At 40.8% G+C, this 72,089-nt stretch overlaps 1 protein-coding gene and 1 non-coding gene across 9 annotated transcripts; both read left to right on the forward strand.

Annotated features, from left to right (window-relative positions):
• The first annotated feature begins 1,391 nt into the window (after positions 1 to 1,391).
• Positions 1,392 to 44,478, forward strand: STX11 (syntaxin 11). Of its 8 annotated transcripts, none has more exons than XR_012124294.1 (2): positions 1,392 to 2,750; positions 42,971 to 44,478. XR_012124294.1 is itself a non-coding variant. In XM_037022036.2 (2 exons), the coding sequence occupies exon 2, from the start codon at positions 23,894 to 23,896 to the stop codon at positions 24,752 to 24,754; it is 861 nt and encodes a 286-aa protein (XP_036877931.2). In that variant the 5' UTR covers positions 2,145 to 2,746; positions 23,889 to 23,893; the 3' UTR covers positions 24,755 to 25,859. The 8 variants fall into 8 exon arrangements, 5 of the variants coding, with proteins under 5 accessions (XP_036877931.2, XP_036877930.2, XP_036877932.2 ...); XM_037022036.2 differs by lacking the exon at positions 42,971 to 44,478 and adding an exon at positions 23,889 to 25,859 and having other exon boundaries at positions 2,145 to 2,746; XM_037022035.2 differs by lacking the exon at positions 42,971 to 44,478 and adding an exon at positions 23,889 to 25,859 and having other exon boundaries at positions 2,148 to 2,750.
• A 5,972-nt stretch (positions 44,479 to 50,450) lies between these two features.
• Positions 50,451 to 50,532, forward strand: TRNAL-UAA (transfer RNA leucine (anticodon UAA)). Its single transcript has one exon. It is a non-coding gene; the product is annotated as a tRNA-Leu (tRNA).
• Positions 50,533 to 72,089: the final 21,557 nt, after the last annotated feature.

Consider the following 72,089-nt stretch of genomic DNA (forward strand, 5'->3'; position numbering starts at 1 on the left):
TCCACTTATACATGGATCATTGTCAGTAATATATGGAAAAATTTTTGGAGATTTGACACAGTTTGAAAAAATATTTTCTTTCCTCCAGCTTTTTATTGCAAGAATACAGTATGTAATACATATAATATAGAAAATAGGTATGAATCAACTGTCTATGCTATTGGTAAGGCTTCTGGTCAATAGTAAGCTATTAGTAAAGTGTTTTCCAGGGTTAAAAGTTATACATGACTTTTTGACTGTATTCAAAGGTCAACTGTATATATGTGTGTGTGTGTGTGTGTATTATGTGTGTACACATATACATAAACAAAAATACACAAACACACACATACAGAGAGAAAGACACTGATTTGTTTTAAGGAATTGGCTTACCTGATTATGGAGGCTGAGAAGTCCCAAGATGTGCAGTTGGCAAGCTAGAGACCCAGGGAGGTTGGTGGCATAATTCCAGTCTGAGTCCAAAAGCCTGAGAAGCAAGAGAGCAAATGATGTGAGTTCTAGTTTAAGGCTGAGTCTGAAGGCAGGAGAAAATTGATGTCTCATCTTTAAGACAGGCCTAGAGAGAACAAATTCTCCCCTACCCCTGTCTTTTATTCTATTGAAGCTTTCAAAAGATTGGATGAGGTCCACTCACAATGCAGAGGGCAATCTGCTTTACTCATTCTACTGAGTCAAAGGTTAATTCACCCAGAAACACCCTCACAGATACACCCAGAATAAGGTTTAACCATTTGCCAGGGCACCGCATGGCCAAGATAAGTGGACACAAAACAATAACCATCACAGCTTCCTAACTGGTTGGCCTGCTTCCATCCTCATCCTCTAATTCTCCTCAGCACAACAATGGACTAAAACGAAACCAAACAAAAGTCACATCAGGTTGTTCCTCTGCTAAAAAAATTCTTCGATGTCTTCCTTTCTCAATCAAAATAAAATGTAAACACTTCATGACCACCAAGGCCCTACATACTCTGCTCCCCACCCCCAGCTCCACCACCTATTACTCTCTCCCACTCATCCTGTTCTACCCACACTGGTATTACTCCAAGAGGCCAAACATGCTCCTGCCTCAGGGCCTTTACATCTGCAGAGCCCTCCACATGAAGTGGTCTTAACCAAAATATCCACATCAGTTTCTCCCCCAACTGTTTTTTTTTTTCATCTTAGAGCCCTTGCAATAAACCTTTGTTTTGTTTTAGTTTATTATAGCATCTCTCATCTCTCTTATTTTACTTTACTTTCAAAATAAACATTATTTTTTATAATGGCTTTAGATTTACAGAAAAACTGCAAAGATAGTACAGAGAGTACCCAAATGTGCTGTTCCCTTTTTTGTTTCTTATTACCATCTTACAATTAATATGGTACATCATGAAAGCTAATGAGCCAATCTTGATATTTTATTACTAATAGAAGTCCATCCGGACCTAATTCAGATTTTCTTAGTTTTTCACTAATGGCCTTTTTCTATCCCGGCATCTCATCCTCAATACCACATACATTTAGTTGTCACTTCACCGTGGGCTCCTCTAGGCTGCAGCAATTTTTCAGACCTGCCTTGTTTTTAATGACATAGACAACTTTGAGGAATATCAGTCAGATATTTTGTTGGATGTCCCATTATTGGAATTTATTTGATGTTTTTCTTCATGGTAAGACTGGGGTTATTGGTTTTGGGAAGGAAGACCACAGAGGTAAAGTACCATTTTCATCATACCATATCAAGAGTATTTACTAATAATACAATTTATGACTGTTAATGTTTGACCTTGATCACTTGGCCTTGACAGTGTTCCCCAGGGATTTCCATTGTAAAGTTACTCTTTTCCCCACTGTCCATACTGGAGGTTTGAGAGAAAGTCACTGAGCAGCCCATGCTTGCAGAGTGGGACCTTACGCTTCTCCTCCTTGATTGCCAAACATCTACATAAACTATAGGGAATTCTTCAGGGATAATTTCTCTCTTCATAATCTTTTATTTATTTTTTCAACCACTTATTTTTAAAATATGAACTCATGAGTTTTTTTTTCACTTGGGGTTGTAACCTACAACTTTATTTGCTGTGTGGCTCAACTTGTTCCAGCTTTGGCCACTGGGGGCTCTTCCAGGGGGCGCCTGCATTTCTTTGCTAGTGCCCATTGATGCGAGACTTGCTTTCTTCTCTGAACGCTTGCTAACTTTTAAGCCTCTCCCTTATTTTTCAAAATACTTCCCACCACCTCGCATACTATACACTTCATCTGTGTATCTTTCCCCGCTGGAGCGCCAGGTCCTGGAGGGCCGGGTCTTGGCGGTGTTTGGGTCACGGCGGTGTCCTCGGCACTTCCGTGGACGTTCAGTCGGTAGTGAATGGATGGGGACCCCGGCTGGTGTTAAGGGCCCCTGGAGAGGGGTGATTCCGGGCGGGTTCTGGGAAGCCAGTGTCAGCCTCGGGGTCACCCGCATCCTCCCCGCCCGCCGCCTCGAGTCGCCGCAGGTGCAGGGCGGCCGCAGCCTCTCGCAGTCACTCCCACGCGCAGAACAGGCTGCAAGCGCCCGCGCCGGGGAAACGCAGTGGGGGCCGCGCGGCGGGGATTCCCGCGGAAAGTCCCGCGCCTCCGGGCCGCCCCTCCCCGCGCTGGGGGTGGCCGGCCGCGGCGGGGAGGGCGTGAGGAGACTCGGCCGCGCCCACCTGAGGCCCCGGAGCGTCCGCCGGCAGCCAGGAGCGACGAGGGGCTGGAGCAGGGCCGCGCCGGCGCCCCCCAGGCAGGTGCGCCGGGATTCCTGGCGGGGCGGGCGGGCGGGGCGGCGGCGCGGGCGGCCCAGGGCGGGGCACGGCCCCCAGCTGCGGGCGCTTCCGACGCCAGGGTAGGGGCAGGGCCGGTGTCGTCCAGCTGCGGCGGCAGCGCGAAGCTCGGGCGGCCGAAGAGGAGCCCAGCCTCGGCCGCGGGACCCGCGGGAGGCGCCGGCACTCGCGCAGCGGGTTTCCTTCCTCCTCACGGCGCCCGGCGCGGGACGGGGCTTCTCGGTGCCCACGTTCCGGCCCGTCCCTGGTTCGTTTTGCTCTCCTGGTACCTCTTTTTCTCTCCTTCACCGCGCAGGAGCGGGACGCGCGCGGAGAGCTGCGGGACTGGGGGCCGCGGGTTGGGCTCGCCCGGCGGGGCTCAAGGGACGCCTGCCGTGGGGGTCCGGGTCTGGCCCGGTGCTCGCGCCGCCCCTGGGCCCTCGGGGAGCGCGGCATGGGGTTTCTCTTAGCGACGCGGTTGTCTTTCTCCCTGTGGACAGGGCACTGTGCCTTCAGGGCTTCATAGAACTTATCTCAGAGTTGACCTGTTGATAGGCTTCCCTATAAAGTATCCATCGGAGACTATTGTTTTAGGTCGAAAGGCTGCAGTTTTGTTTTGTTTTGCTTTCCTTTTGAATAAGTGGAGGCATTACTTCGGTTTGCTAACCTCACTTCCTAATAGGTTGCAGTTTCTCCAAAGCACCGGAATGGGTACTTGTCTAGAACTTGACAGTATGACTCAGGAGCCAGGAAATACGGAGAAATTGATACTACCTTGAAACAGTTCCTTCCACGGTCACGTAAGACTTTCTTTTAAAAAGAGTAATAAAGACAAGAAGTAGTGCAGTGCGCCTGCGAGAACCACACCATCCCGGGAGGGATTCTAGACTCGGCTGCCGCACGCCGAGATCTGTATTACTTCCTGTGGGTTCTCATGCACTTGTTTAAGCCATTTCTCAGCAAAGGGAGGAGCTGTTATTTCCACACGGGTTTCCAAAAATGAGTCACAGGGCTGCTCTCTTTAATTGTGAGACGTTGTTAATGAACTTTTGGAAAGTGAGGTTTGCTCTGGCTGTATTTAAAATAAGAGTAAGATGGGAAATGCATTCACTGTTAAACCCTTGCCGGTGGTATAGGAGGCAGCAGTTAAAGTTCAGTTTCCTAAAGCGCCTGATGGTACAGCATGCCAGCTAGGGTCACTAGGCTGATGTAAGATAATCATTAAAATCATGTGCTTTGCCACAGAGGCTCAAGAGAAAATTAATTCATTATTCAAAAACTGGCCTCTTACAGCTTTTGCTGGTATGAGAGAAATATGTCATTTTACGTAGTGGATTGTATGTCACTCTGAATCAAAGTAGTTCAGACAGTTTGTCTTTAGGGAATTAGTGCCAAATGAAAATTTTGTCTTTAGTAGATTAGTGCCACATGAAAATTTGTGATACCAGTAGGAGCTGAGAAATTAAAAAGTTTAAGCTGATAGGTCCCTTTGCAACTGTATAGCTCTTAGGAAGGGGCTGTACACTAGCATAACACAAAGTAGAAAGGGGGACAGCATCTCTGTTGGAGCTGAGTTGAGTTCAGACCAGCAAACAGTTATTGGGCACCTTTCCTGTGTCAAGCTCTTCACCAGACTCTGGTTGTACAAACTGTGAGTAAAATGAGATCCTGCCAGTAAGGTCCCTAAAGACTCATGTGGAAGGCTAGAACATCCACTGGAAAATCCAATGGAAGGAGGTGAGTGATATGACAAATTTATACCTATAGTAGAGCTTCTGTCCAAATATGACTGATGTTTCTGCAGATCTGGGATTTTGAATGAAATGGGTTGTCACCGCTGGAAGGACAAGGAAGGTATTGAGTTTAATCATCTACTATCTTTATAGGCAGCCTGTTGTGCTTATTCAATAGGTGTTTCAGTCAACAAGTGATTTAAAAATAAATTAGAAAGGTATGATTTTTAAGGTTTTTGAATTAACCATTTTTTATATTATTTAATAACCATGTAGAAATCCGCTTGTTATTCACCCTAGACAATCACAGGATGTTACAATTAATCACCTTTTAAACAGAGTGACTAAATTAATGGCTTTTAACTTTATAAGTTAGAAATACTTTTAGTTAATATTGAAGTAACTTTCTGATCATTGTTTTTATAGTTCAATCTTTTCTAACACATGATAGCTGTATGAGTCAAAATGAGAAAAATCTATGGTGTCACAGTTTACTATTAGGATTGAAATCTGCTGAAGTGCCTTTGGACTTGGTGCCAAAATATATTCAATTTCTCCAGTTCTGTAAGATAGTCAACTAGTGAGGGAACCAATGCTAAATTTGAGACTTTACCTTAATTTCCATACTCCATTTCTCCCTCAACAGTGTCAAAGTTACATTTTCCATGAAAAAGAAAGGGTTGTGTTCTTTATCGTGTACTCTCGGGTCTGGGCTGGCTTTGCTTATGAAAAGTGTTAGGAAGTATTTGTTGGCTGAAAATGACCCTTAATGTAAGAGGAAGAGTTGTCAGGCAGAAGGGTCAGCATTGCACAGTCAGGGAACTCCAGCCTGTCTGGTGAGGGCTGGGGAGAGGCATCCTAAAGAGGATGCAGCAGGAGGAGGATGTTCTGAGATATGTGTTTTAAAAAGACAGTTTAGCATCAAGATGGAGAATAGGTTAGATGAGAGCAATAGGAGCCTTAGGGAGACACGAGATTATTGTACTATGTGAGAAGAGAAATTAAAGAAGGCTTGAGTCAGGCAGTGAGAGTGAGGAATGGAAAAGAGGGCAGGAGCTGACCGATGATTCATAGGCAGAACCTGGCCACATCTTTAGAAACGGGTGGTGCGGGAGAGGGAGGAGTTTAGGATGCCTCTTACATGTCTAGTTAATTACTAGGGTAGGCTCACAGATGGAAGGTTTGTGCTAAAGGATGGTGAGGACCTCATATATTGCTTGACACATAATCAGTGATCATTAAAAATTTTTGAATGAATGAATGAAAGAATAACAGCTAAAATTTATTGGGTGCCTATTAATGCCACTCTAGGCTCCTTACATGAATTCAGTCTTTTACAGCTCACTACAATCCTATGACATAGATGCTATAATTTACTGCTTTTGGCAGGTGAAGGAAGTGTAATGTTAATACTTGATAGAGCCAGGAATTGATCCCAAGCACATGGCTCCAGAGCTTGGAAGAAAGGAAGGGAGGAAGGGAGGAAGGAAGAAGGGAGGAAGGAAGGAAGGGAGGAAGGGAGGAAGGGAGGGAGGGAGGAAGGGAGGGAGGGAGTCATGGACACTGTACTGAACTCTAATTGGGGTCACTGTCCCAATCCCAACAATTCTTCCTCACCCAAGAATAGCCCGAAAGATGACATGGACCCCCAGTGGCCCTGTCCTGCTGCATGGCACCGCCCACCCCCCTGCTACTTCCTGCTCAAGGCATGCCTGTTTGGTTTAGGAATTAACCCAAAATAATCCGAAAATTTCTCCTGGAAGTTTGAAACATTGTAATGGAGACTCACAGTGACTGAAGATTCCCAGAGTTTCGATTCCCAGAGTTTCAAAAACTGTGCCCTTAGTGCTACCTTGGTTACCACCCTTCCCTCTATTGAATGTTTGGGGCTTTGGGTTTCCTACACATACTCTGTTTTGTTGCTGAGACTGTAGCATCCCTCCCGTGGAGAAGCAGAAAGGCTGGCAGGGGGGCCAGGTGGTGGTGGTGGTGGTAATATATCCACAGAGCAGGAAAGAATTACTAACATATGCAGGCAGGAACATAACTCCAGGTCTTACACTCATGGTTTGTAATCTGCTTTCTTGGGCCTATTTTGCTCCAGTTTTAAGGAAGCAGGTGCGTGTCTGCTCCTCTTGCCTCTAACTTACAGGGTCTTTATTAAGTGGAGCTGGCCTGATGTGTCCTCTGTTCTCTTGATTTTAGCTGGGCAAAATGACACACGTTTTCTTCTTATAGGCCCTGCTTTCCATTTGCAGCATACAGATAGATTCCTTTGGTTCTGGTAAAGGTATTTTTGACTAACAACCCATTCCCTTATCTCCCCCAAATCTGGCCCCAACTCCTCACTATAATCCTTATTTCATGATTCAACCAACCTGGACTTGAATTAATACCCTGGCGTCCAGATGTCTAAAACTTGAAGTTTTAAAATGTTTTCTCCACTTATGAAGAAACTATTCCCTTCCACATCTCTTTAGATTTACCAGGAAATTAAGATATTTATAGCTTCCCGTTATTTGAGACTAACATAAAGCCTTTGGGGATGATCCAACCCACATATTTATTCATTGGTCTGAATTCCTGTATGGCTGTCTACAATTCATTCAGTGCTCAGATAACACAAAAAGGAAGGGTTTTAGTTAATATTTCATGTGGGTTTCTCCTCCTCAACTCAACTGTGGTTTCCCTGAGAGCAAAGAATCACTGGGGTTGGGGACCCTGGTAGGTCTGTAAGCCTCCACCCAGTTCTTACCATTCTGCGACTTTTGTTGATAAGGAAATCTTCTGTCAGAGTAAGTCATTCATTGGCCATTCCTTCTGAGTCTGTGGATACCAGGAATTATTTGTGTATCTCATTCAATTCTTTTTAAAGCTCAATAATTTGGTCATTTTTAATATACAGAGAATTTTAGAATTGGCAATTTCCAGTCATCCTTCTTGAGCTAATTAATGTTTGCAACTTAATTATGTACTTTTCTTTTCAGTGGCTATATCATTAACGTCATCTAGAAAATACTAAGTTGCCTAGAAAAGTATTGTCCATTTTATATGCTCAACTCTGACTTATTTCTCTGTTCAAAGATGTAAAATAATATTCCATTACTCATTGTGTGACTTATTGGGTAATAATGTGAATTCTGACTTTACAGAGTAGTGGAAATTCTCTGTTGCTATCTTCATATGGAAACAGACTGAACAAATACTGTTCTTCTGTTTCAGTTTCAGGATTGCAACAATGCATGTACTGCCTCCTAGTTTTCTAGTCTGTGCCTGGGTATATTGATTGGTGACACAAATCTGTTGATTGAGATAAAGTAGGACACAGCATGTAAGCCAAATTATATAGCATTAGTAAATATCCCACTTCCTCTGCCCCCTTCCCTGATTACTTCATGCTAAACTAACATATAGTAATGTTAGCTGACAATAATTATATAGCACTTCATAATTTATAAAGGATGTGCTTATACAGCTTCTCTTTTAATTCTCATAAAAGCTTGGCAAAACAGGAAATGTAAGTTTTATTACTGTTGTAGTTATCTGTGTAGGAATTCTATAGATGAGGAAGAAGACACTAGACAAATTAAGTAACCACCCAAGATTACCCAACAAGTAAGGTGTGGAGGCCCACTCCACTGCTGTCAGCAATTGACTGAAAGAGGGGGAGGTTCAGGACCTTAGGTCAAGTTTCCTGGAAATAGAATCTGAGATTTGCATAAAGGGGTTTCTTGGAAGGAGGTCTGGGAAGAACACTTGACAGGGAGAGAGAACAGCAGGATTACAGAGGGAGAAATTGAGCTGGGGGGCATGTTCAGTGGCGGCCTCAACGGCAGGAATTTTGGAGCTGGGATAGCCCTTCAGTGTTGTTCTGTCACTCTGAAGCAAGGGAGCTGATCATTTCCAGCCCCTGTATTGGCTAGTCACTGGATGTGGGCTGCACCAGGCAGCAGGTGTAATCTTGGGCTTAAGCAGCTTTCTTCCATCTGAGACAATTGCTGGGTTTGTGAGTCTTTGGCAGCCAACATTTGGCAACTGGGACAATGAGGACGTTAGTCCTAAAGGGGATCTGTGTATCACATTATCCACATTGGTATGGAAGCGAGCATTCTTCTCTGCAATGGCCTTTCTTATGCCTCTCTGACCCAGACCATTGCCATGCTGAGTGGAGCCCAGAAAGTGGCATTTTGTCCAGGGCTCTTAAGAATTTAGACCTGCTGGCCAGACAGCAAGGAGACAGAGTAGCCTTAATCCTAGGAAGATGAGATGCACCAGAGATCAGTGAGGGTAGGTTCAGATGAATGGAATGAGAGTGCCCAATAGAAAAGGGTACCCTTTGATGCCCACAGCTAACAAAAATCCCATGGCTGTCAGACCCAGATCAACAGTGTAATGTATGATGTCTTTGCTATAATTCTAGGCTTAAAAATTGTGAAATGGTAAAAAATTTTGTGACAGTAGGCTGCATTTTCTCTCTCTCCTCTTCCTCCTCCCCTCTGTCATCTTTGTAAACCTTTGAAAGGCCCCAGACCAGTCCAGTGAATTTCACTGTGTAGCCTGTAAATTATAAGAATCAGAATTAACTGGGATATTTAAAAATAACACTCCTCCCCCAAACCAAATAACAGCAGAAAGAAAACAAAGGGAAGTCCAGATTCACATGTGATATCTGCTGAAACAGAATGTTTAGGAGTAGAGCCCATGAACTGACATTTTCAGCAAATTTTCCCTAGATGACTTTGGTACATGCTGTAGTTTGAAGACCATTGCACTAAACCATTATACTCTTTGATGGTGATGAAGACTATTAGGATTTTTCAAATTAATAAGAAGCCATTGAATCATAGGACAACAGAGGAACACATGAGCCTTATTCCCAGCAGGCTAGAGGTAGTGGCTTTCACCCTTGCCCTTTATAGCAGATTCCATGTGCCATTGCTGGAAGTCAATTTGTCAATATTTTAATATATAATATACAGTAAAAGAAAACAAACTTAAAGCTCCCCAAATCATGAGCTTGTATTGCAGTTTTTTTAAAGTTAATTTAAGAATCTGATGATAATGGCAGGAGGGTTCTTGACAGATTGCTTTTGGGTTCTGTTATAGACCAAATCCGAACCACGTTTGCTCAGAAGTCAGTGTCTGCTCTTGTCTTTGTACTTCACTTTCCAGGCCCTGGTGGAAGAGGGTGCAGTCCTGGTATTGATTTGTAGTCTCTACTTTGCAGCTCATGCTGGGTCTTTTTTTTCCTTTTCTGGACAGGTTTTACTCTTCTATTATTTCTGTACCTTCTTTCTCCCCATAAATTGTTAGCTTAGTTGAGGGCAAGGATTGTGACTTACTGATTTTTAATCTTTGAATCACCTGTGACTCCTCTATTGCAATTTATTTACATTTATTACAATAAATAAGTAACCTTAAATATAACATCTTCATTAAGAGGCGATCCCTGGATTGAGAAAGTAACCACATTGTTCTCTGTTGAGAATCTATTTTTTGTTTAACCTGGCATCACAAAGGAAATATGTCAAGTGCTAACATTGCATATTTAACCTGTGAATGTCTACTTCAGTTACTGGGAATACCATCCCAAATGACTCTTTGCAGGGAAGGGAGGGTTAAGCCATCATGGAGAAGCCCTTACATGTAGGTGGAGGTAGATAGAGAATGTTCTGCTGTGTCTTGCTTAAGTCAGATTAAACACATCCATGCCATCTAGCATCTTAAAACAACACTGATACTAAAAAATGGAGTTAAAAACTAAAGTGCAAATGAAAATATAATTCAGACTTGATGTGTGATTTTACATGAATGGACATGCGATGTCCTACGATGACCATGTGCCATGTTTTCTCACGTCTTTCCTCTTGTGCTCTGGCATATTCCTTGGTTTATTTCAAGTCTTAATTTATTTTCCATATTTTATCTTGGTTTTATTGTAAATATTGAATATAAGGAGTATATGAATGATAAGGAAATAATTATAGACGTCTGTTCTTACTCTTTCTATTTTGTATAGTTTGAACTTGGTTTATTGCTGGAGGGCAGGTAATGAGTTTAGCCACTGAATCCAGTTGAATACTTTGTTAATTGTAAATTAGTTAAACTTTTATATTGTCATTAAATATTGGAATTTTTAAATAAAAGGCTATGGTGGTAAAATGAAATATATTCTCCTTTTGAAAATGTGGAACTCTTTGAAAGATGAAACTGGTTCCTTAAATAATCAAAATTATAGTAGTGTTAACTCATCTGAAGAGATTAACCATTGGTAGTGGATAATCCCCTTTAGTCAGCATATTGTTGTTGTTTGATTGGAAAATTGGTCAAGTTATTAGTTGCCCTTTGCAGAAACTTAGGGTGCCAAGGACATTTTTTCCTTTCTGTTGACATCTAGATACCTCTACCTACCACTTATAGCAGCATAAACATACAATAACTATTTTTACCTTTATTCTTTCCATCTAGCCCTAGTAACTAAAGCATAGCTAACTCTTACATCCTGATTTTTTCCCCTCATTTTTGGATAAGTTACTAAGTATAAACTAGTTATCTTATTTTTAATCTGTATTTATTTGCTAAATAGAATATCATTTTTATTGAGAATATTTTATCTAAATTGTCTTTGTATTTTACTCAATAATTTATTGTTGTTATTCTCTTACCATTTGGAGTTGTCTCTTCACATAATATTGAGTACCTATATATTTTCTGTTATGTTTTGTGCAAATATTTTCTTCCAACTGCTCACTTTAATTTTTAATATTTGTTATTTTCTGTTGCACATTTAGTCAAATCTGTTTATCTTTTTTGAGATTTCTTCCATAGTCTCATATCTCATAGAAGTAATCATTGTCCCAGAATACTGATAAATATTCAACTTTACTTTCCATTAGTTTCTGTTATTAATTTTGCTTTTTAAATTCTTTGATGGCCCTGAGGCATATTATGGGGTCTGTGGTAAGGATTAGAGAGAAATAAATTCTTGCTAGTCAATTATACCAGCCTAGTTACTTAAATTTATTCCTCTGCTATTATTTTTTGATGGCTGCTTTTTCATATACTAAATTTTTATATATAATCAGTCTATTTGTCACTGTTTCATCTATGGCCTTTTATCTAATTTTATGCTTACAAGATTACCAGGCTTTTAATTATTGTGTTATGAGAGGTAGTAATGTCTGCTTCTACTCTTCTTTTCTTCCTCTCTGTTTTATGGAAAGCATCTTCCATTCTCCTGCCTGTTGGATGTAGGTCAGTGTGCTGGATATGAAGGAACAGGGCTTGGAGGTCCAACATTCACTTAATCCTCCTCTTTCAAGATGGGTGTCTCTGAGCCAGTGTAGATTCAGAGTTCTAGCCCGTGTACTCTCCTGCTAGTGTGGGAAGCAGGAGGCAGATACTCCCACTTGTTCAAAAGGCTTCTAATTAACCAAACTATTTGTTATCCCATCATCACTTCCTTTCGATAGGAACTCAGCCTTTAATTCTGATTCCTGCCCTTGGGTATTTCTCTTACCTGGCCTTCTCCACTGTTAGCTTAGGATTCAGCTTTCTTATATCTGCTGGGCTAGTTATCACTTGTCTCTTGGCTTTATAACTTCCAAAATTTTGTTGTTGTTCTCTTTGTTCTGATGTTTATCCTAGTTGGTGTATGTCTGTGTATATCCTTTTTTAGTGGGATTTTAGAAGGGAGCAAAAATAACATTCAGTTTGCCAAAAATTTGCCCAGAATATAGAAATCATCTTTAAAAGATACAAATGTGTTTTCTGGATTGAGCTTTTCAAGTGAATTAAAATCACAGAACAGATAATAATAGGTGGCGTGTACACACTTCCTCTGCCAGACACTGTTCTAAGAGCTTTGCATGGGTTCCCTCATTTACTTCTCTCCACCATCCCGTGCAGTAGGTATGTGTACTCGGGAAAGTCAGGTGTAGAGAAGGTGACTACAAGGAAATGTGACATAAGCAGGGGTTTGAAAAGCACTAATCCATTAGGACTTGCCCTCTCACCCCTGGGAACCCAGATACCTGTTATACAGCCCAGGCCAGGCCCAGTGGTGGCAGAGGTGAGATCTGAGTATCTCCCAGGCTCAACAGTTCACCAATGGCTTTCATTTCCCTGAGAAGATGTGGAATTCTAAGTAGATTCGACCACTCTGAAAAGAAGTATCCTACTGGCATTAACACCCTGAAAGACTAACAGGGCCATTATCAACTTTTGGTGGTCCTTAGAAAGCTAGGTCACATTCTGCTAATTTTATTCTTCATAGTGTGATAGCAAGAAACGTGTCTGGTCCAGAGTTGGATGACACAGGAAGGTTTGGAATATGGCGATGGAGTCACGCCAGGAAGTTGCATTTTGCCTGTGCAGCGCTCTTCCTTCTAGCGATACACTTACAACTCCCTACCTCCATTTCAAAACAGGCTTTTCAGGTTCTCAGAACCTCTGATCAGGCTGAAACTCAGCCAAGACTAAGCTGCCTCTGTCTTTATGCTGTTCTGCCCCGAATGCCCAGGAACTCTGTCAGCATACTTCAGCATCAGTCATTTGTGCACAGCCTTTCCTGTGGAGTCTGCTGTGTGTGAGATAATCTTTTTTTAGCATTGTTTTTTTTTTCTTCTCCTTACTATGATTATGACCACAACCCTCAAAAGGAAAGGAGGGCTGTCCTCAGACATGTTAAACAGATGCTCCTTTTATGTGTATGCTTTATATCGACGTTTGTGGACAATAGTGTGGATAAAATGAGAATTCCTGTGGCCAGGATTCTCACCTGGCCCTGGTTGACTAGCTCACTGCACACCGGTAGGCAATACATGGCTGTTGACTCTATAAAAAGAGCTCTGCCCAGTGCTCTGGGCAAGGCACGGTGGCAGGGCTGCAAGGCTGCAGGAGAGCAGAGCAGAGGCTGGAGTGCTGGCAGCGCCGAGGACAGAGGCCCAGAGGATGGCTGTGTGGGATGGCTGTGCAGAGAGGCCCAGAGGACAGCTTTGCAGGATGACTATGCAGAGAGGCCTGGAGGACGGCTGTGCGGGACAGCTGTGTGGACAGAGGGGCCCAGAGGACGGCTGTGCAGACAGAGGGGCCCAGAGGCAGAGACCGGCTTGCTGCATGTAGACTCACTCTGAGTGAACGGGATTTTAGTGACTGACCTGCCACCTGGAAATAAAGTTGGATATAACCCTTTCACCCCAAGAACGTTTTGCTGTCATTTTCTTTGGTCACACTGAATCTATAGCGAACTTGCCCGGGGCCAAAATCCATTGGGAAGACAATAGGAATAGAATATTGCACACTGCATTAAAATCAAAGTATGTCATTAGGTGACATCCAACACCAGGACAGTGATTTGGTATGTGCTGCTTCTATTTCTGTTTTTAAATTACAGCAAAACTTTTGTTCTAAGTGATGAGCATTTATGTTTCAGAAGTTATGATTTGCCCATGGTTCCTGTCATTCTCCTAGGTCCTTTTTAAAGAAGAATACACATTATGGAGTATAGAGAAACCTAAAGGGGGGGTGTATCGGTCAGCTTTGCCAGTATAACAAACTACTTCTGAATCATCTTGTTATTTCTCATGGTTGTGAGGATTAAATGAGGTAATCCATGTGAAGCTTCTACAGCAGTAAGCGGCTGAGTAAGTACTGGGTGGTTCTCCCACTCGGCTCACCTGGGCTTAGGCATTCAGCTGCAGTGGTGGGTCATCTGGGGGTGGTCTCTCTCTTCATGTGGGCCTCATCCTCCAAGAGGGTAGCCTGAGCTTCCTCACACTGTGGTTTCAGCATCCCCAGTCATAACTGAGAGCAAGCCCCAATGTGCCGATGCTATTCAAGCCTCTTCTTGAGTCGTGTTTTTGAGTGTCCTCTTTGTCAAAGCAGTCTCGTGGCTAAGTCCAGATTCAAGGGGTGGAGAAATTGATACAACTTCTTGATCAGAGGTACTGCTAAGAATTTGTGACCATTTTTTTTGGCAATCACGGGCAGTGTGCTTCTGGCCAAATGTGTTCACGTTTCTCCAAGAAAAATTTGCTCGCCCTCATTCTAGGATTCCCAGAAGTCTCATCTCATTATGACTATCAGCCTCTAAGTCCCAAGGCTTATCCATGATCTGCATCATTTTTGGGTATAGATGACGCTCCTCAGATACAGCTCTTGAGATGTGAATCCACTTGATCCTGAGACAGTAGGTTAAGAAAATAAGTTATCTCCCCATATACACTCAGTATGTAATTGTGAAATAGGGAGAGCAAAACCAAAATCCATTGGAAACCTAAAACAAAAACAAAAACACATGACTAGGATGCAAATAACAATCACAGATCCACCGCAGCTCTGTACAGGTGTATACTGTTGGTCCCCCAGCTCCTGGGTCAGGGGATGATCCTTGATTAGGACCCCATTCTGCTTCTCAGGAGTGGTTTACTGGTATATATTTTCTCCATTGCTCTTGGCTTCCCTGTAGGAAACACTCTTCCTTTTCCCTAAGAAATGGCTTATTTTTGCTTCTTAATGGCTTCCTTAGCCTACTTCCTGCTCATAGAAATTGGACACCCAGAGGCCTCTTCCTTTAAATGGTCTCTGTCTCTTTTAGGTCATGCTTTTGTGCTTATGAATAAAACTGTCTTAAAAGTGTTGTGGATTTCCTAAGAATCTCCTACAGTCCATGTCCCTAAGACCCAGAACCACAAAATTTTTTTAAGTCAGGGAGATCTCCCTCTTACTTTGGGCTGAGTGTCAGGCTGCTCTGACTTAACACCTTTAGGTGTTGTAGAGCCCCTTCTATCCAGATGAGAAGGGCTACTAGGCACCATATTTAATTTTATAAAGGCCTTTACTTCGAGACGAGTTCTTATTATAACAACCTTTTCTTCCAGCTGAAGACACTGGAGAGGCAAAAGGTTTCCAATCTGGTTCCTCTCTGTTTTCTCTGAACAGTGTTCATTAAGTAGGTAATTCATTCTTTAGCTCATCTCTGTCCTGCAGAACCTTATATGCAGCTGGAAACACTCAGTGAGCAGCCCCCACATTCTGGCTGCAGATCCTTCCAGCCAGACCCAGATGCACTGTGTGCATTTTCAGCCTTTCATGCTACCACAGGAAACAGTTTTGCCTGTTGTTTTGTTACCTTCTTCCCTCACTGCTGTCCAGCTTCCTCATCACATGTCTAGTTTCCACTACCATTTTGCACGCCATTTGCCCTGTTTGGGCTAATAGTTACTTCACAGCTTTTCACCCGCTATCTGGTCTCAAAGCTGATGCTGAATGTTTTAGGTTTTTATTATGGCAATGTGCCACTTTTAGGTGCCAATTTCTAGGTGCCAGTTAATTTTTTACTGCATAAGAAACTGCAACAAATCTTAGTGGCTTAAATGATGATTTGTTATTTTTCCCTATTCTGTTGATTGATTGAGCAGACTTCTGTTGGTGTCTCCTGGGCCCATTCGTGTAGCTGGGCCTCATCCTCCTGTAGGCTTGCTCATGCTCTTCATGTGGTTGTATCATGGTTCCCAAATGTAAGCCCTTCTGCATAAGTACTTTTCAGGCCTCTGTTTGCTTCTTATTTACTAACGTCCCACTGGCCAAAGCAAGTTCCAGTCTTTTGATCCCCCTCAAATTCAAGGAGTCGAGAAGTAGTCTATACCTCTTGATGGGAGGAGCTCTAGAGAATGTGTAGTAATGTTTTTTCTACCTTCAACAAAGAGTATGTCCAGAGCTGGGGGGAAAGAACACGGCACTTAGGTCAGATCCTGAAAGTAGGATATGAATTGGTGGTCATCACATCATGGAAATAATCTAACAATTTGATGCTTTTGTACTTTAGCTACTATCTGGTACTAAAATAGTAAAACTAGTATCAGTCATTTATCAAGGTTCCAATATTTTCCAGGCTCCTGAAAATGTATAGAAATGTGATTGTTACAAATGTTATAAATGGAAATGTCTATTCCATAAGAGTTTTACCCCTTTCTAATAATCCTCTTTCCATCATTATTTATAGGTTACTTAAATCAATGAGCTTCTCTTTCCTTACCTTTAAAATTAAGGCATTGTGCAAGATAAACATTAAAGTCTTTTTCTGCTTCTTTGATTTTGTGTAAGATGGTAATTGGGTTGATTGAGGAGGGAACACAATAAGTAACTGGACTTTGCCTCTCTGCTTTCCATACCAATTGAGATGTAAGAAGGAAAAAGCAGTCAGAGGCCAAAGTGTGAACTTTGTTACCAATGAAGACAAGGTTGGAGGACGTGGCTTCATCGGTGGGGAACTGTGCTTTATGTTCCTGAATCCAGAATTAGATGGACTCCTCCTTCGCGGTAACTGACCTCCCCCACTTCCACCCAGGAGTGGAGCAAAGGAGAGCAGAGGCTCTCTGTGGAAAGCCCACTCCTAAGAGAAAGGGAAGAAGAGGTTGGGCTACCAAGGACAATTTCTCCTTTCACATTCACCTATCAGATATCATCCCCAAGCCCCATGGTAGGAGAAGGTGGAGAGAGACACCTACAGGGAAGGAAATGTCAGAGTAGACATGAGTATTTCTTAGCAATACTAGCACCACTTACCCTCAGCTCTCTGCAACTTCAATACAGGACTGAGTTGACAGAACATGAGCATAGGATCAGGAGAGATGAGGCTGAAATTCCAGCCTTCTCACTTACTAACTGGATGATTGGAAAAGGAACTTAACTTTTGCAGGATCCTGTTATTAGTTGATGGAAAATTATGAACCATCCTCACAAAGTTGCTGTGAAGGTTGTTGATGGATTATATACCAGTTGTTGAGTACAAAGACTGGTTCATACTGGACACTCAGTGTGTCACTCTGTTAGTTTTCCCTTCCTTGCTTTACGTAGTAGGTTTGATTCTAGAGGGTTGCTAACCCACAATAGCTTACCATTATTAGATGCTTCATTCTTACCTGATTTCTTAGTCTGCTGCAACCTGTAATGGGAAAAAAAGAATGTCAGCAGCAGTGTATGGAGATAACAGAGCTACGGCTGAACATATTAACTCTGAGGAAAGATAAACATTTAAAACAGTACCTCACCACACAGTTCAAAGATTTCAATAATGACATCTGAGTCAATAAATTGTGTGCAGTGTCTCCTCTTTAAGGAAGCAATGCTGTAAATCAATGCATTTTAGAAGAGGATTTCCAACAAACATTAGTGAATATCTTTTATGTTTGAAGTGGGAAACTTCAGTTAGGGGAACATCATGTAGGTGGGAAAATCTCATACATTGATAATGTTAAATAACTGAGATTTTTCTGCACTCCTGTAAAAAAAATGTCATCCAAAAAGAATGATTTGTTTCCTTGGAGAACTGAAAAGGAGTAACCAGCCACCATGATTAGACTCAGTGGCACAAAGGTCTTTGTCTAACAGAAAGAGGAACAGAATAAGCAATATAAAAGTTCTGTGGGATTGTCCTTAAGAGGCATTATGAGTTAGAAAAAAGAAAGTCATTAATGATGCTGGAAACTGTATTGATTTCTCTTTTCAGTAATGCCCCATGGAATAGTTGTAAAACATGGAAGTTTAATGATAGACACACTTCCAAACTAGTCTCAAAAGATATTCCCCATCATTTTTTTCTTTCTAGATAGATTTCTTCTGTATTTTCCAGCCACAAGTTTGCTTTGCATTCCAGAGCCAAGTCAACTCTTTTCTTTTGTAAACCCAAGTTCTGGTAGGAGTGGAAAGCCTTGCGTAGGTGACGTGAACTTCAGCTTGCTCTTCTCTTTACTTTCTCCCTTAGCAAGTTCATCTGGGAGCATTTCCTCAGTTACCACTTCCATGCCCCTGACTGTCAAACTCCTGCCTCTGAGTATAAGTGCTTTGTTATTTCAACAGTCTTGGCTTAGTCATAGCCACAGAATTATCCTTGAGTGTTAATTTTGTGGGCTTTTGGGAAGTTGTAAAGAGTTACCGCCTGATTGAGTACCCTAATAACTGAAACTTTGCAGTGTTGGGAAGCTCTGATGTGAGGAAATATTGTGGGAAAGGAGGTAATAGGGCTAGTGGCGAAAAGATTTTCATGTGTCCATCCAGGTCTAGGTATTAAATGCTAATAATTATTCCAAATATAAAACCTCAATTAGGAAATGGTATGGTCTGAACACCAAAATTCGTATTGAAATCCTAACCCCCAAGGGGTGGGTCTTCAGAAGGTGATTAGGTCATGAACCCTTATGAATGGGATTAGAACCCTTGTAAAGGAAGCCCCAAAGAACTTGCTTGTCCCTTCTGCCAGGTGAGGTGCTGGTGAGAAGACCCTTTGTGAACCAGGAGGTGGGTACCTCCCAGACACAGAACCTGACCATGCTGGCACTCTGATCTCAGACTTCCCACCTCTAGAACCATGAGCAATAACCATGTTGTTTATAAGCCATCCAGTCGGTGGTTTGTCATGATAGCAGCTGGAATGAACTAAGAAGAGATTAAGTTCCCAATAAGATGAAAGATTTTGAAACCTTTGTTGGGGAGGCTCAGGAAGAAGCAGTTAGTATAGCTCTGTGGTTCATGTATAGGCTCTCAAGTCAGACTTTCTGGATTCAGATCTCAGCTCCATATTTATTACCTGTGTGACTTTGTTCAAGTTGTTTAAACTCATTAGAACTCATGTTTCCTCACCTGTAAATCAGGATTGACACTGGCACCTAACAGGTATGCACAGTGCTGAGCGCTGTGTTTGGCATATTGCAAATACCTAATGAGTGTTAGTGGAGAGCAGAAAGTATGGTCTTGAATACAGGGGCAACTGCTTTGATTTCCAGTGCATTTCTTCAGGACACACCTGAAAGCATATGGGAATAAGTAAACTCCTGACTGCCCACTGGCTATTTATTGACTGTGCAGCTTGGACTGCCTTCTTCTGTTCAGACTTTGGCAGAAAAGTCTGGTGGAGGGAACTGAGAAGTGAAAGTGTCAGGGAACATCAGATGAGTAGAGAGAAAGAGAAGTGGACACTGCTCTTTAAGGTTAGACTTCCCCCAAAATGCTTTGGAAAAAACTCCTTCGTGCTTTTTGCTTTAGAGAAGAGAGGAAACAATGAACATCTTTAATATTTCTTCTAGCTGTGGACTTTTATGATTATAATCCGTCTCAACCAACATTCTTCAAACTGTCAAATTGTGCTTTGAGGGAACCCCAAGGACTTAAAGAATTGGCTATATTCTTGCCAATGCACTTTAGATCCAACACAAGTTTTTGTGTTTAATTAACTTTCAAGTGACAAGAAGATATGACATCTTAGAACTCTTTTCTTTTAGCCTGTAAGTTTTACAAGTTTAAAGAATGATGTTTACCTCTTAGATGTATCATTTTTTAAATCAAGAAATGGAGCAGAATGCCAGGTTTTATGCAGTTGAGTGAAGTTATAATTTATGGATCTGAATTAGCCTGTTTGGAAAGTACACTTACTGCCCTTTAAGGGTTGTTACTGTGGTGTGTTCTAGAAAGTAACTGCAAAATTACTATAATCTATGATCTATGGGATATTGATGGTGATGGTTGGACAGGCGTGACTGGACAAGGTGGTTGAGAAAGGAGTATTCAGGACACCCCCACACACTGGGTTGTGAGATTGTGCCCAGCTCAAGAGTGACTTGCCATAAGAATGAGAGGGGAAGTTCATCCCATGGCCAGTGCAGTAGACTCTGTGCCCTGGTGCAGGACTGCATCCGCCCAGAGAAAGGGATGCTCTATGAAAATGTCATGTGGTCCCTACACAAAGGCTCACTGAGGCTCCGTAGAAACCAGTGGTGGACCTAGACATAAAGACATATTCTGATATGTAATAGTCATTTTCTTTTAGTAAGAACTTAAAAGTTGTTATAAAATCAGGAGGAAAGAGATACAGATTATAAAATCTGAAAACCAGAACATGGGTACTTCATTTTGGAGGTAAGGAAGTCACTACTCAAAAGTCCTCATCTGGAGCATCTATCTTGGGCAAGATCTTCTTAGTTTCTTAATAACTGATAATCTTCTGCAAAGCCCCTTTGTGTGTGTGTGTGTGTGTGTGTGTGTGTAAATGTGTATTTCAGTTCCTGTTGAAACAAGAATCTGAAGTATCTAAAAAAATAATTAGTAAAAGTTTATTGTGCACGCTTTGAGAAGACGGTTTACAAGCCAGGAGCACTCAACTTGAAACATGGAGTGATGCTCAGGGGTATACTTTTATAAAGCAGAGTGGTTACCTTGTATCAATTTTGGAAAACAGTTTAATACGACTTCCAGAGGCGTGATCAAGAATTGACTGAGGTCTAGTTAGCTTTGCAAACTAAGCTAAATTAAGCTTTGTTTGTATGACTAAACTGGTTTTGTCTGCTCAGGGAATTTTCAAGGCCGGTCTCTGGTTGTTTTTTATTTTAACCCTAGTTATCTCAAGAACTTTTGTCGGTTATTTGAAATGCTAACTTAATTGTGCCCTGACTGGATCTATTTCTAAATTTTCTGTTCTATTCCATTAATATTTCTGTCTGTGCTGATGTTAGTATTACACTGTTTTGATTAATGTAGCTTTTTAATACATTAAGAATCCTGAACTTTCTGAACTAACATTAAAAGGGAATGAGGTTCCTAAAACATTTCTTTGTCATAAATACAAACAGGAAGGGCCTTCCATGCTTTTGCATTTGGTCTCTTCCTGTAATCTACAATTTATTGATCTTATAATAAACCTCACATGGTTTGTACATTGCCCTCTTCTGCATTGTGCATCCCCATGTCTGACCTTTCTCACTACTTGTATAAGTACTTTAACAAATTGCTGTGAAACAGGGAAAGGGTAGCAGGCAATATTTGATTAGTGTACCTATTGCTTAGTGTACAATAATGTATAGATTATGTAAAGACCTCCTTTTAACTTCTTTAAAGATCTGATCTTCCAAGTATAACTAATTACATTCTCAGGTTTTGAGGTTAGGGCTTCAACATGTAAATTTTGGGGTAGGGTGATACAATTCAGCCCATAACAATGTGTGGACAATTTATTTTCTTGTTCTCCTTAGAGTAAATAAGGTGCAAAGCCTCTCTTTTACAATTAGAGGTGACTTTATGATGTGTTTATAACTGGTTCCCTTAGAAACAAGCAGGGAACAATGACTTTCATGGTAATTCTTTGTAGCGCACAGTGTCTGAGTTATTTATATATTATAACCCTTCTACTCATTGACCTTCTGAGGTAGGTACAAACCTGCTTTCTCAATCTTTCTCTTCCTATCTTTCTGAATCTTTACCAATTGTTTGCTCATCAAGATGGCCTGCAGGAGGAGGACTATTTTAAGTTGTCTGGAACTGTGTGATGTTATGAATAAAAAGCTGCCATGATAATTATCTATGGAATGGGTCACAAACTTGAGTGTGAAGTAGAATCACCTGGAGATCATTCTAGACTTACTAAATCAAAAACTGTAGAGGCCCAGGCATCTGCAATGTTTGCAGTTCTCCGGAAGATTCTGTTGCCTCCTCAAGTCTGAGAGCTACTGAGTTACCATCATCTCTGTTTCTGTGTTTTCTCATACATAAAATCTTATTGCCCAATGGCAGAAGGCTAATGCAATTTCCCCTTCCTTCCCTGTGGGATCCAGTTCTCAGGACAGATGATATGTGTGCTTGAAAAGAAAATTAGAAAGCAGAAGCAGATTTCGGGAAGTTGGTTGTAAATTTTCTTTTGAATTCTTCATCTCCATGTGAACCAAAGCAGGATTTATTTTAGCAACTTTATGAATACAATTTACCAAAGTTTATCACATTATTCTTTATCGTAGAGAGACAGGAAGGTCTCAATTGTTTGATTTTTCTTTCTCATTTACCATAGTTCCCTTTTCAGGATCTCAACAGTATAGAATCAAGCTACTAGATATGTAGGTTGGCTTGATGCTCTTTCTGTGCCTACTTCTGTATTTTGGTATAACTACCCCCAAGGAATCATTTTAACCTTTTGGGGAACATTCTTAGAAATGGAAGCCTCTTGGTTGACTTTTTGTTGTAGTTTTACTAATGCTTGCTCCTTGGCAACCAGGACATCTTCTAAGTCAGTGGGACCAATTCATGTGGGGTTGGGCTGGGCCAGGCAAGGTGAAGGCTGCCTTCTTGTCTGCACCTCCAAAGAGAATCTGTAATTGCCCACACTGTTCCTTTCTCTCCTTACCTGATTGTGGAGCCTTCAAATGAGCTTAGGCCTTCACCTGATTTAGGACCTATGCCTTGAGAAGGAATGACTATCTTAGAACATCATCTTTCATGGTCATTTTCTATATGATTAAAGTGTGCTTTGCTCTTTGTATTATAAATGAGATGATTCCCCTAAAGAGATATTTCATGGCTTTAGGAAAGCAGTACAGAGCATGGGACTTTCTAGAACTAGTGGGAGACCAATAAACAGACCCTAATGTTCTGGTGTGTGGCGATGTCCCTCAGCCACCCCACTACCTTGTTTCAAGAAGCCGTTCAAAGTGGACAAATATTGCTGCTGTGTGATGGATAAATGGAAGTGTGTTTTATTATTAAAATTTGCTGTATGAACTTTGTGTTAATGATCATTACCACCAGGAACCTTGGAAAAAACTTAATGTCTTTCATTTCTAACTCTGCATCTAGATTACACTGTGTGGTTGCCACTTAGTTGTATATCTTTCTGGATACCTCTCCTGCTTATTAAAATCATACTTAAATATTTCCTTATCTCTTTCACTTTTAATATCTTCCATCAGAATACATTTTGGGAATTTTTGTCCCAAATATTTTTGAGCACTGAATATTGAACAAGCACTCAAAACTGAAGTATGTATCATTGATACTGGGCAGAGGAGCAAGGAAATTTCAGCTTCCAAATTTTATACTTCCTTATTAGATTATTCCCTGTGTTTATTTTGTTGTTTGATTTTAAGTATGTTTACTTTTATGATATTTTTTAAGGGAAAACATTTTAAACAATGATTATATGGTAACTATTTTAAGAATTGTCAGGATGTATAGGACTGGGAGTGCTCACCAAGTCTTTTCTTATTATTCCTTTTCCTGTGTCTGTTTCGATTTGCAATTATTAGGAAATGTAAAGCAAGAGAAAGGAGTTGGTTCCCAATGCATTCTAAAATTTTAAATTGCTGATTGAATTCTAGGTCCCTGTAATACTAAACTACAGATGCCTGTAAGCTGTAATATACAACCATGTTCATGCCTCTCAGTCACATTGGTCCTTTACTTGTAAGCAAAATTTCATAGAACATAATGGCTCCTTCAGTGCTTTTATTACCTACACCCAGGAATGAAGAATTGGTAGTGCTGAGCAGAACGTTTCTCTATTTTAAGCTTCAGTTCCCTCAATGCAAATATTTAACTGGCCAGAGGAATTTAACCTCAGTATCTCTGCTTGCAGGCAAAATGAAGGACCGACTCTCAGAATTTAGGGAGTTAACCAAGCACTATGAGCAGTCCGCAGATGGGGATAATGACTTTGACTTGCCCCACGAGGACATCGTGTTCGAGACAGACCCCATCCTGCAGTCCTTGTTAAAAGACATCCAGGCCATTCACAATGAAGTCCAGCAGCTGATGGTCGATGTGAAGCGGCTAGGAAAGCACAACACCCGCTTCCTCACGTCCATGCGGAGGCTCAGCAGCATCAAGCGCGACACCGACTCCATTGCCAAAGACATCAAGACCCGGAGCAATAACATCTACAGCAAGCTGCGCACCATGAAGGTGGAGACCGACGCAGCCGAGGCCCAGCGCGGTGCCAACTCTGCCGTGGTGCACATGGCGCGCGCACACTATGACGTGCTCATCAGAGCCCTCCAGCACGCCATGAACGAGTACAACCAGGCCGAGATGAAGCAGCGCGACAACTGCAAGGTCCGCATCCAGCGCCAGCTGGAGATCATGGGCAAGGACATCTCAGGCGACGAGATTGAGGACATGTTGGAGGAGGGCAGGTGGGACGTGTTCTCCGAGAACCTGATGGCCGACATGAGGGGCACGCGTGCGGCCTTGAATGAGATAGAGAGCCGGCACCGCGAACTGCTGCACCTGGAGAGCCGCGTCTCTGCGGTGCACGACATCTTCCGGCAGGTGGCGCTGCTGATGGAGAGGCAGGCAGACACCATGAACGTCATTGAGACCCACGTGCAGAAGGCCAGGGAGTACACCGGCCAGGCCAAAGTGCGCATGCACCAGGCCGAGCACTATGAGAAGAAGAACCCCGGCCGGACCCTGTGCTGCTTTTGCTGTCCCTGCCTCAACTAGCAGTCAGGCCCCCGCCCGAAAACCCTGGGAAGACCTTCTGCGCCCCAGCCTGCGGCACGTTGCTTAGGTCCCTGTGGACCTCAGACTTTAGAGAAAAGCAGCTTGAGGCCCAGCAATTCCTACCCAGCTCACTCTCATGCGGTCCAATGTTTCTGCAGGAAGGACATACACCTGCTAAAGTTGTGGGAGGTCATTACCTGGCACCTTGCCCTCTTCTCTCTTCCTGACGCCAAATAAGGAACTGACGCTGTAGCTAACTGTAGGGTCAGTGTCCAAGACTTCCTAATAAACTCTAGGAGGAAGTCAGTTCTGTGTTGAATGATAGTATGAACTTGTTATGAAAACTTAAATTCATTTACCCTATCCTGAACTTTTCAGGATTCTGTTCAATTTAATATGAAATTGACCTTGGGAAAAACGAGTCTTTCAACTTCGGATTCTTTATTTGGCTTATGCTAAGAGATATTCCTACCTAGATGCATATCTTCTTCTGTTCACCTCCCCTACTTATTAAAATGATATTTAACATTCACTAATTTCCTTAACACTTTCACTTTTAATATCTAACATCAGAATATATTTTGGGATTTTTTCCAAATACTTTTAAGCACTGAGCATTGAATAAACATTCAAATTCAAGTGTTCAGTCACATTTTTGTGTATTTTTCATCAATAAAAATAATTTAAGTTACATCTTTGTACTTGATACTAACAATGCACATATGTATGTAAATGTAGAGTACTAATACTAATACATGTACATAACGACCAACTGATTTTATGTTGGTAAATATATAAATATCAAGATAAATGTTTTTACTGGTGATTGGTGTTGGTTTGCTTGTTTTGAGTTTATCTTAACTCCTGTCTGAATCTCCATAGACCAGTTTGGGTCAAAACTTAATTTTGAACAACACTGTGTTGGTTATGTTGGTAAAGACAGATGTCAAGGCTGAAAATGCATACGAAACTAGAGGTAATAACATTCTTGGAAATGTTACTTTTGTTTTTCTGTAAACCATTCCTTTCATGCACTGAGATGGAGTAATTTAAAAACACAATAATCTTATTCTTCAAGTTAGTTTAATAAACATTGTTATAAATATCCCTTTTATGTATTTGGGTCTTAACCATTCACATCTTAGTTTACTTTTCTAACTATTGTTTAAAATATTCTCCTACTAGCTGCTTGAGCCAGCATCATTGGGTGGAACTCTGAATAGAGGGAAAAAATGAGAGAATTCACATGGGGGTGTCTTGCTTTCACTTCTGAGTGACTTACAGTAGGTTAACAAAAATCTTCAAGTTGTAGAGATTTGGTTTCATTTGTAAACTTTGTAATGCCCTTGCCCACATTACCATGTTTCCTGTCTTTCTTCTGAGTCAACTCATAACTCTTCTACCCATTATTTAATAAACAAGCAAGTTTATTCAGCTGTCCTAATTCTCAGGTCCTTCGGACATTTTAAAAGGAGTAGCAAGAAGAGTATGTGAACTTTTAGAACTCATTGACTAACCTGTTTATGACCATGAAAATCTAGACCTGCACCTAATTTTAATTTCATGGTTAAATATGAGAATTGTGGAAACCAAGTCCCACTGAGCTCGTCTCAGATTTCTCTCAATTTCTTTCTCAGCTAACTCCAGGGATGTTTCACCTTTGACCTAATCCCTTTCTTTGAAAATAAGAGCCTTTACCCAGCTCCATTGCTATGCCTTTTATGGTAGAAAAGAGGTATTGTAAATGCAGATGACCATCTAGTTTCCACAAGAGAGAATAATAGTTCATTAATTTGACTCATTTAAACCCATAATGCATTCTTTTTGCTGAAAACCATAGAAGTAAAGGAGTTTGCATGCTGTCTGTATTTTTTAATTCCCCTCATTTCACATTGGAGAACTAGGTAAAAATCACACTTTGATATACTGAGAGATGAGTGAACTGTCACCTATGAAAAGGCAAGCATTTCTCTTCCTGCTTTTTAGTAACCATTTGGTTATCACAGGGTTAAGAACACAAATTCAGGCCCCACTTTCTTGGTTTAAATCCTGACTCTGCCACATCTCAGCCATTTGATGGGCACGTTACTTCTCTGTGCCTCAATTTTCTCATCTGCAAAATGGATATAATTGGATCTACCTCACAGTTTCTGTAACAAGAAAATGACTCAATATGCAAAAGCACTTAGAATAGTGCCTGGCACGTGCTAAGCGCTATACTCATTCTTGCTATTCCGTAAGTTTCTGGTAGACCGAGAGAGCTTTTATTGACTTAAGTAAATTAATAGTTATTAACTTCTGAGGGAAAATAAGCAATTATTTTTCTATCCATAGTCTTTATTAAAATGGAAAAAAGAAACCAAGACCATACCTTCTTTGAACATCAGGGCTTTTTCTACAATGATGAAATTATTTTCACAATGGCATTTTTATTCCTTCTTATAGCCAAACATGTTCCAAAAAAGAAATGGGATGTGCCACCCAAAAAACAATGAAGCAGGAAGCAGTTGTTTTGTTTGATTTGGCAACTACTCTTCCTCTGATTAGTTCCCACCCTGTGAGTCAAAATGTCCCACAAGTTCAACTGTGGAGGTCGGACCACAGTAGGTAAAGGGAGGGGACCAGACGGCTGGCTTTTTCTACATCCTGCTGTGCTCTGTTTCCCCAAAGCCCTTCCTGGCTTGGACTCCCTTGCCAAGCAGTGGGTGAAATGCTGGCTTTTCCCTTCAGAAAGGGAGCTCCTATGCCACCAAGAGATGCTGTCGAGTTGGCTTGTTCCAGTCTTGTGATGCTCACTTGACAAACTCTGAAAGTTGACTTTGGGCAAGAAGACTTTGAGGCATATTTGCAAAGTTCATACAGTAATGTCATTTAATGTACAAATGAAAGAACCAATCACAAAGAACAATGTATCCTTCAGGGGCTGATGGTGGAAATCTTAAAAGTATTTTAACATACGCAGGGACTCCTCCTAACTAGCTAAATGCCAAGCCTTACAGTGACAGCCTCTGGTTATAGGAGGTGACAACTTTAAGAAAGATGCTCACCTCTGATGCAGTGCTGTCCTGGATAATATGACTTAGAATTTTTTAAAAGTCAATCCATAATTCAATATATGATGGGAGTAAGTTTATGACCTTTCAAGATAATAACTTGGAAAGAACAGTGTTCTACCAATGCTTTATATTTATTTAAAAACAGTCCCAATGCACTATAGTTAAATGTCATGCAAATATTTTTCAGCCTTTCCAATATAAAGTTCCATTCTTGACAGGAAACTAATGAAGAATGTGTATAACTTAAAAATAATAAAATGGTAACTGTGATCTTGGATTTTATGTAGAAGCCTACCATTCTATTTTCGACTATCAAACTTATTGCTACTCCTTTGCAATATACCAGGTATCTCTAATTGCAACATACAGTTTACTCATTTATAATCAGAATGATAGTTTGAAACAGCTCATTGCAATCAGAGTAACAGTTGGCTTACTTTTGATAGCGGAATTAAAAATCATTGGAGTTAATAAAATGGGGCTATTAGAAATGGAAAATCAATAGGTTGTAGAATGTAACTTCACCATCATCTAAATATTGAACATCTTTATTGCCAGCATGTGTTATACAGAATGAACTAGATGTCCTTATGCATGGGAAGTTTTCTTGTAAAGGTTATATATTTACTGCTAAGAGAGAAGGCTTTCTGAACTGATGATTTGGATAAGACTGCACAGGATGCTTTAAAACCAGTGATATCCTGAAAAACGAGGAGTGAGACAATTTCCCAACACTATCATTTTTAAATATTTGCTGTTCATTTTACAAGTTTTTTTGTATCCCATTTTAATTGCAAGCATCCTTAGCTATTTCGTAGACCTCTTCCATGTTTCCTTAACTATATCTCCAGATTTTCATGATCCATAGCCAACTCTTTAAACATATTCCTCTGTATCCGAGCATTCTGTAATATTCTATAGTAGGTACATAAAACAGAGCATGCAAATTAAGTAAATACACACACACGCACACACACATACATATATCCTTTTCTCTCTATTTTCAGATGGGTCCAGATAATCTTGTTATTCAAGTTAATTTTTTTTTTAGTATATAAATTTTTTTATTGAAATATATTTGACCTACAGTATTATATTCATTTCAGATGTACAACATAGTGATTCAATGGTTATATGTATTACAAAATGCTCACCATGGTAAGTGTAGTTGCCATCTGTCATACAAAGTTATTACAATATTTGCTAACTATATTCTCTATACTTTTTTTTTGAGAGGGCATCTCTCATATTTATTGATCAAATGGTTAACAACAATAAAATTCTGTATAGGGGACTCAATGCTCAATGCACAATCATTAATCCACCCCAAGCCTAATTCTCATCAGTCTCCAATCTTCTGAAGCATAACGAACAAATTCTTACATAGTGAATAAGTTTTTACATGGTGAACTATACAAGGGCAGTCATCACAGAAACTTTCAGTTTTGATCACGCATTATGAACTATAAACAATCAGGTCAAATATGAATATTTGTTTGATTTTTATACTTGATTTATATGTGAATCCCACATTTCTCCCTTATTATTATTATTTTTTTTTTTAAAAATGCTGAAGTGGTAGGTAGATGCAAGATAAAGGTAGAAAACATAGTTCAGTGTTGTAAGAGAGCAAATGTAGATGATCAGGTGTGTGCCTGTAGACTAAGTGTTAATCCAAGCTAGACAAGGGCAATAAAACATCCATGGATGCAGAAGATTTCTCTCAAAACAGGGGGGGAGTGAGGTTCTAAGCCTCACCTCTGTTGATCCCCAATTTCTCACCTGATGGCCCCCCTGCGACTGTGCCTGTCTTAGGTTGTTCCTCCCTTGAGGAATCTTACCCGTCTCTGGCTAACCAGCCATCTTCCGGGGCCCTACAGGGAAATGTAAAGTTGGTAAGTGAGAGAGAAGCAATATTGTTTGAAAAGGTTAGCTTTTTACTTCTTTGCAGATTTATGCCCTGTGGCTTCTATGCCCAGCATTTGTCTTGAGGTATCTTTACCACTTGGAAGAATTATGATACTTGGTAAATTTGATATGAGGCACGAATTCTATTTAAGGATTGTAATTAGGAAGGAAGAAGAAAAGCTATAGAAGTAGCAGATGGAAGAAAACATGGGAAGATTGATTATTTCTTTGACATTTTCTTGTAGAGTAACTTAAGCATGTATGGGTTTTAAACTACTAATTAAATTTTGCACACACTTTAACATAATAGGAATACAGTTACATAACCAAAGCAGACCTATAATTACCAGCCATCTCCAGTGAAACCAAGAAAACCAGTTAGGCACCCTAGGCATTTGTGAAAATTTATCTATGATATGATGGATATTGTCCAACTGAACTTGAACAGTCTGAGAGAAATCAGACAAATTAAAACAACCCATTCCTGGGAACTGTTCACATCCCATTGTAGATAGTCTGTAGTTGTACGATTTTGGAGTGCTACAACTTGCACTTCTCCTAATTCTTGGTTGAGTTCCAACAGTATAGATCCAGTCAAATTTGTTGTTTTACTGTATGCACAGGCCAGCTTAGATATCTCCTTCTTCATTCCCATGGCAAGTCCAGGAACCAGTGGGATGAATGCAGCTACAACTGTAGCAGCACCTGGATCTTTGTTGAGGTTTTTTGATGATCATTTTCAGGTATAACTCTTCCAGAGAGTGCTGATGTTGGAAGTTCTTCTTCATATCGTATCTTAGTTCATTTTCTGGGTAGCCAAATTAGGCTTTGATCCTCTGTATAAACACAAACAGACCCTTTGCCCACACTTTGATATGCCCCTTATACCATTGTGAAGAGCTCATTGGAGGTCACCACACAGGAACTGCTTTTTTTTGTTGTTGTTATCATTAATCTACACTTACATGAAGAATATTATTACTAGGCTCTCCCCTATACCAGGTCCCCCCTATAAACCCCTTTACAGTCACTGTCCATCAGCATAGCAAAATGTTGTAGAATCACTACTTGTCTTCTCTGTGTTGTACAGCCCTCCCCTTTCTCCCACCCCCCCATTATGCCTGCTAATCTTAATACCCCCCTTCTTCTTACCCCCCCTTTTCCCTCCCTACCCACCCATCCTCCCCAGTCCCTTTACCTTTGGTACCTGTTAGTCCATTCTTAGGTTCTGTGATTCCGCTGCTGTTTTGTTCCTTCAATTTTTCCTTTGTTCTTATATTCCACAGATGAGTGAAATCATTTGGTATTTCTCTTTCTCCATTTGGTTTATTTCACTGAGCATAATACACTCCAGCTCCATCAATGTTGCTGCAAATGGTAGGATTTGCCCTCTTCTTATGGCTGAGTAATATTCCATTGTGTATATGTACCACATCTTCTTTATCCATTCATCTATCAAAGGACATTTAGGTTGCTTCCAACTCTTGGCTATTGTAAATAGTGCTGCAATAATCATAGGGGTGCATCTGTCTTTCTCAAACTTGATTGCTGCATTCTTAGGGTAAATTCCTAGGAGTGCAATTCCTGGGTCAAATGGTAAGTCTGTTTTGAGCATTTTGATGCACCTCCATACTGCTTTCCACAATGGTTGAACTAATTTACATTCCCACCAGCAGTGTAGGAGGGTTCTCCTTTCTCCACAGCCTCGCCAACATTTGTTGTTGTTTGTCTTTTGGATGGCAGCCATCCTTACTGGTGTGAGGTGATACCTCATTGTAGTTTTAATTAGCATTTCTCTGATATTTAGCGATGTGGAGCATCTTTTCATGTGTCTGTTGGCCATCTGTATTTCTTTTTTGGAGAACTGTCTGTTCAGTTCCTCTGCCCATTTTTTACTTGGATTATTTGTTTTTTGTTTGTTGAGGCATGTGAGCTCTTTATATATTCTGGACGTCAAGCCTTTATCGGATCTGTCATTTTCAAATATATTCTCCCATACTGTAGGGTTCCTTTTTGTTCTATTGATGGTGTCTTTTGCTGTACAGAAGCTTTTCAGCTTAATATAGTCCCACTTGTTCATTTTTGCTGTTGTTTTCCTTGCCCAGGGAGATATGTTCAAGAAGAGGTCACTCATGTTTATGTCTAAAAGGCTTTTGCCTATGTTTTTTTCTAAGAGTTTTATGGTTTCATGACTTACATTCAGGTCTTTGATCCATTTTGAATTTACTTTTGTGTATGGGGTTACACAATGGTCCAGTTTCATTCTCCTACATGTAGCTGTCCAGTTTTGCTAGCACCATCTGTTAAAGAGACTGTCATTTTGCCATTGTATGTCCATGGCTCCTTTATCAAATATTAATTGACCATATATGTTTCAGTTCATGTCTGGAGTCTCTAATCTGTTTCACTGGTCTGTGGCTCTGTTCTTGTGCCAGTACCAAATTGTCTTGATTACTATTGCTTTGTAGTAGAGCTTGAAGTTGGGGAGTGAGATCCCCCCTACTTTATTCTTCTTTCTCAGAATTGCTTTGGCTATTCGGGGTCTTTGGTGTTTCCATATGAATTTTTGAATTATTTGTTGCAGTTCATTGAAGAATGTTGCTGGTAATTTGAGTGGGATTGCATCAAATCTGTATATTGCTTTGGGCAGGATGGCCATTTTGATGATATTAATTCTTCTTAGCCATGAGCATGGGATGAGTTTCCATTTGTTAGTGTCCCCTTTAATTTCTCTTAAGAGTGACTTGTAGTTTTCAGGGTGTAGGTCTTTCACTTCTTTGGTTAGGTTTATTCCTAGGTATTTTATTCTTTTTGATGCAATTGTGAATGGTATTGTTTTCCTGATTTCTCTTTCTATTGGTTCATTGTTAGTGTATAGGAAAGCTACAGATTTCTGTGTGTTAATTTTGTATCCTGCAACTTTGCTGTATTCCGATATCAGTTCTAGTAGTTTTGGAGTGGAGTCTTTAGTGTTTTTTATGTACAATATCATATCATCTGCAAATAGTGACAGTTTAACTTCTTCTTTACCAATCTGGATTCCTTGTATTTCTTTGTTTTGTCTGATTGCCGTGGCTAGGACCTCTAGTACTATGTTAAATAACAGTGGAGAGAGTGGGGATCCCTGTCTAGAGGAAAAGCTTTCAGTTTCTCGCTGTTCAGTATAATGTTGGCTGTGGGTTTTTCATATATGGCCTTTATTATGTTGAGGTACTTGCCCTCTATTTCCATTTTGCTGAGAGTTTTTATCATGAATGGATGTTGAATTTTGTCAAATGCTTTTTCGACATCTATGGAGATGATCGTGTTGTTTTTGTCTTTCTTTTTGTTGATGTGGTGGATGATGTTGATGGATTTTCGAATGTTGTACCATCCTTGCATCCCTGGGATGAATCCCACTTGGTCATGGTGTATGATCCTTTTGATATGCTGTTGAATTTTGTTTGCTAACATTTTATTGAGTATTTTTGCATCTACGTTCATCAGGGATATTGGTCTGTAGTTTTCTTTTTTGGTGGGGTCTTTGCCTGGTTTTGGTATTAGGGTGATGTTGGCTTCATAGAATGAGTTTGGGAGTATTCCCTCCTCTTCCGTTTTTTGGAAAACTTTAAGGAGAATGGGTGTTATGTCTTCCCTGTATGTCTGATAAAATTCTGATGTAAATCCATCTGGCCCGGGGATTTTGTTCTTTGGTAATTTTTTGATTACTGCTTCAATTTCATTGCTGGTAATTGGTCTGTTTAGATTTTCTGTTTCTTTCTGGGTCAGTCTTGGAAGGTTGTATTTTTCTAGGAAGTTGTCCATTTCTTCTAGGTTTCCCAGCTTGTTAGCATATAGGTTTTTATAGTAGTCTCTAATAATTCTTTGTATTTCTGTTGGGTCTGTCGTGATTTTTCCTTTCTCATTTCTGATTCTATTGATTTGTGTTGACTCTCTTTTCCTCTTAATAAGTCTGGCTAGAGGCTTATCTATTTTGTTTATTTTCTCGAAGAACCAGCTCTTGGTTTCATTGATTTTTGCTATTATTTTATTCTTCTCAATTTTATTTATTTCTTCTCTGATCTTTATTATGTCCCTCCTTCTGCTGACCTTAGGCCTCATTTGTTCTTTTTCCAATTTTGATAATTGTGACATTAGACCATTCATTTGGGATTGTTTTTCCTTCTTTAAATATGCCTGGATTGCTATATACTTTCCTCTTAAGACTGCTTTTGCTGTGTCCCACAGTAGTTGGGGCTTTGTGTTGTTGTTGTTGTTTGTTTCCATATATTGTTGGATCTCCACTTTGGTTTGGTCATTGATCCATTGATTATTTAGGAGCATGTTGTTAAGCCTCCATGTGTTTGTGAGCCTTTTTGCTTTCTTTGTACAGTTTATTTCTAGTTTTATGCCTTTGTGGTCTGAAAAGTTGGTTGGTAGGATTTCAATCTTTTGGAATTTACTGAGGCTCTTTTTGTGGCCTAGTATGTGGTCTATTCTGGAGAATGTTCCATGTGCACTTGAGAAGAATGTGTATCCTGTTGCTTTTGGATGTAGAGTTCTGTAGATGTCTATGAGGTCCATCTGTTCTAGTGTGTTGTTCAGTGCCTCTGTGTCCTTACTTATTTTCTGTCTGGTGGATCTGTCCTTTCGAGTGAGTGGTGTGTTGAAGTCTCCCAGACTGAGTGCATTGCATTCTATTTCCTCCTTTAGTTCTGTTAGTATTTGTTTCAGATATGTTGGTGCTCCTGTATTGGGTGCATATATATTTATAATGGTTATATCCTCTTGTTGGACTGAGCCCTTTATCATTATGTATGTCCTTCTTTATCTTTTGTTACTTTCTTTATTTTGAAGTCTGTTTTGTCTGATACTAGTATTGCAACACCTGCTTTGTTCTCTCTGTTGTTTGCATGAAATATCTTTTTCCATCCCTTCACTTTAAGTCTGTGCATGTCTTTGGGTTTCAGATGAGTCTCTTGTAAGCAGCATATGTATGAATCTTGCTTTTTTATCCATTCTATTACTCTGTGTCTTTTGATTGGTGCATTCAGTCCATTTACGTTTAGGGTGATTATTGAAAGGTATGTACTTATTGCCATTTCAGGCTTTAAGTTTGTGGTTACCAAAGGTTCAGGGTTAGCTTCTTTACTATCTTACTGTCTAACTTAACTCACTTGTTGAGCTATTATAAACACTGTCTGATGATTCTTTATTTCTCTCCCTTCTTATTCCTCCTCCTCCCTTCTTCATATGTTGGGTGTTTTGTTCTGTGCTCTTTTTAGGAGTGCTCCCATCTAGAGCAGTCCCTGTTAGATGCCCTGTAGAGGTGGTTTGTGGGAGGCAAATTCCCTCAACTTTTGCTTGTCTGGGAATTGTTTAATCCCTCCTTCATATTTAAATGATAATCGTGGTGGATACAGTAGTCTTGGTTCGAGGCCCTTCTGTTTCATTGATTTAGTATATCATGCCATTCTCTTCTGGCCTGTAGGGTTCCTGTTGAGAAGTCTCATGCTAGCCTGATGGGTTTTCCTTTGTAGGTGACCTTTTTTTTCTCTCTGGCTGCCTTTAATACTTTGTCCTTGTCTTTGATCTTTGCCATTTTTATTATTATGTGTCTTGGTGTTGCCCTCCTTGGATCCCTTGTCATGGGAGTTCTGTGTACCTCTGTGGTCTGAGAGGCCATTTCCTCCCCTAGTTTGGGGAAGTTTTCAGCAATTATTTCTTCAAAGACACTTTCTATCCCTTTTTCTCTCTCTTCTTCTTCTGGTACCCCTATAATGTGGATATTGTTCCATTTCAATTGGTCACTCAGCTCTCTTAGAATTCTTTTGTTCCTGGAGATCCTTTTATCTCTCTCTGCATCAGCTTCTCTGTGTTCCTGTTCTCTGTTTTCTAGTCCATTAATGGTCTCTTGCATCTTGTCCATTCTGTTTTGAAGTCCTTCCAGAGCTTGTTTTATTTCTGTATTCTCCTTCCTTAGTTCTTGCATATTTCTCTGCAAGTCCATCAGCATGGTTATGACTTTTGTTTTGAATTCTTTTTCAGGAAGACTGGTTAAATCTATCTCCCCAGGTTCCTTCTCAGAGGAAGATGTAGCAGATGCCGAAGCTGTCTGGGTTAGTCTTGTCTGGATCAAATTTTTTTGCCTTTTCATGTTGACAGGTGCTATTGACTGTCAGCTGGGAGGGCCAAACTTTCCACTTGCTACTGGCCTTTCTTTACTGGGACAACTGCGACCCCTAGTGGCTTGTGTTGGGCAATTGCATGTAGACTGGGTCTTTGTGTCTTGCCCGGCCGGTATGGAGGAAGCTCCCTTGCTGAGGGCGTGGCCAGCCTCCGCCTGCTGCTCTGCTATTGCGGGGCCCCAGAGGGGTAATGGACCAGGGGTTGTTTGGCTGTTTACCTCCATGAAGGGTCTCAGAGCTGTTGCCCAGGGGGCTAGTGCACCCGGGTTTCCCTGGAATTTTCAGCTGCTCTTCTGTGACCTGTGTTGTTTCTATACAGCTGTTGCGTCCCTGTCCCTTTAAGGCTTTCAAAAAGCACTCGCTTTTCTTTGTCACAGGGGCATCAGCTTCGGGACCCGCTCAGAGGTCTTGCTGCCCTGTTTCCCTAGTTTCCAGCCCTCCACGCATGCACTGTGTCTGCACTCTGGTATGGATGGCTGGGGCTGGGTGTTTAGCAGTCCTGGGCTCCCTCTCCCTCCCCACTCCTACTCCTCTCCTCCCACCAGGAGCTGGGGTGAGGGGCGCTTGGGTCCCGCAGGGCTGGGGCTTATATCTTACCCCTTTCACCAGGTGCTGGGCTCTCGCATGTGTGGATGTAGTCTGGCTGTTGTCCTGTGTCTTCTGGTCTCTCTTTTAGGATTAGTTGTATTTGTTGTATTTTCAAAAATATTTATGTTTTTGGGAGGATATTCCCACTGTCCTACTCATGCCGCCATCTTGGCTCCGCCCCAAGTTAGTTTAATAAACATTGTTTATTTATGTGTGTCCTAGCTATCTCCAACAGAAAAGCCTGTAAAGTCACTTAACAAGAACATACCTGTCACACGTGTGTTTTAATATTTCTATGTCAGGATCTACTTCCCCATTGATGTACCATTTACATTCCCCTTTTACTTGATTTATCTTCTTCCTCAGATTCTAGGATCCCACACCAGGGATTCATTCCAAACCACCATAAATCTATTACGGAACAAGGTAGAGAAAGAAGGAATGAATAAAGGTCCTCACGTGTCTAATCTCACTGGCTGAGGCTGAGCAGCACCTCTGTTTCTAAGATCTTCTGGAGATGGATGTATCTCATATCTGTTCTACACTCCCCATAGGTTTCCTTGTTTTCTTTCCTGTGCATATGGATTTATACAGCTTGCCTTACCTAACTCTTCACTACTCATGTGTTCCTCTCTGTCTACTTCCTGTTGAACTTCTTGCTCTGACCCTCTGACTTGATTGCTGTTCATCTTCAAGTTTTCCTGGATGTCTTTTCACCCTGACCTTCAACTTATGTGTAATTCTAAGCACTAATCTGGATCTAACCACACTTTGCTTAAAAGTCATCCATCCCACATCAGATAAACATGTCCACCCAGCACAATAATACCCATTGCTGTGTCACATTTCAGTTTACGGGGTGGGTTGATCTCACTGTTCCTCATGATAATCCTGTGGTGTAACATTACCATTCTCATTTTTTCTAAGAGGTGGAAACTAAGGAGGCAGTCCTGTAACATTTGACAAAGTTATGTTCTTGTGTGTGACTATATCTTATATGTTAGAATATTCTAAACATAGTACTAAGTTCTCTCTATGAATGTTCATGCTGACACCCATATAGAAGCATAGATTACATACAGATAGAATGTTTCTTTGACTAATCTCTGTGACACTCATGAAACAGGCTCCTCCCTCAGCCATCTGACTGCATATTTTCTCCTCGCTTAGGCTCCTCATTGCCAGTCTCTTTGCAGGTTTCCCTCCCTCTTTCAGGCTTTGTTGCTGAATTTGCATCTAAGGCCTTTCCTCTTCTCCGTCTGCCCAATCTCCCTGAGCTATTTCTTTTACTCCTAGGGTTTTGAATACCACCTTCCTAAATGCTGATGGTTTCCAGATCTGTATCTCCAGCCCTGACTTCTTGGCTCAGATATGGGCCTGTACATACCTACCAAAGACCTGCAATTATATTGCCCACCGGTATTTCTCAAGCTGCAGACCCACCATCTTCCCCAGCCCAGCTCCTCCTGCTTACCCTGTCTTTGCAAGTGGCATCATCAACCACTTTCTACCCCCGTAATCAAACCAGCCCCTGGCTGCGCCTCCTGTCTCCCCCACTTTGCCTCTCCTGCACTTTATATGCTTGTCTCACACCCATGGCCACTTTCTCAGGTCAGTGAGTCTCTCTTGCCTCAGTTACTTGAACAGCTGCTAACTGGTCTCTGGCCTTGGGTCTTGCCTTCCTAATCTAGTCTCTACACCACAGTCATAGTACTTTGTTTTTGTTGTTTTTTTTTTCTGTCATTACTCTGCTGGTTTTTTTAAATTTATGGTAAAATATCCATAACATAAATTTACCATTTTAACCATTTTAAAGTATATAGCTCAATAGTGTTATGAACATCCACACTGTGGCTCAACTAATCTTCAGAACTCTATTCATCCCGTAAAACTGAACCTCTGTACCCATTAAACAGCCTCTCCCCATTCCCTCTCCCTCAGCCTCTGGCAACTGCCATTCTACTTTCTGTCTCTATAATTTTGATAACCCTAGGCACCTCCTGTAAGTGGAATCATACAGTATTTGTCTTTTTGTCACAGGCTTATTTCACTTAGCTTAACGTCCTCAAGGTTCATCCATGTTGTAACGTGTCACAGTTTCCTCCCTTTTTATTGCTGAATAATATTCCATTGTAGGTATAGGCCACATTGGTTTATCCATACGTCCATTGATGTGACTAATCTGCTTAAAACTCTTTGACGGTGGTCCATTACTGTTGGGATAAAATCCTACCCATAAGTGAGTGTGTCTGAGGCCCTGTAGGATCGAGACCCCACCTGCTTCTTTAGCCTCACCCTCCCCTCTTCATTGCAACTCTCTTGTCCATCAGCTATGGCCCTTCCCATAGACTGTTTATCTGCCTGGAACACTTTCTGGGACCTGTCACTTGTATTGGTCTGGGTTCTCCGAGAAGCTAACTTCATGAAGAAATTAAACCTGCGAAGAATTTATTAGGAGAAGTGCCTCTAAGAGAAAATAGGGAGAGAGCTGGGTCAGCTGAGAGTTGTCAGACTCTGTGCAAGGTGGACTCCAGGAAAGGCGAAAGGAGCAAGGTGGCGTGGAAGTGTCCCAGACTGCTGTGCGAACTGAGAGGACTTTGCAAGGCCATCGGTAAGTCCATAAGCCACAGTCACCATCAGAGGTGCCAGTGTCTTTCAGGGACAGGCCTGTCTTAGTGTCCCTGCTGCGCTCAGTCATCACTGTGGGGTTGGGGATGGGCTAGAGGTGCATGGCCTTGGTGGAAATGAATGAATTTCAGCACTTGCCCCTCAATTATGCTGGCGCAGTAGGTGTGTTGTGAGGCGCATTTCCTCTCTTGACCAGGCAAGCTGTGCCTTCCTCTGCTAGATTGCTTTTTGACTTTTAAGAGCAGACAGTAGCATCTTGTTTCTGGATCTTAGCATTTTGCTTAGTATCTTACTTCACAGTATTCATTCAAGTGTTTGTGCTCTAAATGCAGAAATCGAGATAACTCAGAATTTATTTTGTGTTATGAGTGGCTTTTTGTATATGCTCATGGTGTCTATTTTATGGCAGAAGGCCCCATAGCTAGCCTCCCTTCCCCGTGAAGGGTCTGTGCTGAGTGCCAGGCCCAGAGTGGCAGTGGTGTTCTGGGAGCAGGGGCAGGACTTGGTGAGGGGAAGGAGATGGGATTGGAGAAGAAGCTGCTTGGGGAGAAGTAGATTATCCAAGAGAATGGTCAATCAGTAAAGGCTGAGCAGAGAGAGAGTCTGACCAAGTCACAGGGGCTGAAGCCAGCAGAACTGGCGGCACACTGAGGTGGGGCTAGATGCCATGAGGCAGAGCCTGAAAGACTGTACCTTGAATAAGATTGGATGCAAAGAAAATTGTAAAACTAAGTTTTATCTGGAGGAGATTTTTGTTCCTTTTTATTCTTCCAGTCACAGAAGACAGAAGTTATTTTTTAAATTTCTGGACAAAATGTTTTGTCTTCAGTTTCAGTTGTATGTCTTCCTCTTTAAGGCGGAATCTAGTAGGGGAATTTGTGCAAAATACTTAGTTGTCTGTGACCAAACACTTAGAGGGCAGAGTACAATTAGGGGATATGACAGAAGTGGACCAAAAAACTAGACAAGGAAGCTGGAAATATGAAAAATTGACTTTCCTGTGACCAAACGAAATTAATTTTCATCTGTGTCCTAAAAAAATAGAAATTGTGAGCATAGGACTTACTTGGCTGGCTGACATGTCAGCCAGGACAACGGGGCAACTAGAAATTGGCAGTGTTTCAGGGTGGGGCCTTTGGGCATCTGTCCTGAACTGTCCCTACTCATTGAGGTCTCTGTATATGAGGATGCTCTGAGGTGCTCCAGTCCATTCCCCCCAGTACACTGGGGTACCACCTGCCTCCCCTTTCCCCCCACCACACAGACTCCTTAGCAATCCATACTGCTTATCCAATACAGAAATGTTCAACTGCATGTGTATTGTGCCGAGAAATAACTTCAAGGCCATTCTTTGCCTGGCAGGGGGTAAAGACCAAGGGGAGATGGGAGGACCCTGAACTGCCCTTTCTTTGAGCTGTGAGCTCAGCTAGGCTGCAAGGCCCCATTCTCTCCCTGTGAAGCCAGCCTGATAGATGTACTGTTATGCAGCCCGAGGTGCCCCCCAGCTGCCAGCAGCTGGAGCACCAACTCTTTCCAAACACGGTTTCGGCCCACAGCAAGAAGAGACTCTCCAGGGGGTAGAGAGGATATACAAGGAATGTCACTCTTAGATAAAAAGAAATTATTTAGCCTCCACGTGACAAAGGCCGGAATTCCTCTTGTGCTGGGAATGTTTAGCTAGTTCATTCCTTAGCCCTGCCCTGGGGTTTACCCTGATCTAAGGCACCCATAAAAGGGCAGGGATGAGGCAACATGTTTTCTCTTCACAGTCTTCATTCCATTTTGTAATCTGGTTCATGGAAGAAACCTGTCAAACAAGAAACGTAACAAAGTGGCAAGATGTTAAAACATGTCCTTACCCAGGAGAAAACAAAGCTGTCCAGGAAATGAAAGAAAGTGACCATTCTTTTAATGCTGCTCCTTAGCAGGGTAGCTTCTCATGTTTGGCACCCTGCATCTGTGTTGGTTATTATAAATATTTGAAGGAACCTTGCAACAATTCCTCGTTTCCAAAAGGAAACTAGAGCATTATTAGCAAAAGGTGCATCTCTTGTCACCGATAGAAGAGTTTCAGTGCTAAATTAGAAATAGACTGGCAGAACACACTGGGGGATATGAAATGGTCAAGAGAAATTCCCTTCTCGATAAGAGATGAGAGGCTTTCAAGAAATATGTCTGGAAGGAATAATCCAATGTGAATTTGAGATTTAAAATAAAATGAAAGAAAGGAAGCTAGAAGGATGACTCATTCCTAGATGGATGGTAGGTCAGAAAACAAAGTAGCCCTGGACACTTAGAGGGCAGAGTACAATTAGGGGATATGACAGAAGTGGACCAAAAAACTAGACAAGGAAGCTGGAAATATGAAAAATCGACTTTCCTGTGACCAAACGAAATTAATTTTCATCTGTGTCCTAAAAAAATAGAAATTGTGAGCATAGGACTTACTTGGCTGGCTGACATGTCAGCCAGGACAACGGGGCAACTAGAAATTGGTAGGTTTCTTTTTTTTTTCCTTCTGTGTATGCCCTGTGAGTACAATTTGGTAAAATTAGGTATTATGGTATTCTATGATAGAATTTTGTTTGGGTTGAAATTCAGTGTGGTAAGTGGGATGAAAATTTTGGCAATTTTTCCCAACAACACCTAAAGGCTTTCAAAGATCTCTGCTGACTCAGACCCTTTATATTCATTTGTATATTAATGTATTTTCCTATTGCTTTTTTTATTTAAAAAATGGAAAAGTTCTTTCCCATTCTCACAATCTGATAAAATATGATTGTCACTCCTCTCTTCATCCTACTATTGCATTATTCTTTATCAATAAATAAAACAGGGAGAGAATGATATTATTGATTCCACTTAGTCTAGTGTTTCTTTGCTTGGTCTGCTTTTTTACTCAGAAGAATATTTAAAATATGTGTTTGTATTTTCAAAATTTTCACAAAGTCTTAAAAACAAAATAGATACCGAAGTTTCTATCTCAAGTCAAAACTCATGGAATTAAAGGTATGTCATGTAACCTTGAACAATTAGTTACCTCCTTAAACTATACTGCAAAAATAAAACAAAACAAAAGGAAACATTCATGCATTTGGATTTATATTACCAACTCCTCTGATTTATTTGACAGGAGAAAGAAGCTATCATTGCCAAAGGCTACCTATAGCGTGTGGGCTTGGTTGACAGTGTTTGCCTTCTCCCTGGCTAACCCTGCATCCTACACAGCTAGAATAAATTATTAGATGTGGTTGAGGTGCCTAAGAAATAGGGGGAGGGAAATTTCTATTTCCCACAGCTGGGTAGCATGACAACACAGTGTAACCTCACATGTATTTCCGGGTCCTGGGTCAAATGAGTCAACCCACACACTGACATGTGAAATGGCCAGGGGTTCCGCCTTTGACTCTTCCTTCTCTTTAGATCATCTCATTCATTCCAAGGCTCTGCTACCTTATAGTGGTAATCTCCAAACTTTTGTGTGGAGAAAATTGACCACTGATTAGCCCAGCAGCTCTCATTAATTTGCCTAATAAGGAGCAAGCACCCAGTCTGAACTTGACCCACGATACCCAGGTGCTGTCAGTATAAGTGGCAGCCTCTCCGAGTAGTGGGCACCCAAGCCAGACTCTTCTTCTTCTGCTTGCTAGATTGCTTTTATTTTCACCTTTGAAAAATACTGTTTTTGAGTAGCAGGGATCAGCTCCTAATGCATCCAGCTGGGTCCTGCCCAAGCATACCATGGGATGAGGTAAGATTATATGGGCGATATCCTGGGACTGCCGTTCTGCCTGTGGCGCAGCCTGCACTGTGTGACACTATGGCATTTGCCTGAGCCATTTTCTCAGTAATCTGTATTTTCATTCTAGATATGTCACCTCAGCTCCAGATTTTCATATCCTACTGTCTGCCTGACCTCTGGAATGTGCCTCAGGGTCCTCACGTTCAGCGTTCTGCTCCTCCCACAGGCCTCTTCAGTTCCTGGAGTCCTCATCCTCCCTGATCTAGAGGGAAAATATCAGGATCACCTTCAGTTCCATTCTCTCTCTCCACAACCAAATGAACTTAAAGAATTGTTGCCAATACTGAAAAAAAAACCCAAAAGATAAATGTTTGGGATTATAATATAATTATTATTATAATGTAATCCAGCATGCAACCAGATACTTCATATGTGGAAGCAGCTACAATTTCCTGCCTGGATTTTCCCAAATGACTCAACAAGAAAGTGTTTCACCCATCAGGAATTATGTTTTAATTTACATTTAAATTGTTATAATCCTTTATGTTCCTGTGGTTGTTCACTCAATAAATGTCTATTAGGTACAGAGCTGATATTAATTTTGGTCCAAATTTTCACATATATTTTTTCATGTGTATAAGTTACATGGGACTGGCTTCTTGCAGGCCTGTGGACCCACCATAATTTTTAGTAGCTCCTTTATTCATTTTCACAAGTGTCTGGGTTTGGATGATAAATTACATGTTCCTACAACATATACATATATGATATGTAATCGGGGTGTCCCCTTATTTGACATTTTCCAAGATCACCCTGCCCTTTCATGTCTGACCAGCTTAGTCTGTGCCCCTGTCCTGAGTGGCTGCGAGAAGACCTTGCCTTTTGTTAGACTGTCCCTCTCCTTGGTGGGGAGCCCATGGAGACAGAGGATGTGGCTTTTTTTTTCACTGCCTCTTCCCAAGGCTGTATCTCTTACTAGCCAAAAACACAAAGTAATATAAATATTCCTAAGGAAAGAAGAAATATTTAAAGCAAAATAACACATGGAGGAGAGAAAATCAAGAAAAACAAGTGTTGAAATTAAAACACAAGGGTTAAGATACAAATGCTATGAGAAATAAGCTGTTACAAGAAAATCAAATTGTTAGATTTAATTATAAAATGAAAACAAAAAGCTACCATCTGTGAAATGAAATAAAAATATGAACATAGACTTTAAAAAATTCTCAACTAGAGATAAGCATAACTTCAAAAGAATGAGAAACTAATATTTTAAAGGAAATACAAATGAAGACGAAGGAGAAAAAGAGAGGCAGAACACTTAAGGAATGAAGAACTAAGACAGAAATGGGGAAAATCAGATAAAGTAAATTAATGAGATAATATGTGTGCAGAGCTTCTCATCACAGTGCTAGAGACTGTTCCATAAAACAAAATTTGTTTTTAATGAAGTTGGAAAACAATAGATGAGGTGGAGAAGACGAGAGGATGGGAGTAGAGAGGCCTGCTTAGAGCAGCTAAGAGGCCTTGGCAAGATTCCCACTTAGACTTCTCTGTAGTTGAGTCCTGGGTTGCTGGCAGATGGGAAGCACATGGCAATACAAGCTTCCCTCCGCCCTGCTTCTTGTCCCATGTCCTCAGTAACTTTGTATGTCTTTGTGGTATCTCTGACCCAGGGCTGTCTGGAAGAGCCTCACCACAGTTTCGGCAAAGCTTCAGCGTTGGTCGACCTCACACATGCGCAGCCACCAGCTCTGTTCTTTGGAATCCAGAAGCACAGCACACTCAGGTATCCAAAAGTGCCTCAAAATTATTTAGTAAGGCCCAGTGTAAGCAATCAGATGGCTTCCCAGTCTCACCTTCAGATGAGAAAATATATCCTAGTTGATGGTGTTTAGTGATAGTGTTCTGAAAATCTATGATATGGCCATATTTCTTCATAACATAATTGAGATAAAGGATGGGTTTTAAAGTAACCTGGAGGTTTAAGCATTTAACTGCTGTTGAAATGAAAGGATGTTATGATTGTTATGATTATGCTGGGAAATGAGAGATTTCTAGTAAAGTGAAAGTGAAGTTTCTGGCAAGAGCAAGTCACATCTTAAGAGAAGTCAGCTTGAGGGTTCCACCTAATAATTTATATGTCTATTTATGTACAGAAAGACAGCAACTGCATCCTCCTCAGATAGGCTTTAGGTGTTAGGAGAAAGGTAAATGATAAGAAATCCAGCCAATAATGCGGTTTCAATTAAGGAAGCAACTTTAGGGGATACTGGAGAATACCTTCTGCAATGCCGTCTGAGCACTCAGGAACAAATGCTTTGGCAGAAACCCCACTGTGATAACAGGGACTCTAATACCCGAGCATGCCTCAGCCTCACCCAACTCAGATGCTGACTCCTGAAGGTAGGGTGGGGTTTAAGAATTTACATCTCTGACAAGTTCCCAGGTGGTCCAGATGCTTTGAGAAGCTCCCTGCTTATATTTAAAGACATGTTGGTTATCTCACATAACAAGAAGATTGGAAGTAGGTGGTTTCTGGTTCACTCACTAAGGTCCTTAAGGGCAAAGTCTCTGTATTTTACCCTCCAGTATCTTTGGGTTTTAGCTGCTTGTCCATTGTCTGGTCCCCTTGTGGCCATGGGAGGGCTAACAAGGCTCCAAGAATTGCATCTTTACACCATCTAATTGAAGGCAGGGGGAAAAGAAAGGAAGGAATAGTACAAGGTTTCACTTTCTGAGGCTCTGTTTTCTTAATTAGAAAGAATCGCTTTCTCAGGACCACCCCCCAACTACTTTCCCTTATCTCTCATTGGCCAGAACTGCATCACATGCCCATTCTCCCCCCTTTTAGAGCCCCAGACTGATGATTGGCAGAACAGGACAGTTATTGGTTTAGCCCAATAATGATTCATCCCCTGGGGTGGGGGAAGGATTCCACCTTCCTGAAACCAAATCGGGAATGGCTGTTGGAAAAGCAAGGACACTCACTCCCAGAGGAGCATGCCTTCAGCCAAGCCCTCTGCTAGATATTTTATACACGTTATTTCCCTTAATTCTCACAACATTTCTTCTCAGGTAGGTATTATTCCACCTTACAGATGAAGAAACTGAGACTTGAGAAGAGATTAAGTATATTGCCTACACAGCTAGGAAAAAAATAGAATTTGAACTAGACCTATGGACTTCACAGTCTAAACAATACTTTACATTATGATGTCTTGTGGCCTGTTGTTCGATCTATATTTCAGAAAAATCATTGCTGTCATGATAATCCTTAATGATGGATGAAAAGGGTAACTCATATTCTGGTCACTCTACAGGATATGCATGTATTACATTTCATGAGATTTGAGACAAAAATTAAATTCTGTAACTAAACAGAAAATTTTGTCCCTCAAAGTGATAAATCCCTTAATTTTTATTATAATATATAACATCAGGCAGAGTGAGAAGGACACATCTAAAGTGACTTTGGAACCTCTAGTTTTGTATTATCATATTTGCAAGTAAGTGCATGCCTCACTTGCAATTTATACTTTATACTTACTCATATCACTTTATAATTTTATGTGTTGTGGGAAGTGAGATTCATCCTGGGCCATAGAGGAGAGTTAGGCAGATGAAAGCAGCATGGGAAAAGACAGGAGAGAGATGGAAAATGGCTTAGCATCTTCAGAGGACAAGGGGTCCCAACTGAGTATGACAGGGATTTTGGAAAGGGCTTATACATGCTACTTAATTCGCTTCTATATCACTTGAACTTTATACACTTTTATAGCTTGAATTTATTTTAGTTTAGACATATACAATCTGAAAAGATAGAAAAGTAAAGATAGAAGTCACATGTCAGAAGGTTTTGGGAAAACTGAAAGTAAATGAGTGGACTTAGAATCTATGGGCCATTCATTCAGGAGTTTGAAAACAAATGGAAGAAGGAAGGTTGGATGTTCATAAAGAATATAGTGTCAGTAGGATATTTTTTTAACACACATACATGTGGAAACAAAATACATGCCCGTGAATGCATCATCAAAGCTAGAGAAACTAACTTTGGCTAGTATGTGTACTAGTTATGCAAACTGCATAAAAATAACACAACTTAGCAGCTTAAAGCAGTAAATATGTATTATTTTACAGTTTCTGAGGGTCAGGGACTCAGGGGTTGGCTGGGTGGCTCTGGTTCAGGGTCTCTCATGAGGTTGTAGTTCAAGATGTTGGCCAGGGGTATGGTCATCTGAAGGCTTGACTGGGAGAGTCTGTTTCCAAGCTCATTCATGTGAGACCTCAGTTCCTCGCTGGCTGCTCTTCAGCATGTGAGCCTCTCAAAGGGATGCTCGTAGGACAGCTGGTTTCCTCCAAGAGATCCGAGAGAGAAACCAAGATGGTAGCAACAGTGCCTTCTGATGACCCTGTCTCCAAGGTTGCATAGCATCTCTTCTGCTTTATTCTATTCATCAGAACTGAGTCACTAGATCTAGCCCCCACTGAAGGTGAAGGGAATTAGGTTCTATCTCTTGAAGAGAAGAATATCAGAGCATTTATGGATTTATTTTTTAAACCACCTCAGAATGCATAAAGAACATTATGACTTAAATAAACACAGAGTGAAAAACAGTTTAAATAGAGTGAAACATTTCCCCATAAGAAGGATATCAAATGCAATTTCCTAAACATGAAGCCATTTCAACATTACAAAATGCTTAATATTGTCATTTGCTCTCTAATGGTATCAATTATAACAAATTACAACACAGTGATTTTCACATTTTGTTCCAATACTCAAGTGGATATTTGTCATCCCTCACAGTTGCCAGCATCTTTTGAACACCCTTGTTAAGTTTGGGGAATTTCCTCCATTTTGAGGCCTGCTTCTTAAGGTAGAATCCAGAAGTTCACTTCCTAGCTTCCCTTGCAGCTAGGACCTAGGGATGGAACTTGTATTCTTCCACACAGACAATCTCATGTAAGAATTTGATTTGGAAAAGAGCAGCATGGCCTAGAATCCCATTTCCAGTAAGGAGGGAGGAAAGGATTCCACTGATGGAATCAGACCTTGAACTCTTTATCTTGGGACTCTGTTTTCCCTGTGTTTGCTTTATTCTCAGATAGCCTAAGTCTTTGTAATGTTCCTAGTGATCTGTTATAGTATTCCAGTTTATCAGTCTCACAATTTTCATTTTCTATTGCTTCATTAAAAAAAACAACCTACTGGTACAAAACAGTAGCATTTTTATTTTTCCCATAGATTCTTAAGTCACAAATGGGAAAAGGATTAGGTGGGGACAGCTTGTCCCTGCTCCATGACATCTGGATACTTAGGACAGATTCAATGGCTGGAGGTCACTTGATAGCTAAGGGCTGGAATCAGTAGAACACCCATTCACATATATTTGTAGCAGTTAATACTGTTGTTTTGGGTTGTTGGCTAGAGCAACTGCATGTGGCTACTTGGGCTTCCTCACAGTATGACAGCTGAATTCCCAGAGCATGCATCCCAAGAGAAAAAGGCAAAATACAGCACCTTTTATGATCTTGGAAGCCACATAGCATCATGCTGCCATAGACACAAGCCTTCCCAGATTCAGTGAGGGAAAACACAGACAGACCTCCATCTATTGATCGTACAGGTGTCAAAATCACAGTGGAGGAAGACAAGGTCACATGTGGGATGGGAGGTATTGGTGTGTCCTGTTTTGAAAAATATAATCTGCCACACAGCAGATTGACATCTTCTCTTCATCAATAGCTCAGCATTACCTGTAACTCTGATTACACTAACTTGTGTTCCAGGCCCATCCTTATAAAGTGGCCAGAGACATTTAATAGTCTTACAGCTTCAGAAGAGGCACTCCCTGTCATATGGCTCTGCGTTCACACTATCTTATACTAGGAGCTTGTTGGAGGCTCACTCTGGGGTTAAATGAAAATATCCTTCAAATAGTATGCTGCCGTATATATTGTTCCAGAAGATCATGGAGTATTTGATGGCTGATTTGTGGTAAAGCTCTACAATGCCCTTGAGGTGCAGCAGCACATTTAGGAGTCCCCTCCTTGTATCTGAGTGAGTTTTTAATTTGGCCTCTAAAATTCAAAATGGAGATAGAAACACTTGTTTTACAGTGTTGTCAAAAAATTAAATTAGATAATATATGTAAAGAGTTTAGAACAATGATTTGGTACTCAATCCATCATTTTATTATTACCATTTTAAGTACCTCGAAAGTCTGATTTTATGAAATCTGAGGCCCCTGATAATTTGGTGGAATACACCGGAAATGGTTAGGGGTGGGTGGTTCTGAGTCATCACCTCATGGATGCCCTGGCAGAATCCAAGTTCCCTTTTTTCTCTCAGGACAGGGTAAGGCCTAAGGAACCTGCTCTGTTTCTGTCTGCATGTTCCAGAGGCCAGGCCTCGCCCTCAGCAGGAGGTATACTGTTGAGGCTGGGAAGCTGATGCAGGCCACTGATACCACAGTGTTAGGTGGCAAAGTGGGTAGGCGGCAACTCTACTGGTTATTATCCTGAGGAGCTCTCTGAGAGGCAGGCAGTGTTCTTGACTGGGGCTCGGAGAACCGGGGCGACAGGCTGGGCGACAGCACCCCCAGGGCCTGTCAGTGTTCCCAGGGATCAAGAGTTCCAGAGCAACGGGCTTCTTACAGTGTGACACAGTGGGTGCGGGCCCACACAGTGACGTGAATGTGGGTCAGGTGGATGCAGCGTCGGGATGATAGAAGTTTTTGGTCAAGTCCGCTGGCACTGTGAGAACAAGGGCGTGGCTGCCGATGGCGGTGGCTTCCCCAGCCTCCCCAACGCTCCAGAGCACGTGGCTGTGGTAGTTGGAGGTCCTGGATGTGGGGAATAGAGTGAAGGTGCAGCAAAAGGGGTGACAGGACCCACCGAATCTCCTGTGTTCAGAGAGGAAGGAGAGCATTGTAGAACAGTTATAAGAGAACCCAAACATCCAAGTGCACGGGTAAGTCGTGGGAACAGGGAGGCCACCGCACTGCGTATGGGGCGGTGCCCCCGTGTGTGGTGCCTGCAGTCAGCAGGGAGGGCCAGTCGTGCCACACTCCGGGCATGTGGCATGGCCCAGTATTGACGCAAACTTCTGCAAAGCTTCCTTCCCATGTGACTTGTTAGGAAGGAAAGCAGCACACAGCTTCAGGAGTCCAAGAACTCTGGTGCCCCTGCAACTCATTCCTTGAAGTTTATTCTGTTTAGAATTAAACAAACCAAACATCGCCCTCTAGGCTCTGTCCGGGTACCACCAGTCCAGGAGCCTCCAGACTGCGCTCCTAGGAATCCAGATGTTTACTGGGTTTGTTTCCCGCGCCCGCGCACCTCGAAACCGAAAGCAGGATTGGCTGGGCCCGACGCCGGGCGTCGCTGCGGCCGCTTCGGGAGCGCGCAGAGCTGGGCTGCAGTTGCCCTCGACACCGCCGTGGGCTGGGGGCAACAGTGAGCCGAGGCCCTGGTGGGCAGGCCGCTCCGGGGTGGGCTGAGAGAACGGAGGGAAACCGGCGGAAGCTCCTCGGCGCTCCTGAGGGCGCCGAGACGGTGGAATACAACTTGTAGGAAGAGCGAAAGAAGCACCGTTCGCCTGTACCAGGATGGCCGAGTGGTTAAGGCGTTGGACTTAAGATCCAATGGACAATGTCCGCGTGGGTTCGAACCCCACTCCTGGTAGACCATTTTTTCTTCTCTCCTTTCTTTTAACCTCCTTAAAATATGTATTTTTAAATATATATTTCACCGAGCACACCTTGGACTTAGAATTCCGCTTTCTGGCTGGGAGACGCTCAAGCCCTCAACTCGTGGCTCCGCTTCCCAAGGCCAGAGACGCAGCCAGCGGGCTGGGCATGGGGCGCGGGCGGGGTCCCTGGGCGGAAGCCGGCGGACGTCTCCGCCGCGCGGGTTGCTCGGCATCCGCGTTTGCGGGGACCAGGTGGGGCCGCACTCGGGCGGGGCCCGCGCAGCCGGCTGGGCTACCCCGCAGCAGAGGTGGAACCGGCTAGGTGGGGGCGTGCGCTTGTGATACGGCAGCGTACTTAGAAAACTGCCTGCAGAAAGTCAAAAGACACATGTCTGCCTTTTTCTTTTTTTTTCCCACCAAATTAATCGTGTGCGTACAATTCTTCCCTTAACTCCTCGAAGGCGGAGACTGTGCATCATAGGTCTAAAGTCGACTCGTAACTTGCGAGTTGGGCTTAGAATTTCAAAATACTAATGGCATGGTCTAGTGTTTTTGTTTTTGTTTTTCTAACACTTTTAAAAAACGAAAGTAATCTAAAACCTAAACAAAAAAATGTTGCAAGTACAGTGCACAGAACCTTATTAGAAAACATTAATTTGAGAGTAAGATGCCCACTAGATGCCCCAATACAACCATTAAAATCAGGAAATTCACATTGATAAATACTACCATCAAACCCCCAAACCCTATATAACCACCATATGTCCTTTATAGGTAAAAGTCTTCTATTCAGAATAATGCATTGCATCTACTTGTTAACGTCTCTTTTAGGCTTCTTCAGTCTGGAACAATTCCTCAGTCTGTCCTAGTGTCCAAGATCTTGACACTCCTGAAGATGACAAGCCACACATTTTGTAGAATGTCCTTCTGTCAGTTTGGGTTTGTCTCATATTTCTTCGAGATTAGATTCAGTTTATGCTTCTTCAGCAGAACTTTTGCAGAAAGGATTCTATGTTCACACTGCATCCTATCGTATAAGGTGATTTTGATGTGTCCTTTTACGATGATCTTAATTCACTTGATTAAGCTTCTCTGCCAAGCTTCTCCACTATAAAACTACTCTTGTTCTCTTTGTGATTAAATGCATATTTTGAGGGAAAGTACTTTGAAACTAGGTAAATATCTTATTACTCATCAAACTTACCATTTTATTCAATTATTTATGGAATTGTAAATGATGTTAAGTATGATTCATGATATTTTAATTAATGGTTACAATCTACTCTGTAATTGATGCTCAGATTGTCCCAGTGGAGTTGCATTCAAGTTGACTTTTGACATGATTCCATCACTCTGTAGCACTTCCTTACTTCCTAATCTAAGATATTCCATGCTTACCTTGTTTTTTTCCCTGACCCAGCCCTAGAATCAGCTGTTTTCTAAAGATCCCTGGTTTCCTTTATAGAGAATGGTAGTTAGCAACCAAGATCTCAGTGCTGGGTGTGCTCACTGCTTTTGATGTGTTACTATTCCCAGGTCCTATCAGTGGACAGAATTAGGGAATGTGGTATGTAGGTGTTTATACACATCTATATTTATCTATTTATATATCCATTTATATTTATATCCAGGAATTCATACCAATACCTCCAATTCTGATCCAAAACTACAAATTTTGTTCTGGTTTTCTATCCACATTTGTAATTCCCTGAACTCCCCACCCACCAATGTAACATTTACCTTGCTGGGACCTATTCAATGGCTTTAGACTTGAATTATTCAAGAAAGGGAGGGAAGGAAAGGAGAAAAGAGTGTCTAAGTAGTTTGGAAATGAACATCCTGTCATCATCTGAGAACTGAAATGAGCCAATCACTTAGACACTTGGGATGTGCAAATAAGTAACCCAGCCTCTGCCTCAATGAGCTTAGATACTATAAGAGAGATTTTAATGAATCACATTTATAATGAGAAAATATGAATTATATCCAGTGTGCTAAAGGAGCAGTGTGAGAAGCCCCAACTCTTCCCCAAAGCTAGCTTGAGGGCTTTGGGAAGGGGAGAAGGGAGAAAGAGAGGCACAGGTAGGGGAAGCAAGCTTACAACCATGCTAAGTATGGTGCCTGAAAGATTCAAAACACGATTCAATCTGATTAGTGTTGCATTTGGATGTCTCTCTATTTACCGAGATAGAGACTCTTGGTCCATCTATGTAGGTTTTGCGGTGGACAGGGGGATGCATATTGAATTGGCAGGAAATATTTTTTGGGGGAAAATTGTTCCATTTACTTTAAAGCCAGTTAGATTGAGCTCAGGCTACCTCTCTCTTCCTCCTTAAAAGCTGAGCAAGAGGAAAATGATTTGAAGCCTTTCCAGCCTGAACAAATGGGCTCATGCTAATTTAAGTGTTTGTGATACTATGTTCATGTGCAAATATTGCATAATATTACCACAAATAGAAAAAATGTAGTATGGAATTGTACCTTGTTCCTTTAACACTGTATTGTAAATCAAACCTCTAGTCAGTAGTAACCAGTTACTGTGCTTTTAGCAGGGATGGTAAAAGACCAGCCAGTATTTTCCTGAGATTGCTGGAAATCTGACAAACAGATCACTGTGAGGTGCCACAAACGGGGACAAAATGAAGCCTAAGAACTGCTGGTCTAGAAACAAGAGAGTCTTTCAGGTAGATCCTAGGGCACTGAATCAATAAATTTCTATTGATCTGTGTGCATGGCCTACCTAACCACAATCTTAGCAGACCAATTTAGATGGAATCTTTTGCTTTACTATTTCCTCCCCTGCAAATGTTTTATTACCTGTTTCCTCTAATTAGCAGGATTCTCTAAGCGAATTTTAACTTAATGCAGCAAACCTTAAGAATACAGTTCCATTTCTAAAAGAACAAGTCACAGGATGACCCAGTAGAAAGAACCCAGGCTTTGGAGTCAGTCAGATTTACCAATTTTCCCAGGTTCCTACTCTTTCTTTCCTCATTTCCAAATAGCAAAACAATATTTACCTACAATGAGAGGTTGTGAGGCTGACTGGGTTGTTAACATTCTTCTCACAAAAGGAGATGTTTTGTAACTCTTAGTTTTCTTCCCTTTTCTGGAGCTATCTTTTGTGAGAAGTACAGAACTGCACTGTGCAGGTAGGAAGAAATCTTACCCTACACATAAAGACCACCTTGCAATTTTTCAAAATACCATTACATTCACAATCTCCCTTAGCAAACAAGATCATACACCTAGGCCCATTGTTCCTAGGTGCTGGGTACAATTAGGCACTGTTTTCCTTAAAGAGTTTAAGAAGTACAGTTTTCTTTCACTCAAAATTACATATATAGAGCTAGAGAATATCAATGAAAATTAATATTAATATTAATTAAAATTAATATTTTTAATTCTTAAAAATTGAAATCCTGTCCTGAAATGTAGCAGCATCTTTACTTTTCCTTGGAAAAGTAGACCTGCTATTTTAGCCTGTGTGTTTTTTATAATTCTTAAAATATTCTGAATTTAAATTTGGATCATTTGTAGATATATCACCACTAAGCTTAGACTGATTTTTCAAAAAGTACTTTAACAATTAGAAATCAAATCACCAATTTGAATTATAAATTGAGAGTGTGGATTTGCAAGCATTCTTGGTGAGTCTGAACTGGTTATGTTATGCAAAACTGGTTGTTTTCTATTGGTCATTACACAGAGGTCTGTAGGAAGTATTGCCAGTACAATGCTTAAACAGTGACACCTGCTGGTGTATTTGAAGCAACTTTATGTGTTGAATTCTGTCTGCCTTATTCTGACTATAAAATTCTGACTGTTGTTTGACAGTTACTGTGTTTAGGAGCACATTAGGGTATGTCTAATCCAGCTGTAAATTGACTTTATTTTTTCTCTTTCAATAATTAATAATAAATCTGCCATGGAAACAATTCCCAAATCACTGGCAAAAAATGTGCATGAGTTATTATTTTAATGATATGAATAGGTCCTTTATCTCATCATTGTCCATCAACTTTATTTCAAAAGAATATCTTTTTTTCAAACTCCAAAACTATGAAATTGAAGAAGAATAGAGGTTTGGATTCGTCTTTAGCTTTAAAACACAGGAAGAAGTAAAGCTCAACTTGAGAAATCCTGAACAAGAAGCTTTCTTTGTCCTTAGTAACAATTTGGAATTTGAAGATCTTACATTTCCTTTATTTTATGGTTTTCTGTTAGATGCATTGCAGCCAGTTAATGAGCTTGAATGCATGTCACACATTTGCTAATTGTTCAAATGAGATAAATGATAATGCTTCAAGTTTTAATGAGTCTGTTCAGTTACAAAGATGCCACATTAGAGTCACGGAGCATAATTCCAGGTTCCTTGCATGTCTGCTGGATAAAAGGCCATTGTGAACCACCTGGTTTCATTTTCATCTAAACAGATTTTGTTGTCTCTGAATCACTTACCAGAGTGCCTGGCAGAGAACCAGTGATTGCACTGGGTCCTTACTGAAGAGAAATGGAAACTGCCTAGCAGAGTGTCTCTAGCACGTTAGGCAATGTATAAATGCCCATTGAACAAATGAACGACCTCAAAATCCACTGAGTGTATTTCATAGTTCATTCTATTTATCAGCACATATAAATCCACATTTAGGGTATGTATTTTTCAAAATATCCAGGATTTGTTTTAACCAGGTATGGTAAGCTATGCAGACACAGAAATAACTTTCATGAAGGAAGAAATTTTTATACTCACAGATCCCTAGACACAAGAGTCATGGCACATGACGTAGGGATGCAGGGTCAGTCAGAGGCAGAGGAAGTGAGAAAAATCATGGGCAAAAACCTTTATTGTGGTTTCCATGGGAAGGAGTGGGCCAGGCCAGGTAAGCAGGCTTGTTTTTGGCTAGTTTGAATAATTTCAGCAGGCTCTGGGGTGTTGGGGCTGTCCTGAGCTGTCTGGTATCTCTAAGGATCAGGTAACCCTGGAGGAGCAGGGCCGCCCTGGTCAGCAAGACCTCAGATGCCAGAGCATCAGGAATACAGACTCTGAGAAATTACAGTTTGGATTCAGACATTCTTATGCTTCTTCTCCTTTTCTTATTTCCCTTTTTTCAGTGAGGATAGTCCTTATCTGATTAGGTGAATCAAAATTCAGAAGCCTGAAGAGGCAAACACTTAGGTAGTTTTTGAGTCATTTATATCTAGGCAGGCTATATACTATACTTGTGCAATTCAAGACCCAAATTTATCTTTGGGTTTAGGTTGTCTTTTCAGCCATTTTCTTCATTGCTGTAGTGTAATGAAGCTAGCAGTTACTGAATAAGGCAACTTTTTAAATTGCACTGATAAGGTTGGTTATTAAGAAGAGTGGTGGATATGTGTCTCAATTTCACAATCTTTCTTATACACATATGATTTATGTGTTTTTGTGAAATATATAGCATAGGTCCTTCGAGGCAACAGAGAACTGTGATTAGGAGTCTACCAGTCCAGGTTTTAATCCCAGCTCCAACCCTTGTTTGCTGTGTGACATTGGACTGGTTACTGAGCTTCTCCAGTTTCTCACCTGTGAAATGGGGGTGATAATAAAAATGCCTGTCAAATAATTTCTTGTGAGAATTAAGTGTGAATGTGGTGATAATGTGCTTAGAAAGTGTCTGGCATATAGAATGATCAATAGATTTAAACAATTGTTATGCTTCAGTGAACCTCACAAAGTGTGCCTATGGATTGAATATGAGACCAGTTTTGCTGCAAAGGTAAAAGTTGTTTATGGAATTGGTTCTGTTGTTGAGTATACGTTGTATTCGCTATAGCAATTGCAGTAAAGTGAGATTGTTAGCAAAAGATACAATTTTTAAAAGACATGAAATTTGGGAGAGGGGCATAAATTACATTCTTCTAATTCGTTCTGTTTTGTTTTTTCCCATTGTGAAGTCCTTAAATGCCTAATTTTCCATCATCAACAATCTCTTCTTAAATAAAACTCGGGTAATTCCTTGAATAATTTTTACGTTAAAAAAACAGCACAGAGTTCTAAATTCTAACTTTTCAAATTCATGATAAGTGAGCTTATTGTTTTCTTCTGGGTGTCACACCCACTGGGTTAGTCACAAATAGCTATATTAAGGATGTTGTTCACATTTTTTAAACACTAGCAATTCTGACCCACCCAGTTCAGCTTCAATTTTAAATGCAACTTTACTTAAAACTTTTTTTTACTCCACAAGAAAAAAACCCCTGTCATTTGGAAAATGTGCAAAATAATGTATACTGTCATGTTTTTAAGTGTGGTAAAGTGCATCATATAGTATAGACTGGCATTGAAGTCTCTTACTATGCAGAAGACCTGAATTTACATTATTCAGTGTAATTCCTATTTCTATTAATGCACTACAAAGAACATGTGGAAATGTACATGGAATCAAAATGAAATTTTAAAGTGACTGGATGAGTAAAAATGACCTCAATAATATGCTAATTAATTAATTAGTCCATTTCTTTAATGCTGATTGTGGTCTTCTATGAGTAATCCTCAGAACAAAGTAAGATGGGATGCAGCTGGATGATTCTGGGTGGAGAAGCTCCCTGGGTGGATTGGGAACGAAGGGGATCCCTCTCACTGGCCTCGGTTCTGCTTCTACATCTCAGCACCACAAGCAAGCCCAATGCCTGTTTATGAAGCACACAGCTCCTGTGTCTTTTGCCCTGCTTTCAAAATGTCTAGGAAAGTGTTGTAAAGAAATACAGGCACTGAAAGATGGGTAACCTCCAGCTCCAACTAAGTGTTTTTTCAGTGACTACAATGGCAATGCTGGGCTGGTTGCTGGGATACAGCAGTGAATAAGAAAGACAGAATCCCGCCTTCATAGACCTTACATGTTATTAGGGAATACAGAAATTAAACAACTAATCGTCATGTTAATTCTATCAGTCATAGTTTTCTCCTGGAACTGTGGGGCATTGCTCAGAGCAGGAGAGGAGAAGCAGAGGCCTTTCACAGAGTAGACTGAATGTGAATGAAGAACGCTCAGTAGCCATCTGCCCATCACCAGGAGAGAGAGCCTGAATTCAGCCCGAAGAGAGAAAGAGAAGGAGGGAAAAGAAGAGGGGAGAAAGAAAGAGTGAGAAAAAGAAAGGAAGAAGGAAAGGAAAGGGAAAAAGGGAAAGGAGGGAGGGCCCCAAAGCCTCACTTGAACTCCTGGACCCAGTTGTTTCAGAATCAGCCCCACACTTGTTATTTCCAAGTTAAGACAATAAATTCCTCTTTTGCTTGACTTCTTATTTGAAGCTAAAAGAGCTCTGGTGAACATTGCTTTTAAGTACTGGTACAAAGTTGAGTATCTTCTTGAAATTAAAGGAGTAAAAAAAAGAACTGTAAATGTTTCAGAAGGAGGACAAGTAATGGCTTCATGAAATTTAATCATGGGTTTGTCAAATGTGAGAGTTGGAAGGGATTTACAAGACAAAGCTTGCAATAGGGCAGAAGTATCCCACGGACCCTCCCAGTAGAGGTAAACTAGGCTGCAACCCTGTGGTCCTTAATCATGATGGCACTGGCTCTGGAAGACATTCTGAAAGAATGTGGGGCCCTTTGGGCTTATCATAATAATTTGGGGGGTCATGAGGGAGCCAGGGATGCTGGGCATGCTGTAAAGTATGCAAGTCCCATCCAGTAAAGAACAACCTTCACCCTGCATGATCTTGGAATAGCCAGCAGGAGTTTCCTCAGGTTAAAAGCCTGTTGATCTGAACCCACAACGTAAACTCCATTTTTCATACTAAACACAAAATGTTTTTGCAAGCTTTCAATATGCAGTGAATTTTCCAAGTACATAACTATGATGTAAATCAAGGGAACTTGTACTTTGGTTTATTCAGAATTTCATCAAGAGTGAGTGTCCATGTTGGAGAGCTCACAGCACTCACAGCAACGGGCCTGGTGGTGTTCGAGTCACCGGTTCAGCACACCTGCATCAGCACGCATTTGTAGCTATTGTGTTATTGATGAAGTGGTGGTCTCTGTCTTCTGTAGGCAAGCTCTAGCACTTACATGTTGAGCTAGCATGTAGAACCAGATGTCTGCAACCTCCTCACTCATCAAGCTGAGCCTTTCATGCCAACCAAAAGGCTTATTTGTTCCTTTTCTATATAGGAAGAAATATCTTTGTTTGCCTGAACCTGCCCCTGCTTCCCCAAATCCTGCTGAGGCCAGCTGAGCAGGACCACCTCACCTCTGCCTCTTTGCCACAGCTGACAGGCAGAACATAGACACCGGACTCAACGGGACAAATTACATTCTCTCCCAATAATCTGGACTGTAAATTTACTGTAAGGATCCGTAAGGGCATTTTCTGCTAGGTGAACAGAGAAGCAAGACAATCTGATGTGCAGAAAGAGAAAAGGAGGAAGAAAAGCAAAGCAGAGATGAGTGGCCATGAGGCCAAAGAGAGAAAGACACCAGTGAGCAGCTGCTTTCCTCCCCAGTGGGTTCGCTAATGCAAGTGCAGACTTCAGGACGCCCAGCTGAGGGCTCCGCTGCCTGTACTGGCGATCAAATGATGCCTGACGCAGAGGGCTGCCTTTGATCCGCCAGATCAGTGCACCAACTCCGTGCCAACTGAGAGTCGAGTAGAGGAAGTCGTGAGCGACCCTGCAATTTAAATGTCTCCCTAACACTTCGCTAATTCATGTATCTCATTTGAAATTATGCAATGGGTTTTTAAAAAACGTTTATTTGAAATAATTTAAAACTTTCTGAAGAGCTGCAGAAATCATTAATCCTTTATTCAGATCCTCTGATTGTTAACATTTTACCATGTATATTTCACCTCTTTTTCCCATTCTCACTCTTAGGTTTCTTTTCTTTTTATTAAGGTATCATTGATATTAAGTTTCTAGATCATGTGAGAGTAAGTTATAGATAGAATGCCCTATTATGCCTGCATATTTCTCAGAACATACTCCCTATATTACTACAGTATAATCATCAAAATTAGGACACTGGTACATATATAATATTACCACTCAATCCACAGATCTCATTCCGGTTTTGTTGATTTCCTCAACAGTGTCCCTAATAAACACTTTCCTTTTTGGCTGTTGTCTCTTGTCTATGCTCTTCAATTGGGAATAGCTCCTCAGCCTTTTCTTCACCTTTGTGACCTTGACCTTTTTGAAGGGACAGATGAGTTATTTTGATAGAATGCTCTTCAATTTATATTTGCCTTATGTGTCCTCACTGTTAGATGCAAGTTATTAATTCTTGACAGAAAAACCATAAATATGGTGCCATGTTCTTCTTAGTACATCATATCAGCAAGCACATGACGTCAGTTTGTCCTGTGTCTGGTGATGCAGACTTTTACAACTGAGTTAAGATGACATTGGCTAGGTTTTCCCACTGTAAAGTTAGTTACTAAGTCCTTTGTATTTCTACCCACTAGTATTAACCTCCATTGATTATTTTTGTCTGAAACAGTTATTGCTATAATTTTTGCCAAATAGGGATTTTTTTTTCTATGTCCATGATTCCTTCTATATTTCTTAGCTGGCATTCCATTATAAGATAGGCCTTTCTCTTCTCTGCCACATACTAATTCATTTACAGGTTCCTGGAGTCCTGTTTTATTCAATTAGTTACAAACCATATAATCACTAAAATCTGGCTGTTTGCACTTTCACAGATTTGGCCAATGGAACCAGCTTCATGCTCCCTGAGTCCCTCCAGACATGCCGGCGGGTGGGGCCAGCCCGCTTGCTTGGTCATGAAGAAGAGGAAAGATTCTGAACAAAGGAAGATTTAAGTTGACTCGCAGGGAGAAAATTCCCCAGAGAGGAGTCTGTAAATTCAAGAGAAGGAGCGGGAGTCCTCATTGGAATACTTAGACATGAACTGCACAAAATAACCTGACACCATCCCTAGCCTTGGGTATACCCAGTTTTCAAGTAGCTGCGAATCTAAACGCTGAGCCTGACACAGTGCTTTTAATAGCCTTTATTTCAGCTCTTCGTTTACGTTACTGAGATCATCTTGAATTTTGATCCATCATCCAGTGTATTCACTACCCCTCCTTCTTCTGGGCCACCCAAGCACTTAATATGTTTTTATTCAATTTGTTGATAGAATTTTGAACACAACAGGGAAAAGACTTTCCTGCTATTAAAGACATTTTTTTCAGGTGGAATTGACACAATACACACTCTTTGCATTCAACCAGTTCAAAACTCACTTTTAATGACTATCCAGTTTGTGTCTATTCCTTATGACCTCAAGAATATTTTGAGATATTTTTTCTCATAGGGTGCCAAAATTAAAACACATTTATCTATACATAATGTAGTGATCTTATAAGTATAAGATTGTGGGTTTGACCTAAAATGTTATTAATGAACCCATACTGGCTTCTACTGCTCATTGTTTTCCTTCAAGAGGGATTAAGTAACTTGCACAAAGTATAGCGAAGTGAAGGCCTGGAATTTGAACCCAGGCTGGTATATTGCTAAAGCCTTGTTCTTTTTACAACACTTCTGTTAGTGTACATGGGGATTGGAAAAGGACCGCCTCTTTCTTCTTTTACATTATATGACTGTAATGAGATATTCTCAGAGTGCAAATCTTAGCACATAGGTGTGCTGAAGGGCTAGACAACAGTTAATCTGAGAGGGCCCAGGAGTTACTACTGTCTGAGTTCCTTGGTTACATAGGCCAGCATTCTTAACAATTTCTTGAACTCCTTCCCAAGCTTTCCTACTGAATTGCCCATTTGATGTATATACAGAGTTGACCTTAACTTAGAAAGGCAGGTGTGAGTCTCGTTAGAACAAAGCATTTCTAAAACACAATTGTGGAGTAGATTGTTTATACGTGTGAAATATTTACCCAATATTTTTATCTCTCAGAATATTAATATTTCAAGTATTATGGATTCCTCTGCAACTTCTTAGTTCAAGAAAAGTTCAGATTTTGTTGTTTTCTTTTTTAACACCTTTAATCTAAGGTTCAATACAGGATATAAATGCCACAAAAACCCTGACAGGCATACCCATGTATATGATGAAGGTGGCTTTGCTAGCAACAAAAAAGAAAAGGAAACAAACAAAAATCTCCTCAAGTACAAGGAGTGGTCTATTTAGGCTGTTTTGCTGCATTTAACAGAATGTTGTGTGCAAACATCACATTCCTGAGGTTGTGGTCGTGTTGAAGGGAGGGGTAAAAACAGAGGAAGAGGAAAAATTCTGAACAAAGGAAGATTTAAGTTGACTAGCAGGGAGAAAAATCCCCAGAGAGGAGTCTGTAAATTCAAGAGACAGAGTGGGAGTCCTCATTGGAATACTTAGACATGAACTGCACAAAGTAACAGAGGCACTTCTGTGGGGGAACAATCCCAAGCAGGCAGCCGCTCAGAGAAGTCCACCCACCAGGACTCAGCCACTTATGGCCCTGTGACTCTCTGGGCCTCGGGATTAAGTGCTCCCTGCTTACCACCTCTCAGGAAAATGGAGTGTCGGCTTCTAATTCCTTGTGGTACATGCGATACCCACCCACGCTGTCATGTACCCAAGGCCAAGCAAGCATGAGGACAGGACCCTTTAAAAGAAACTTGTGAGTTCACTGATTTTATCCATGCAAATATCTTTTTCTCCATAAAATCTTCAATCAAAAGTAACCTTTCCATCCCCCATTATCCTCAGATAAATCTAGATATTTTCTCCTAATTTTACTCATTGTTCAGGAAACAATATTGCTGAGACGTCTGATTGCGCCTTACCACACACACACCCCATCTATCCTCCACTTCATCCATCGTGATTAAAGAACAGTGTTTGATGGGACACAGAGTTGCCTGCAATAAGGACCACATTGTCCAGCTTTTCTTAGTTGTGAGTGGCAATGTGAATAAGATTTGGCCAGTGACATAGTAGAAGTTATGTCTACTTGGAAAGCCTCCAAGGAGACATCCTTAAAATACTATATGAGTGTTCCCTTTGCCTGCTCCTAGGAACGTGGATATGATGGCTGGTGCCTCAACAATCACACAGACAGCAAGGATGGAGACCACAGCCTGGGGTTGGCAGAGAAGTAATCTAGAAAAAGCTTTTCTCTGAGGCCTCAATAAATAAAAAGCCACCGTCCCAGCTCTGGACTACCAACCTTCAGACTTCCTGTTATGTAGGGAAGGTTTCTTTGATCTGCAAGCAGTGCTAGTCCAACAAGATACTTGTACAAATTACTATAAATATTAGTATTAGCATAACAAATACAAGAAAGAAGTCACTAACATCACCCCATACTAACATTTCAGTTTTTTCTTTCTGTCATGTGTCTTCTCAATCTTGTTCTGAAAGACTGACATACAATTTAAGGGAATTGTCAAAATTTCAACCTGTCTACCTGAATATTTATCTAGAAAAAAATGCTCACCTGCTTAATTTTGTGTTTGCTTCTATGAGAGATTATGGTTAGTAATACCAACATTAAAGGAAAAAGCAGACAGCCTCTACATATTTTTGTTTGTTTCTTTAGGACACTAAAGGAACAAAAGAGTTTCTGAAACTGAGAGCTCCGGTCCCATCAATGCATTCCTCTTTTCTGGATTCCCTCATTCTCTGCTTCCCCAAGGATCCTTAGATATACAAGATACTCAGAAGAGAGAACAGCTAGAGATATAAGACAGGAGTCATCAAACCCTAGGTGGCATGAAAGCAAAGGGCTGAATACAATTACACAAGAAGAATATGACTGAGAAGAGGGTCTGTGATGGAGTTCTGTAGAAAGTTCACATCTAAGTAACAAGTAGAGAAAGAGAACCCCTCGTCAAGGAGTGGTCAGAGATGCTGAATTAAAAAAAAAAGTCAAACATTATCAATGTTTTTTGTTGATCACTGGTGAACTGTATCATCTTCTTGTGATCTGGAAAATAAGACATGAATTGATAGTCACTTGGATCTACCTAGGAGGTCATTGGTGGTCCACGCAGGAGCAGTTTCAGGTGGCAGGGTTGGGGGGGTGGGGAGAGGACGGGCAAGTGGAGGGGCAGAGATGCTATGCATAGACTATCCAAGGCTATATCCAGCATGCAAACTATTGTGCTGCTTTTTTTGTTTGTGTTCAATGGCAAAGTCAATTAAGAAGTTACTCATTTGATTGAGTAGTATGTGTGTGCAAACCCAACCTATGTTAGAGGAAAGAGAAAACTGAAGAGCAGCCTTTCTTGCAGGGTGAAATCTCCTTTATGGCAGACACCATAGTCCTGCCAAAGCGGCGACAGGCATTTGGAAAAGGAAGGGAAGCTGCTCCTAGCTTGAATATATTCACATCAGCCTTGAAAGTTGCCAGAGATCTAAGCAGCTACTCCACTGGACCCACAGTTGGGCACTTAGCCCATGGAGGGAGGCCGAAAGGGAGAGAGAAAACCGGGCAAAGTGCCTGAGAAACTGACCTGTGTTTGGGGGGCTAGAGTTAGGATGGAAATTTGAAACTTGGAAGACTATCTGGTTTCTCCCAGTGTTCCTATTTCCTACAATTATTTCCCTTTTTGCAGAAGTTTAGTATTTTTTAAACTTCTCCAATCATGTAAAGACCGTTTCTTTATCTCCATTTCTCAGTGCCTTGTGTTAACACATGCTAAATATATTTCACCATTTTATTTACTTCAGGCTGAAGCACTGACACCATTATGTGACTTCACATCCAACTCCAAGCTGCACATTTCAAAGATAAATCACTGTAATTATTTATTCTCTTGGATGGAAACAGAAGGTCTAAAAGCCAACCTAATATGCACCTTTAGCCCAGTCGAATGACAATTTGAAAACTGATTGCTCAGAACCCTTAACTTTGACTCCGTATTTCCAGATCCTCTAACAGGGAGAGATAATTAAGGTTTACAGAATAAGTTGGGAAGTTTTACTTACTTTTCAAAGACTCCCAACCAGAGCTACATATTTAACAGGCTTTTTATTGAGTCCTAGATTGTTAGTCCTCAGAATTGGTGAGCTCATCAACAAACTCAGGGAGAAACTGGAACCTAGAGGCCTCATCCAAGTAGCATGTCGGGAGCTCCATCAGCCAGCCCAGCAATTCCAGTCTAATTTGGAGAGAAACATGTATCCTAGAAATTCAAGCTAACAGGATGAAATTAATCCAGCAGCATAGCTTGTAGGGTATGTTAGAATTATCTGGAGGAGATTTTACAAATCTTTATATGCAAGATGCACCCTAGAACAATTAAATATCTCTTGCTGGGGTCCAGGCATATGGACTTTTTTTTTAAGCTTCCTCGGTGTGTGCAATCCCCAACTGCTGTATAGTAAAGAATTGACTGGCAGTTGTCACTGGTTCCTAGGGGTAGAGTCCAAATTCTTGGCATCCCCCCAGTGACAGGAGTGCCTTATGCTGCATGGTTGACTCAGAAAGGGGGCTGGCTGGACATGCCCAAAAGACCAACCATGTGATTAGAAAACTGAGTCTTTGAGTCACAGTGATATTAGCTCAACCTCTCAACCTCCAGGGCTGGGGACTGAGTTCAACCATGTGGCCAATGAGTCAATCAATCATGCCTACATAATGAAACCTCAATAAACCCTCTGGACCCTGATGGGGAGCTTCCTGGTTGGTGAATAAACACATCTCTGTGCTGGGAGGGTGGTATGTCCTGATTCCATGGGGACAGGGTGTGGAAGCTCTGCATGTGGGATCTCAGAGACCTCACCCTATGTGTCTCTTCCTTTGGCTGATCCTGTTCTGTATCTTTTACAATGAAACTGTAATCCTCAGTGTAGGGCTTTTCTGAGTTCTACAAGTCATTTTAGCAAATTACAAAGACTGAAAGGGTAGTAGGAAGTCCTGAATTGGTAACCAGCTGATCAGAGGTGCAGGTGGCCTGGGGAACCCCAAAATTTACAGCTGGTGCCTAGAGTGAGGGCAGTCTTTTTGGGGAGTCCCCTTCAACCCATGGAGTCTGATGCTAACTGTAGGTGGTCAACATCAGAAGTTAATTGTAGTATTTCAGCAACTACTGAGAACCACTGTCCTAGTTAAAGATGGTTTTTTCAGAGCATTAAGTGAGTGCTAGAATCAAGTTGTCCACCCAGGTCAAGGCAGGGATACTATCAGGATCTGACTAGAATGGGGTAGTATGGATGGAGGTAAAGGGAAGACAGGAATGAGAATACAGGGCCTTGGTCTCAAAGTCTCATATAGGAGTGAGAGTAGAAATTATGAATCAGGACATAAGGTCCATCATGCAGAGTGCCTTGTGGGATATGATAGCTCGGTGCTCAAGCAAGTTCTGTTGTCTCCAAAGGCAGATGGCTTTGGTACAGAGCCACACTCTTTGCAGTGTCATCACCAGATGTCATTTGAAGGAAGCTCTCTATTTAACCAGGTCTGGCTTTATGACTCAGCTAGAATTGAACCAGCTGCTGCTACAATTCTCATTACGATGACTGGATGCAACTGGGAGCATTAAGCATAAGAAATAAATAGTTTAAATTCTTCCCATAAGTGGCTTCTTAAAAAAATATGCAGAATGTACAATAATTTCACTGTATCTTGGTGTCTTGGGTTTCTTGATATTGAAGGCCAAATGAGCAGCTCTTGTCAAGGATGGGTTGTCACTGGGAAAGGTGAGCTGACTGGCTGGCTTCCAAGAGGTGGCATTTATTCTAAAGAATTTGCCACAGTCCACAGTCTCTGTCAGCTTTGCAAGTGAGTAATTTCCATCTTGCTGCCACTCTAAAGTTGATTCAGCTCAGACCAGTTGACTCTCACTGAAGTAAACCTCATCAGTTTAAAGTATATAACCCAGAATATATGTCAATTCACAATATATCAATATGCCTGGGTTTTCTCTGTACACAAAACTATCTGGGAAAAAAATTTTAATAAGAATGTTATGTGGTGAGCATGTGATTAAAATGAGACAAATCGTTATAGCATGCTTACAATGCCTAAGGGCCTGAAGCTCTCTAAAATGCATGGCATCCACCTCCACCAGGGGGTTGTACACTCCTGCTACGTGACTACGTGGCCTGCAAAGCTTGCCTCTGCAACTGTCCCTTTTCTTTGCTTTCTGTATTGATTAATGTTCTCTGCTGATTGATTCGTCTTTCTTTAGATGTGTTACTCACTTTAATCAGGTCACTGCCAAATCAAGGTGACTTCACACAGCTCTCCTCCAGTCCATCACGTACGGAAATTATGTTTGACTCTCAGAGGATAATTATTAAAGTTATTCCTACTGCTGTCTTCTGATTTAAAAATACATTTTGAATTGGAAAATAGATAAAAATATAAAAATCACACATAATTCCCCCACTTAGTTGGGAGATAATTATATTTACTTACGAAGTTTGTTTCCCATTTGCTGTGAGTATTGTCTTGTTTTAAAAGTCTGTGAAGATATAATTTACATATAAAACTCACCCATTTTAAGGGTACCATTCAATGATTATTAATAAATATATGGAGTTGTACAACCATCATCACAATCCAATTTTAGAACATTTCCATCAGTTCACATCGATCCCTCATGGCCATTTACAGTCAATCTCCCTTCCTACCAGCAACCACTAATCTACTTTCTGTCTCTTTAGATTTACCTATCTGGATGTTTCATCAAAATGGAATCATGATATTTGATCTTTTGTTACTGGCTTTCTTCACTTACCCTAATCTTTTTGAGGTTCATCCATGTACCATACATTAGTAACTCGTCCTCTTTTTTGCAGAATAGTCTTCCATCCTGTGGATATACCGCATTTTCTTTATCCATTCACCACTTGATGGAAGTTTAAATGGTTTCCACTTTTAGGCTCTTATGAGCATTTATGTGCAAGTCTTGGCATGATCATGTTTTCACTTTTCTTGGGTAGATAACTAGAAGTGAATTTGCTGACCTATATGGTAAATGTTTGTTTCACATTTTAAGAAATCATCAAAGTCTTTTCTAAATGGCTGCACAGTTTTTAAGTTCCCTCTAGCTACATATGAAGTTAACGTTTGTTCACATCATTGCCAGCACTTGGTATGATGTGACTTTTTGATTATAGTCATTCTAGTGCGTGTGATGCAATCTCAGTTTTAATTTGCATTTTCCAAATAACTCATGATTTTGGACATCTTTTCACGTGCCTATTAGCCAATTGTGTATCTTATTTGGTGAAATGTTCATTGAACCTTTTGTTTCTTTTTAAAATCCAGTTGTTTGAATTCTTATTTTTGATTTGAAAGAATTCTTTTATATTCTAGATATTAGTCCTTTATCACATCCATAATTTGCAAATATTTCCCTTTTGAAAACTTATCTTTTCATTTTCTTAATGGTGTTTTTGAAGTACAAAAGGCTTTAATTTTGATGAAGTCTAATTCAGCATGTTTTCACATGTAGCTCTATGAGCTATTTTGACTTATTTTTGTGTATGATGTGAGGTAAGAATCTAAATTCATCTTTTTGTATGTGGATATCCAATTATTTTAGCACCATTTGTTGAAAAAATATTCACATTGAATTGCCTTGGCCCCTTTTGCAAAAATCAGTTGAACAAAAATGTTTCTGGGGTCTAAATTCTGTTTTTTATTCCATTGATTTATAGGCATACCTCATTTTATTGTACTTTTGCTTATTGCTTTTTTTTTTTTTTTTTTTTACAAATTAAAGGTTTGTGGCACTCCTGTGTCAAGCAAGTCTGTTGGCCCTGTTTTCTACCACGTTTGTTCACTTCATATCTCTGTCATATTTTGGGAATTCTTGCAACATTTCAAATTTTTTCATTATTGTTATATTTGTGATGGTGATCTGTGATCAGTAATTACAACTCTGAAAGCTCAGGTGATGGTTAGCCTTTTTTAGCAATACAGTTACTTTTCATTACGGTATGTGCTTTTTTTTTTTAAACATAATGCTATTATTACACAGACTACAGTGTAGCGGAAACATGATGTATATGCACTGGGAAACCAAAAATATCATTTTCCTTGCTTTTGCAATAATCTCTATTGCAGTGGTCTGGAACTGAACCTGTAGTCTCTCTGAGGTATGCCTGTATAGGGTTTTTTTTTTTTTTAATCAATACCACACTCTCCTGATGTCTGTAGTTTTCCATCAAGCTTGAAATTGGTATGATTTCTCTATCTCCTCTCCTACTTTCAGTACCATACCTGACTGCTCTCAGGGTATGCAGTACTCAGACCCTTTCTTTTTCTTTTTCTTTTTCTTTTTCTTTTTCTTTTTCTTCTCCTTCCTTCCCTTTCCCCTCTTCCTCTTCCTCTCCCCACCTCCTCCTTTTTTTTCACCAGCTCATCTTCCTTATGTCTTGATCTGGAAACCCAGGAACACTGTCTTATGTTGGTGTAATGCTTTCTATTTCTCCCACCATGCGTGGGTTACTGGCACAGAGAGAGGACTGGGAAATAACAGCCCCTGGTATAGTTTCGGAGTGGGGAACTCTCTCACTCACTCCTATGTCGACAAATGACATTCGCAATAAAGGAGGGGATTGTCCTGCTGTGTGCCCTGGTCTTTCCTCACCCAGGGTACTGAGTTCATATATGAACATTACAAGATGACTTTTTCTCAGAAATACAACTTGCTTTCCCTCTGGGACACAAACTCTTTCCCCACCTAAGGCCATGCACCTCCAGTAAAGCTGTCTTTACTCCTTACTCCTGACCAGTCAATGTCCTAGGGCCCTTCTTTCCTGGCAATGGTCGACTCAGGGTAAGGTATGTGACACATGCAGAGCTACTAACATGCAAGGAGACTTTCTGGAGTTTCTGAAAGATCCCTACTCTTCTCTCCTGGATCTGAGATTGTAAAAATATAAGACTGGATTCTTTATCCATTTTGCTATCCTGATGGGTAAGCCTGCCTGAATTCCTTTCTTTGAGAAATGGTGCTAGGAGATGAGAGAGAATCCTGAATCTGGAGATTTTCTCTGAGCCACTGCTTCAACTCATGCCTTTAATAAAACTTACTCTGGAAATTGTAATTGTGTGAGCCAGTGAAGTCTCCTCTTTGCCTAAATTAGCTTAAACTGGGTTTTCTGTCACGTGCAACCAAAAAGTTTTTATTGATTCAGTTGAAGAGAGACACTGATGAATTGGAATAAGCCCAGAGAAGAATTACTGGGGGTGGTGGGGGGTGGGGCTTGAGCATGACCAGAACTGTGTCAAAGTTGGAGAAATTGAAGAAAGTTCTGGTGTGTATGTGTCCCAGGAGAGGGAGGATATCAAAAGTAGGGCCTAGGGTGTTAAAGAGAAACAGTGTCAAGTAGTCAATTGGAATTCATGATAGGAAGACCCCAGGAAACAAATTTCAGCTCAAAGTGTTTCAATTTTAACAATTTAACATGTCTGAAAGTGGAACAATTGCACTGACAGCATGTTTGCTCTGTCTACAAGGGTTTTACATGATTTATGGGAGATACTGTAGAGTGAATTCAAGCAACCCAATGCATGGTGTTTTCTGAATTTTAGTCATTAGAATATCAACTTCACAATTTTTACCATATGGGAAGAGTGCAATTTGTACCATTTTTTGCTCTGTATTTTCTTTGCACCACCTCCCTCTTTTGTATAAATAAGTTTATTTTAAAATGAAACTTTAAATCGCTACTATAAATGAAAGAAAATAATCAGTGGCCAAAAATAAATAAAACAGAACAATGTTATTAAATTCTAACTAAATGTTGCAAGGCAAAAGCTCTGTGCCTGTGATCTGGGCTAACTCTTCCTTAACAGGAAGATTAATAGTTGAAGACATAAAAACACTGCACTGATTATTTTCTTTCTCTAGTCAGAGGGACTGAAAGAGAATTGTATGGGATCATTTTTACTCACTATGCAATTCAGTGTTTTTAATTGGCACCTAAAATCATGAACCTATTCACACATTTGGAAAGCCTGCAGGTTGGGTGTAATTCACACCAGAGCTTCTCAATCTTTTCCCAACTTGTTGCACACAGAGAACAACATTGTGTGGCACAGTGGGGTAAACTAAGGCAGGTGCTAACTAACTGAAACAACTGGCCCAGGGGAGCCTGACTGTGGCCCAGGTGGCTCCTACCTGGGCAAAGAAGATGGATGTATGGACAAAAAGTAGTTTCCAATTAGCATTCTATTAAGAATTCTTTCTAGAAAGTCTGTCATTCTATACTATTTACTGTTTAAGTTTCTGGAATCCAAAAACTCTACTTGAAGTAGTTGCTTTATATACATACATGTCTAAGAGCTCGTAGGCTGGCTAAAGACCATCTCTGCATCTTCTGGAAAATTCTCTTGTGGGATGTTTGGCTCACCCTTTCTGCATATGACAGTGGAGCAGCACTGAAATCAGGTTGCTATGTTACAGCAGGAAAACAAATCCCCCTTGCTCTCTGACCACCAAATGAAACCACAGACAACTTCTTTTCTTGGATTTACTCTACCCTTTTCTCCAACTGATACACTGGAAAGTCTGACTTAGTAAAAATATGTGTGTGTGTGTGCGTGTGTGTTTAGAGACATCTTCACAATCCTTCCAATCTTACATGTACAAATGCACTTTAGTTTTGGAAACAATCAGTCCATTCTAAACCAAACACACAATCAGGTAAGAAGAAATTGTCTTTAAGAGCATGACTTTGACTAGGGCTACCTTATTTGGAAGAATCTGAAATGTTGCTAGGGATCCCCGTGGCTCTATGACTGGAAAACATCTGATATCAGTTTATAGATTCCATGATTCAGTAAAGAACTTTGGTCTGTTTCTATTCCTTTAGTCCCCTGTCTTTATGCGAAAGACTTCCCCATAAACAGACTTCAGCATTTTCCTAAATGGACAGATTATTTCTCTGTTTATTTGTCTGTATTTTTTCCACACTGTCTTTTTTTTCTAATTGTGGTGATTTACTGTCACTGCTGTTTTTCTTCTGAGTTCCTTTCTTGGGTGGGAGATCGTTTTTGGCTTCAGACTGGAATGTCCCAGAATAACTGCTGGTTAAAAGACTACTATGTGTTCCAATTTTAAGGAAGTCTCATGGTTGAGGCTGGAATCTATCTATAGGCACAAAATTGAGTAGAAATACTTAGGTCTCTGGTTACTGTTCTAAGACTCCATTACATTTAGCCCAATTCTCTACCCAGGCCTGAAAGAAGCAAAGCAAGGGGTGGATGTCCAAGGATGTGCTGTAGGCTAAATTTTTGAGCCCTCTAAAGTTTTACGGAGGGCTACCCACCAAGGTTCTAGGTAGTTTTGCCATAAGCATGTTTGCCACGGCATTTTTGCCTCAAACATTTTAGCTGTATAACGAATTGGCTGTAAGGCAATTTTGCCTTAAAAGATGAAGTCACAAAAAATAAAAGACAGGCATTCATTAAAAAGGATGTATGACAGATGAATACAAAATTAAAAAGACTTTATTACAAAATATAAAATATTTGAATGCATTCAAAATACTGTGCAAAGAGCTGATTTTATTTTGTGTATTGTACATAATCATTTGTCTTCAAAGTCTATCATTCACAGCATACATTTTTTTTTCCTTTGGTTGTTGATTTGTCTCTTCC

The sequence above is a fragment of the Manis javanica genome, chromosome 13 (genome assembly GCF_040802235.1).
Source record: "Manis javanica isolate MJ-LG chromosome 13, MJ_LKY, whole genome shotgun sequence".
Taxonomy (NCBI): Eukaryota; Metazoa; Chordata; class Mammalia; order Pholidota; family Manidae; genus Manis; species Manis javanica.